This window comes from Ascidiella aspersa, chromosome 2 (assembly GCF_963924565.1).
Source record: "Ascidiella aspersa chromosome 2, kaAscAspe10.2, whole genome shotgun sequence".
Taxonomy (NCBI): domain Eukaryota; kingdom Metazoa; phylum Chordata; class Ascidiacea; order Phlebobranchia; family Ascidiidae; genus Ascidiella; species Ascidiella aspersa.
Window position 1 is genome coordinate 18,223,590 of NC_139448.1, and position 70,340 is coordinate 18,293,929.

The window sequence follows — 70,340 nt, forward strand, 5'->3', positions numbered from 1 at the left end:
AATGTAGCTATTGGTCTCCAACTGGTTTTCCACCTGTGAACATGAACAATCCTAGGTTTACATGCAAGAATTGAAAATACAGTAATTGTAACAAGTTGGAAAAACCTAAGTGGTTGCCTACCGAAGTGAAATTTTCTTTTTTGTGCCATTAAATGTGTTTGGTACAATATAAATGGAGTAAACTTGTTCTATTTGGTAAAGCAACCAGGTAGACATAAGTGTAGGGCGAACCCAAGCTTTTCCTCTGAATCGATTGCCTACTTATAACATTATTATGTCTGAGGTTAGCGAAAGCCCGACCAACTTACAATTGTTCTAGCTACTTAATATCGCGTCTCAGTCGACAAGTTTTTTGGAACTCTTGTCGAGTCGGAACATAAGTGGCGTGATCTAGGACTTCTCTGCCGTCAACTTCGCGTTGTCCAGTGTAACATACAAAGCAGTGGAGAGAGTTAAACTTTAGCACATAACGATAAAGTACACTGTTGCAAAGGTTTTTCATAAGAGTTATTGTTTATAGGTATGTTAACCTCTTTTAAGATGACATTGTTTGACGGAAATCTAAATAAATTACGATCTACCAAGTATAATTTAGAACTACATTTGGTGTAGAAGTTTTAGGAAACTACTCTCAAAATTAAAATCAATTTCTGGAAAAGGTTGAGTAAAGCTATTGATCTGCTGTTTGAAAAAAGAGTTTGAAATAGGCTCTCATATGTCAAAACTGTATTTGCTCGGTAAAAATTATATTGACGTAGTAATTTGTCGTATATTCAATTGAAGATATTGTTTATCGTGCACTGTACTAGTCGCATTCAGTGTTATTTACCCTGATGAAGACGACCTGTATAGGACGTCGAAACGTCGGAATAAAAATCACATTTGCCAGAAGAGCTCTACAAACTTGATATTATGCCTGGCAACAATAGCTTATATATTAAAGATTTGTGTTTTCCTTTTTATGGATAAAATTCCTCATTAACATTTCCGTCAAATCAAAGAAATATTACCATAGAGTGCATGTGTGTAGTACTGCTAAAGGAATCCAGAGTTAATAATGGTTATGGATAGAATATCTGAACCAATGTAGGAACAGCGTCTCACAAAGAAGTTAAGTATACACAGAAGATTAGATCACATACAAAAGTCACAGGGGATTTGGCACAATTCCATATCGCGTGAACTAAAATGCGCGAATATGTACAGGCATTGTTATGTAACAAACGCGTGACGCGTAGTTTACTTAAGCTGTGGTCAGCGATACGATTCACACCAACGGCGCTTTGGGAATAAGGTTTACATTCATATTTTAGCAATTGTGTATAAGAGCAAGAAAACTCGCTATACCATGTAGATCTATGCCTATCCAATACCTAGAAGCGAGGAATGTTTAGGTCGGCTGTTAATATTCGTATTGTTTTGCAGTTATTTAAATGTTATTTTAAAAGACATTTTAGAAATCTGCCAACAAAGCAGTTTGCCATTATTGTTTTTATATATCTGACGACTTCAGGCCTAATAAAAAAATTTATTTACTTTTTAGGGTATAAGTTTGAAATAGGATCACAAAAAAACTTGGGTAAACTTAAAAATAAACGAAGTTGTTCTAATATTGGCGTCTTTTAACGCAATTTTTAACTACTATACCATTGCGATGAACCGCAAGGGGGCAGCAGAGGCATTAAGAAGAAACATTAGTTTGCGTGGTAATGGTGCAGATGTTTCATTACGATCTACAAGAACAAGTGAAGTGTCAAGCTTTGTAAAAAATTGTAATTTGGCTGAAAAGCATGCTCTTAAACGGGAGGTAAATATTGACGTTGTATTGTTATTTTCGTTTATTGAAAACTCCACATCAAATTATATAAAAGCTTTGGTTTTGTTGTGTTTGCACTACAAATTAGATCACAACCTTATTGGCTTGGTCAATTGGACATATAGTATAGTAGATTATATAATGGGCTTAATTTGTACTGTAGTTGCACTACTACTTCGAATATCCGATCGAGCATGGCCAAAATTGTAACAATGTTTGCCGCTGATTTTGTCTGAAATTAAATACTTAAAAATATGTGTAACACCTGAATGATATGGCCCTCACGGAAGCGGCATTTAATCGACTTGGATGCTATTTGAAACAAATACGCAATCGGTGCCTAATCGTTCTCAGGTAGGTTATTAAAGAGAAGATATAAAGGCGAACGGTTTCCAACGTAGGAAAAGTCTCCGACCTAATGTCGTTCATCGCGACAATACAAAAATCGTTTACAGGAGGAATTAATAGGGATTCAGAATTTATGTCCGGCCTGCGATCTTTAATCCTAACAGTTAACCAACCGCGACATAAATAGTATATATATTTTGTACCCTCCTTGTGTAAGTTTTACTTAAAGTAAATGATTGTGATTTGTGTTTTTAAACAAAAAGCAGTGTTGTGTACTTCGTATGCATCCTCGGCCATAAGGCGTTACAAATGACAATCACGCAACCACTGTCCTTTATCGGATAGTCTTGGTTAAAACATTTCAGTTGGCACTTAAATTTATTTAGCAAAGCATTTCCAGGGCGTTATTCTAAAACAATGCTTACCAAACCCGGTTCCGCGGCCCTCTTTTGGGTCTTTGATGTGGATTCAAAAGGTCCGAACAATTTTTTTTAATTTCGTGGACCTTGGTCATTGAGTAAGAAAAATAAAGGGGGGCGACTAATGAAAAGAGAAAAAGGTTTTCCTCGAAAAATAAAAAGCTTTATATTGTGTCTTAAAATTTATTTTGATTAGGTTAATTAATTAAGTATGTTATTTTTTTTTTCAGTTTACTGAGTTTTTAAGAACATCTAACCATGCTATTTCATTATATGCGGTTACGGTTTATAGGCTACTATTCTTAAATTTCGAGTCCGCCATATCAAATTTGATGTTTTCACATATTTGCAGCTAAATATGTGGCACAAAGACACCAACTTTGCAGTACGTAAAGTCACCAGTAAACAGGAAGACATGTACAAGGCCTTGCTTAAACTAAGTTGCACCAAAAAGCAAATCAAGACTGAAAAATTAGGTAAAATTTATGATCGTCAATCGATGCGTAGATGGATTCACTCAAAAAGAAGGAAAAGGCGTGATGATATAACGGTGTTGGAAGGCAAGTATGGATTATATGAAATTCCTACGTAGCGACTATCGTATTGCATTGAATTCAAAATGACTTAACCGCTTAAAAGCCTTTTACCTCTGAACCCAGTGGCGTATCCAAGGGGGTTTGGGGATTCGCCTTTTTGTAAGTAATATTATCGTTTTTTGTTCCGCTTTGTAAAAGTTTAACTCACTGTCCGAAGCGGCAATGTTTTTAATGAAATTAGATCACGAGTCTTATGCTAATGCGAAACCAAAATCAAACGCAAAACGCCTTTTTTTGTTTTTATTAATCATACCAATGGCGGGAAAAAATTATATTGCACAAGGGTCAAGGGTCGACCGTAAACGTAGGATATTTTTTCTTTCTCCTTTCGTTATTCTTTCAGGTTGGCTGATTAGCAAGTTTGTATTCGACAATTGACAACGCTAAGTCAAGCCTTCTTCCCTTTTTCTCGCTAAAAACGTCGAATAGGCGCAGCTAATGTTCCTCGTTGTTCTCTGTCTGCGCTGATATCCGTTGTTGGTGATCTATTTGTGAGTGTGACTGTAGTTCTGACTTGACACACTGCTCGCCGCAGATGTTGCGCTAATCATGATAACACCCGGGAAAAATCATTTTCGTTTAGTATTTCAGGTGGCAAAAGATGTGCTTGTAATTTAGCGTATAACTTGAAACTTTGGAACTTTGGAAACTACGCTGCTGATTGTCGAAACATGATTCTACCAAAATCAATGACACATAATCCACGGTCTTGGTTCAGTTTTGTGCATGAAATAAACGATTGCACACTCAGCGGTAGCGCCTGGCAGGAGTGTCGACGACGCACGTGTTCGCTTTTGCTGGACGTGATTAACTGTTTCAGATCATATCCGGCACTATTTTATGACGTCATTATTCATTATACGGAAAATAGGACAATTCCCCAAGTTGGATATTCGGGACCCCGATTTTTGTCTGAACCTATGTTATTAGGCATAAAGTATTTTTATTCGTAAACAGAAAATGCAGTGGAGTTCAGAGTGAACAATAGAAGCTTTAAAATAGTAACTATGGGTAACTTACAAAAAAAACATTTCAAGTAGAATTGTCTTAACAACTGGGTTTACGTTTATATTATCGTAGATGAAAAACTGTGATGGCCTTAAAAATGCAACTTATGCCAACGAAACTTTTTGTCGAAACTACGTAAACAAAACATATTTCCGTCTTTGTGTACCTACCGTGCGTGAGAAAACGTCTCGATTGCGTCACAAGCATAGCAAAACTGACAGTAATGTGTACTGCAATGGAATGTGTTCCCCGGGCCGTATTAAACTAAATGGGGGCCGGACAAGGACGATATTTTGCCCAGCTGGCTTGAAGCCAAGTATCGAACGGTAATGTTGAAGAAATTGTATATTTTTTACATTATTGTTGTAGAAGATGAAGTAAAGCTTACGAGTCCACAAGTTCTGAAGATAAATTATGAACAAGCGAACGACAAACTTTCGAAGTTGACCAAATCATCTTCGTCTTTATGTAAGAATAAGCAATCGTCAAAGCAACATAACAACACGCTGATGTCTTCCAGTGTTGATCAACATAACCCCAAAATCTACAAGAACAACGATATATACTCTGACAGTAGTTTGCCTACAAAAAAAAAGTTATTACTACCAAGGCAACAATGCGATGTTAGCATCCAACAAGATATTAACCATGTGGGAAAGACTAACTACACGGTGATAAGCAAGGCAAAAACAACGAGTTTGTTAGAAGATAAAGGTAATATTTTACCGAATTATTTGCTCACCAAAGTTCACTTGGCCAAAAGTGCTTCGACAAAAGAATGTAACACACAGATACCAAATCTCCCATTGTTAAGACCTCTAAAATTTGAGAATGATAGAAACTCAAGATTTTGGATGTTCACCCATGGAACAACTTTAACTGAAGAAGACAAAGAGTCGCTGAGCGAAAACAGTGGTGTTATGGCAGTTGAGTCCCAAGATACAGCTGCAGCATCGATTGACGTATCGGTTAATGATGCTAAACTGCGTAAATGTATAAACGCCGAGCTCCCATTCAAATGTGGGGTATCACAGGACTTATCAAAAGCAACCAAAAAGAAAAGAAGGAAATATCGTATAACATTAAAACAAAATTTAAAAAGTCAAAATGACGAACATGTCAATACATCAAGCATAGCCGTAAGTGTATATAAAAATATATTCTAATTTTGTTGGGTCTATGGTTAAAACTAAAAATCGTCCTACAAACTAAAAATAATAAAAGCAGCAACGATTAAAGTTTAACTACTGCTGCTACTAGCTTTAGTAAAAACAATTGTTATTGTATATTGGCAAATAGCTAAAATGAAACTTCGAAGTATAATGCAAAACCAATTTGGACTATCGGCATTATTTTAAAAGATTATTTTGAAATAACTTCTATGCAAGTACGGTAAATCTGGGGGTGGATATAAAGGGAAACCACGAGACCATGTTCCGTTTTCGAACTATATTTTTGAAATTTCAACTAGATAAACCTAAGTTCATTCTTTTGTCTAAACACCTTGAGTCTAATAGGCCACTTGTCGAAATTACGTGAGGGAAGTCCAGTCATTTTGCAATAAACTTTTTGGTTTATCCAACTGTTTAAAAAGTTACTTAATTACAGTCTGCTAAAAATGAGTCATTGACCTTATTCATAACAACACCGGGCATTAGCCTCCTTTGTAAACGTTATTCACGAAACGTTAGTGCTTTTATACTCGGTTTTCAGAGAACGGACGATAGAGTATATAGAAAAAATACGTATTTTTTTCTTCAGAGTAAATATTAGGTTGCGGGTTGCCGTTAAAAAGTAGTTATAATCACATATATTTACCGAGACCAACCTTTACGCATTGCTAGTTTTCTACTTCTTAAAAAAAATTAAATGGGGTGTTTAATCAAAAACTTATAGGTTTTAGTTTTATAGTCACTTTAAATAGACTTAAAAACTTTGTAAATAACGTTGTAAAATAACAGATTCGACCAGGAAAAGCTTACAACGTAACAGTTTACAAGAAAGGAGAATCTGGTGATTTCGAGGGTGACGTCGCCACGTGGGATACAACGGTAGATGTGGCAAAGCATTTTCATCTTTCATCAAAAAGGTAAACTTTTATAAAAAAAACTAGAGTTACCAAAGGGTTCTCCTCACTTAACTTCTATTAGTTGGGCTATTTATAATAAGATTAACTTACTTGTTATTGTGAAAAAAATGATATAGGCCTAATATAGAGCAGGGGTCGAGAACCATTTCCTAGTCGCGGGCCGAAACCTGTAACTTAGAAAGGTTCCGGCGGACCGCACTAAATTTTAAGCATTTTATTGCAACTCTTATTTCTGGAGGGACCTAAGATTATTTGTAATTGAAAATTGGTCTATTGTTGCGATAAAAATGCATTTGTTAGTTTTAAAATTAGAGTCCCCACTCCCATGATAACAATGAAAAGGTGTAATTAAAGTACTTCAGGGAAACGCAATAAATTTTATCGTAAATCTAGTGTTCTAGATTGTGCTGTAATTTATATAGGATCGTTAAACTTTATATATTATGCTCATATTTAAAAGCGCAATATTTCCAGCTTTTGCACGGCGCCTTTAAGCAGACAATTTGCCATGAAACGCAAAAAACTAGAAGTAGGAAAAAGTTGCGCGCGAAACGCGAAAAGTTTTGCTTTGCGTTATTAAAATGATGAAAATATGGCGAATAGCCTCGTGTCAAATTTGCAAAAAGAGGTGGCGGGCCGTATCAATTTTATTGGTGGACGCAGGTTACCGACCCCTGATACAAAGAGCATTTACTAGAAGGCTTGTTCAGAGGACGATTTACCATTAACATTTTGTTTAACATTGGGTCTGTTTATTGGGACTGTTGCATTTTATATGCAATAAAATCACATCAACTGCGAAATGTTGTTCGTTTTATATGAAACTCATGAAGTACCACTTTCCGCACTCCATAACAATAAGTGTAATGATCTTTTTTTCAGAGAAAGATTTGAACGACAAAAAATGCTCGAAGATGCGAGACAAGTAGAAGTTCAACAGCAACGGCGAGTGGACGAGTTTTTATATAAACTACACCGTGAGAAAGACAGCAATGAACGCACTAAAAATGTAAATTTACAACATTTTGACACTGGGGATTTTAGCTATTAGCTATTAGCTAGCTAGCTAGGACCTTGTATAATCACACAGTTTTCTCAGCAACATGCTTGCCCCGCCCCCCAGGAGGTTAGTGAGTCATCAGGTAAAAATATAAAACATTTTTATTAGTTTCGAATAAAGATTCACAGCACAGGGCATTTTGTTAATATTGTAGTTTTGTATAAAAATACGACCGTTTATGGTGGCTTCCCTATTAAACGTTGACTACATTAGTTGTTGACGCAAATATGAAACAAGGTTACATAAATGACTGTAATTTGTTTTTTCTTGAACGTTTCAGCGCATTCGTGATATTGATGAAATTCAAGCTTTAAAAATGAGAATGGAGGCACGCAAAAGAGGACCCCCGAAATACGGAATTTCTGAAGTTACAAACGTTCCTAACTACATCAGAAAATACTTACCGTAAGACATCTGTTGTTCAACATAAAGCCAAGCGTATTCTGCATGAGGAATATCCCATATTATAATAACTTTTAAATTAAGATGCACAAAACATTATTTGTTATTTCACTTATATGACCGTATTTCTAACTGGAAACTGGTGTCGGACATTCTTTCAAAAAGACTTCCAGGGAACGAATGATACAATTCTTTTTCTTTGTTTTTTAGTTTGTTTTCATTTTGTGTTTCAATGATAGCCGGCATAAAAAAGACAATTGTAGCTGTAAGACAACAAAAAATATTGTATGTTTTACTATTACTGCTTATATAGGGCTCCTGACGTTGACAAGTCGACAGCGAGGTTGCGCAAGAGATCAAGTTGGTCAGTTCCATCGCTCTTCACTCTCCAAATCGCTGCAGCGAATTCGCGAACACGAAACAAAGACGGTCCGTTTGATGGTAATCAAGCTCAAAGCGTTTTGGGCGAAGGTCCATCTCATCTTGTCAATATCAATATTGAAAAGTATCTGCTAGACGCCGCGAATGCATAAACTATCAGCTGTCTGTATTTGCTTTGAATCCATTAGAGTAGAATGTTACTACGCAATTATCTGTCACTTTACTATACTTACTTGCTTTTTTCCCAGACTAATTGTTAAATAGAGTGGTTCCAAAACTTTTGTGGCTCGCGGCACACTAAAAAAATCTTAACTATTTCGCGGTACACTTTTAACAGAACAACAATAGTAATTTTAAAATCGCCCTTAACACACGACAAACTATTAGGCTAAATATCTCAAAATTATCAATTTGTATTAAATACTGCATATTGAAATCTAAAATGCTTGCGTGTATGCCTATTGGTAATACAAAAACTCTCTTTTCCGAAATTACAAAAAGTTTCGCGGCACATCTGACCATCTCTCGAGGCACACTACTATAGTGTGCCGGCACACAGTTTGGGAATCACTGAATATCCTGGATTTCTTGAATCCGTTTACACTCGACATCCAACCCTAAACACTATATAGAATGTACAGTTTACCACTATAGACCCGCTGTTTACCGTAACGAGCATGTTGCTATTACAAATAAATATTGCCCGACAGGAGGCAAATTGTATTCAGTTTACTCGCATAGGGTGTGCTCAGGGGCGCTCGCAGAAAATTTTCCAGGGGGGGAAATCAGGGGCGTAACCAGAAAATCAAAAAGGGGGTTCCTGAATTTTTAACTTAGGGAATTCCCCTATTTTTCGTCTGACGTTAATGAATAATGACGTCATAAAACAGTGACAGTATGACGTCACAGATTGATGATTGCAAAACGTGATAAAAAAACTAATCAGAAACAGCCAAATACGTCCAGCAAAAGCGACCACGTGCGTCGTCGACAATCCTGTCAAGCGCCAGCTGCGAAACCACGGTGTGCAATCGTTAACTTCAGGAAAAAAAAAACAAGACCGTGAAATATGTTTTATTAATTGTGGTAGAATCACACGTCTTTCACCATCTGCAATACTAAACGAAGATCGTTTTTTCCGGGTGTTATTATATCACGATTAGCGCAATATCTTCGCCGAGCTGTGTGCCAAGTCAGCTAAATTGCAAGCTGCGGTTGAGGGGAAATAAGTCGTGTCCATTGCACACTTAGCACTTGGTCTTGGAATATGCTTAAAGAGCCTAATTTTGCGTTAACCATCATTACTTAAAAATGGAGACTTTGGTCACCATTATACCTCCTTTTAAGAATCTGCTTCTGTTAAACAAATGTTGATGTTACACCAACATCGAATATTAGCGCAGAGACCGAACAGCGAGGAACATACTGCGTATAACTAGACGTTTTTTAGTGAGAAAAAAAGAAAGAAGGTTTGACTTAGCGTTGTCAATTGTCGAATACACGCTTGCTAATCAGTCAACCTAAACAAATAACGAAAGAGATAAACTATCCAGCGTTTACGGTCGACCAAACAAAAGACGAAAAACAGCGTTTTGCGCTCGATTTTGGTTTCTCATTAGATTAAGACGCGTGACCCACTTACTTAAAAAGCACGCCGTTTCGAACAGTTTGTTAAACCATGACAAAATCGAACAAAAACGATAATATCACTTACAAAAAGAGGGTACGAACTCCTTATTTTTAGCCGCGGGCCGTATTAGAAACCTAAAATGTTTTGGCGGGCCGGATCAAATATAGGATCTAAAATACACGCAATATGACGTCCCAACTCTGGCTGTATAAAACAAATAGGCTAACGAACTTGTTATTGCGTTTAGAGTTGTGCGAAAATGTGCAATTTAAGGAATTTAGACAACGCTACAAGACTTCGCGCGAAGCGCGAAAAAATTGCGACTAAACTTATTTTAAAATGCAAAATTTAATTTAAATTTAGAGGGAGACGTCACGTGATGCACTGAGCACAGATAAAAAAGTACACTGTTTGATCTATTAGCACTTATCAAGTTGTGGGGCGCGTTGACCCAAAAGTTAAGATTAAAATACGTAAAAGTTTCGTAGAAAAGAACTTTGCTTTTTAAAGTTTTGTGTTACTTGCGGTACAGCATCCATATTGCAAAGACGATATAAATCGGGCGAAACACACAACATTGAATTAACTAACTTTGGTTTATAAAATGTAAATCGGTATATTTTAGAGTTTAGAAAATAGTCCGTATGGTGTTCATATTTTAAGACAAAAAATATATAAATATTCGGCGAAGCGCGAAACCAATTTCCGTTTTAGTATTTAAAACAGGCTAAAAATCGAATTTGGCGGAGTCGTGACTAGAGACGTCCCTGAAAAAGTGTTTACGATACAACCAAGCATGTAGAAACTTGCCCTTGTTTCCGTATTTCAAGGGAAATATGCCGCGGGCCGGATTAAACTGCTTTGGCGGGCCGTATGTTGCCCAGGTCTGTCATAGATAGTCTACATGCACGCGAAATTCGTTTCATAAGCCGAAAACGACGGAAACGTTCGTTTGCCACGGTTTATAGTTAGGCTACTGCCAGAAATGAAGGTATTTTTCAGCAATCCTAATCAATGTTTTTTATACCATGTTCAAATTTACACCGCTTGCAAAGATTTAAAAAACTAATCTCGGCAAGTCAGTTGCGAGGGCCACACACGATATGTGCAACAAAATATTTAGAAAAACGATTTTACGTACAACAAAATATGCAAAAAAAACAGCTTTAAAGTCATGAAAGCTAGAGCAAACCGACGAAAGATATACAAGTTTCCGACAAATTATTATGAAGCAGTGTGCAAAACTTTTATATGTAGGCCTACGTAATGTGTCAAGTGTCTTTCTAAGATCTAATTAAAAAAATCCTTTATCATACTTAACTTAAGTTGTTTGTTTGCGGACTGCTTCGCGTGAAAAAAGACGGTTTTTCAAAACTTCAGAAAAGTTATGACACTCCCGACATTTTTATGGCCTCCCATCCTGTTTGTCAGGGATTGTGCGTTATTAAATATGGCAAGCCTAACCAGGTAATTCACAAAATGTAAAATACGCTACAATACCTCAAACGTAGATGAAAAATAGGCTACTGCATGTCCATTAACCGTGTTGTGTAGTGGTACACTTCAGTCCCTGTTTTCAAAAGAGTTTACTGTTAAAATCTATTTTTTGGTTAGGCCTACTTAACGCTCATGCTACTTTTATTAAACCCAAACTGGGACTGTATAAACCGGTTTTGAAACAACTTTTTTCGAACTGCAGCTAAACTTGTTTACATTTCTCAGAACCGAAACCAGAACTAAATTGGATTTAGGAAAATATGTGTAACTCAAACTAAACCTTTTCCAGAAAATCGGTTCGACTCCTGATAATTACCTACTTTCAAATTCAAAAATATTGATTTTGTTAAAACGTGATTTTGAAGTTTGAATCGATTTTATCGAATTAATAAATTTCTTGCGGAACCCCTGACGATTTTTCACGAAACGTTAGTAGGCCTATTTTGCAAAGCATGAATAAAAACCTTGCACAAATACGGCCCGACAATCAATTCGTTCCCGCCCACGGCTCATTTTTCAAAATACATTTTTACGTAAAATTAACCTGTTACGTTTTAATCTATCAAGTGTTTTGAAATATATTTAAATCACCGGTACCCGTACTTTTTCTACTCGCACCAGCTTGTCAAACCAATACCTATACAATATAAGCCTTGGTCAAACCAATGCTATTTGAAGCTTTCTATAAAAAAGAATCTTTGACTTTTTATTATTTGTATTAATATTTTTTCGGGCAAGGTTATCAGATATTTATCGTACAAGTCCTATTTTGTAGTTTATATCCTATTTTTGACCGTACTTTCGAGAACGTTTTTTATTCTTATGCAACCCCTGTCAAAAATAATTGTCCATCCCTGGCAAATGTTTTTTATCAAGTCATTTGTCGAAACCACGTGGGTATGCCATATGTCGTATAACTTACAGGTAATGTGCATTAACATGCGATAGGGAAAATACTTTTATAGTATGCTGGCATTGGTAGAACAAGAAAATGTACTAGTATTTGTTTTTAGGCGATTATAGTTTGTTTGCTAGAAACGATTCGTAAATTTGTTATTTTAAATGTCCTTTGCAAATATATGATTTTTAATTGGATTTATTGCCTGCAACTTTTTCGAATTAACTTGTGATGAATAGCACTATTAATGGTTTTGGTGGATTTGGTACGCAAAATATATCATTTTACCGTATTATATAAGGTTTTGTTTTTAGATGTTTCCATGTTTTGATAGGTACAAGGCGCTGGTCTAGAATCCTACCACGCGGTGTGAGTAAGCGTTTGCCGTTTGGATGTCGTGTGGTATGGTTTGGGTCAAGTAATAGTCTATTTATATCATTTAATAATCATACTTGACCCACCCAAACGCGAACTCGCACCCTAACCCAAATAATGTTTGTTGTGGTAAGATTCTAGACCAGCGCCGTATGTGGTAGGATGCTAGGCCAGCACCCAGATTTCCTGATGTTTTCCTGGTGGGAAGTATGACAAGTGCACCTGCGAGAAATCGATGAGATCCGAAGGGGCTTTATATGTGCTAAATCTCCATCCCCGGACATACGACCTTTTAGTTTTGCTATACACCCAGTCTGCATTTTATGGCGCTTTTCATTAGGATCTCTGGTGTGCGTTAATAAAAATAAGGCGTGTGTGTGCAATCCAGTTTGTATTCTGTGACCGGTGCAAACCCTACATTTTTTTAAAGTAATTTGTCTGCACATTTAATTTAGCAACTTGCACACCTAAATTTCAGAAAAAGCTGGTGTTGTACTTATAGGGGTACGTTCAAAGCAGGTATTCTAGAATATTAGGTTTTAAATCCAGAATATCAAATCCCAGTATATTTTATATAACATATCCTATATTGACAGACATTGCGCCAAACTTAAAAATTCCAGAGTGTTATTTTCTAACCAGTGCCGAATTGCTTATTAATTAGATAAAAAATGTAAAAGCTCTCTTAGCAGCTTTTGTGCAGTTGCACTAAAAGTAACCATTTTTAAGTTTTTTTAACACTTTTGGTGAACCAAGACTGTTCTGCAGAAATTAATTTTGCACATCCATTAACAACTTAGTCGAATTTTAGGGCATTTTGACCAGAGATCGACAGTTATAACTTTTTCAGATCGATACCGATAACAGATTTTTTTATGTTTTTGGCAACCGATACCAAATTTTATAAACCTGGTATATGGTAATATATTTAATTAATGAAAATCCAAATACCATTTTTGGATTTGAATCCGAGGATTCAATATTTTACTTTGAATATCCCTAGTTGTCAGCAAAATTAGGGATGCTTATCAACAAATTTGTTGATATTTGTAGTTTGATTTTGCCGATTGTGTGAGTGTGCAATGACTCTGCCTGTTCCAACTGCGACGGCTAAGCACTCCTTTTCAGGATTGAGGCTAATAAAAACTTTCTATAAAGCGACCTGCGGCGAAAAGCTCTTGGCCAGCTTAACGCTAACGAATAAAAAAAAATTGTTTAAAATGTATGTTGTTGTAGCTTACATACCTGTTTTCTCGACGTCATTGACACTTCTGTTTATTTCCCCAATAAAATATTTTTTCGTTATCAGGCCGGTTTGAGATACTTAAATTCGGTGACAGGAGAACTTCTTAATGAATCAATGAAATTGAGGAGTGATTAGTCGGTGACAGCGCGATAAGCATAAGCACCGTCGTGTTTTCAATACCAGGTGCAATGTTTCCGATGAAACATCGCAGCAATCATGGTTTTAATTTCTAGACACCCCCCACGCTACGCCCCTGGTGTCCACCCTTCGCAAGGTTGCCCTATATATGGGGAAAAGAGGCATATTTTGATTTCAGAAACTCTTCATGTAGGTGTGGTGACAATTTATAAAAGTGATGTTGGCGTAAAAAGCTTGGTAAAATATTGCGTCCTGGTTTTACAAGGGTCATGCAGCTAATGCCTAATTAACATGCTTGGAACTTGTTAACATAGCCATTTATTTTCATGCACTGACACTCAACTATACATTTTATTTGACATTTACAGACTTGTTTTAAGCTTAACCTAAACTATGGGAGAAAAACTAGATGATTCTATTGCCAGCCAGTCAGGCACTCAAGAAGACGGAAAATCGTATAAGGAACTATTGCAATATTTAAATCCAATAGCCAAACCACTTGCATCTAAAAAGACAACCAAGCGTCTTTACAAATGTGTTAAAAAAGCTGCGAAAGAAAAGTCCTTGCGCAGAGGAGTAAAGGAGGTAAATAAAGTGCAGTTCATAAGCCTTATAGTTAAAGTATTTGATTTTTATGTTTTCCTATTCTGATTGTGATATATATATATACAATCATTATTATTATTGAGGTGAGTGCCCTGTTAGGGATGTTCAGATTTAACTTTTTTTTGAAAATTTATGCTTCCTGCTTGATTTCCCATTATGTGTCACATAAAAATCAGTTTCAAAAGTTTTCAAAACAATTGGACAACATTTAGGGGCTCCGCAAGCACCCCAAAGTTATCACACTAAAATTGCTAAAATCAGGGACTTCCCCTAACACGATACTGTACGTTTTTCTTTAAAAACAAAGAAACCTTGTAATTTTTATATTAAACAATGGCAAGAAAGCATCACTAATCTATTTTCCAGTTTTATGTTAATTAAAAAGGTATTCTTAAAGCCCAGAGTTGTCATTTGATTTATCACATATGTGCAATAAAATATATTTTAACAAATTGTATATTATGAAAAGCAAAGTATTTTAATCAACAGTGAATAAAGAAGGAATATAGCAAAAGTATACCAATGTCATAGTTAAAAAATGTAAAAAGGAACATCAATGAATAGCTTTTTTATTTTTTAGCCAAGGTTTTTTTTTAGAAAATCTGGGTATGATTTTGCTATATTCCTTCTTTATTCACTGTTGATTAAAATACTTTGCTTTTCATAATATACAATTTGTTAAAGTATATTTTATTGCACATATGTGATAAATTAAATGACAGCTCCAAAAATGGGGTAAAGTGGGGATTTGGGGGCTTTAAGAATACATTTTAAGTTACAAAATAGATTAGTGATGCTTTCTTGCCATTGTTTAATATAAAAATTACAAGGTTTCTGTGTTTTTTAAGAAAAACGTATAGTATCGTGTTAGGGGAAGTCCCAGATGTTGTGCCAATTCAGCTAAAATACAAGCTGCGGTTAAAGGAAAATAAGTTGCGTCAATTGCACACTAAACACATGGTCTTAGGACATGTCTGTAGATAATAATTTTGCGGTAACTATTATCACATAAAAAAGGCCACTTAGAACAGTCACAGTTAAACCATTCTTTAAGAGAATTTGCTTCAGTTAAAAGAATGCCGTTGTTACACCAACATCAGAAATTAGAGTGGACAGCTAACAGCAAGAAACATTATACTAACTCGATGTTTTTAGCGAGGGAAAGAAGGAGGAAGGCTTGGCTTAGCTTTGTCGTTTGTTGAATACACCCTTGCTAATCAGACATCCTGAACGAATAATAAAAGGTGAAACAGAAAAAAACATCCTGCATTTATGGTCAACCGAACAAAAGTCGAAAAATTATGTTTTGTGTTTGATATAGGCTTCACATTATCTTATGACGCATGACCTAATTACATTCAAAACATTGCCGCTTCGACGGTGATTAAATCCTGACAAAAACGAACAAAACCCGATAATATCATTTACGAAACGGGGGGAGCCGAACCCCCCCAATACTCCACTGTTTATCCAGACCGTATAGCACTACTATTCTTTGAATACGGTCAGTGGAGTGTCCAGGGGGTTTGGGGATTCATACCCTGATTTTTGTCATTGGTATTATTGTTTTTTTGTACAATTTCAACTCAAGTCTCAAATATATATATTTTTTATGTGATTTGGTCACAAGTCTTAAACTAAGGCTAAACAAAAGTGAAACCTAAAACGCTGTCTTTTGTTTCTTGTTAGCAATTGAATCAACCATAGACACAGGCACAGCACATTTTTTATCTTTGGCCTTTCTTTATTTGTTGAGGTTGTCTGATCTGCAAGTTTGCATTCCGCAATGGACAACACCAAATCAAGCTTTCTCCCATTTTTCTCAATAAAAACGTTTAGTTACAAACAGATATGTTCCTGGCTTTTGGCTGTCTGCGCTAGTATCAGGTATGTGTTGTAACTAGAGGTCGACCGATCGGTATTGGTAAATTTTTGCCGATATTTTTACCAATATTTTACTGGACACTTATAAAATATAATTTTACCAGAAGAACTACTTTCTAGATTTGTATTTCTTTTTGATTGGCGATTTACTTCAATTAAAAAACAGCGTTTGCTAATAGAGTCTCTCATTGTTACCTTGAGCAGTAAAGTAGTCGAGTAAATTATTCACTTAACTGAACACAGTTATTCATTTGAAAAGGAAGCACCCACACAAGTCAGTCAAGATGAACATTTTGAAAAATAAAAAATTATTAAAAAAGTGCAGCCAACTTTAGTTCAGGTTATTGACCGACAGGCAAAATGGTCAAATGAAGATTTAAGATCGAAAGCTTCGGACAAAATCATAATTGAGATGATTGCAACTGACATCCAGCCATTTACTATTGCAAGTGATGTAGGTTTCAAGTGACTAATGACAGCAGCAGAACCAAGATACACACTAAAACAGAAAAATTTTATCGAACCAAAATGCTGGACATGACATACAATAAGGTTATCGAAAAGGTTAAAACTATCCTTAAAGAACAACATACAGGCCAAGGCATTTCCTTTGCCACAGATTGTTGGTCAGGAGCAGCTGAATCTTTAATGAGTCAAACAGCACACTTCATTAACAACAACTGGAAAAGAGTGCAGGTGGTTTTGTCAGTTAAATCAATGTCCTGCTTGCATACTGGCAAATATATTGCAGAAATGTTTTTGGATATGCTTCAGTTTTGGGAGATTGAGAAAGATCAGGATCTCTTGGTTCTCAGGGTGCAGATGTTATCAAAGGCATGAAAATTGTTGATGTTCCAGATTTGAGTTGTTGCGCTCACACTCCGGCAACTGGTTATTGAATATTGATGGCTTGCAATCACAACGAGTTGTGACAGATGTTATAGCAAAACTTAAGCAAATTGCTACTCATTTTAACCATTCAGTTTTAGCAAAGCAACGCTTACATGCAATACAAAATCAGGTTGGATTATCAACTCACTCAATTATTCAAGCTGTTCCAACCAGGTGGAATTCCATTTTACACATGTTAAAAAGAATGTTGGAACAAAAAAGAGCACTTATTGTGTACAATAGTGAATTTGAAAATTTTAGTTGTCCAAACTTGGTTGAGACTTTAACAACCATTTGAGGTAATCACTCTTGAAATTTCAAAAGAAGAGTCAGGTGTCTCATCAATATTGCCCAGCATTGCTGTGTTGAAAGCTCTTCTTCAAGATGAAGGACCGCAAACTCATGGCATGCAGACACAGAAACGTTATGTTAGAAAGCCTTTATACAAGATTTGGAAAAATGGATGTTGTCAAAGCTGTGGTGATAGCCTGTTTCCTTGATCCCCGATTTAAAAACCGTTCTTTTTCATCAGAGATGATCCTGGTTATAGCTAAAGACTGGCTTCAAGAAGAGGTTTTCCAGGAATCAACACCAACTTTAATTTATAACACTTCACCAAAAATACCAGTTTATCCCAAAGACATACCAGGGTGTTCTAGAAACAGTCTTCAGTTGGATGATCTATATGCAAGTGTGTTGGAAACCTCTCAGCCCACACCAGCAAAAAGTATAACGGGAAGACTAAAGGATGAGATTGAGGAGTATATTAAAGAACCATTACACCAAAGAAATGGTTGCCCACTTGAATGAAAAAAAAACACACACACATAAAAAAACAAACATAGAAAAATATGGAATACTTTCACAATTAGCAAGACGATTTCTAAGTGCACCACCATCTTCAGTTCCCAGCGAACAGGTGTTCAGCACAGTAAGAAATATAGAGAAAAGGAGTCGCTTAACTGGAGAGAATGCAGAAAAGTTGTGTTTTCTATATTACAATCTGCCTTTGATTAATTACAATTATTAAATAAAAAATGACATCATACCTCAGCTGATTAAAGTAATAAACAACTTAAATATATCTATTAGGATTGTAAAAAAATCGGATATCGGTCCAAATCAGGGGCGTATCCAGAAATCCCAAAAGGGGGGTCCCGAATTTTTAACTTAGGGAATTCCCCGTTTTCCGTCTGAGGTTAATAACGTCATAAAAATGTGGCGGATATGACGTCATAAAATAGCGATCGTAATGAGATCATAAGTAATAAAAATTATCACAAACAGCGAATTAAGGTCCAGCAAAAGCGAACCTTTAGACGCAAAGCGAACACGTGTGTCGTCAACAATCCTGCCAGGCGCCAGCTGCGAAACCCCTTATTGTGCAATCGTTAACTTTTGGCTCGAGGAACTAAGCCAAAATTGTGAAATATGTGTGATTGATTTTGGTAGATCCATGTATGGGACTACGCTAAATTACAAGCACGTCTGTCGCCAAATACTAAACAAAGATTGTTTTCTCGGGTGTTATTATGATCAAGCGCCACGATCAGCGCGACATCTGCGCCGATTTCTGTGCCAAGTCAGCTAAAATACAAGCACATCTTAAACCAGGGGCGGCAACATTTTTTCTAGTATTATTTTCATGTTAGAACAACTGTGATCACGCGGGCCTCGGTTCTATTTGGCACATAAAAACGTGTTTAATTACAAGAAAGCAGGAAATGTGTTGGCGCAAATGTTAATCTAGTTTAGTGTTTGTTAACCTTTTTAAGTCTGGGCGTAGCTGGCGAGCGAAATGATTGCGATTTTTTTTTGGTATAACGGCATATCGTTTAAATTTCTTGCAAGTTTTTATTACATTGGGCGAAAATTCGCACTTACGTAGTTAAATGGCCTAAAAGTATTTGAAATGGACTCGTTTATAGTTTGTCTAAGAGGCGGCGGTCGATCAGGCCGTAGTTTGCCGACCCCTGTCTTACACAAACATCTGATATTAACGCGGACAGCAAACAGCGAAAAACATCAGCACCGCGTAACTCGACGTGTTCAGCGAGAAACGGCGGAGACCACTTGATTTATTGTTATTAATTGTCGAACACATACTTGCTGATCAGCCAACCCGAACGAATAACGAAAGTTGAAAGAGAAAAAAGCATTCTGCTTTTAAGGTCGACCAAACAAAACAGTGTTTTCCGTTTGATTTTGGTTTTGCATTAGCTTAAGACTTGTGCCCAATTACATTAAAAAAACATGCAGCTTCGGACGGTGAGTTAAACCCTGACAAAAATGTTAATGTCACTTACAAAAAGGTGGGTGGGTCCTCTAGTTGCTACCATGGCATTTTTTAAATAATGCAGATTCTTTTCGTCAAACTGTGACTGTCATGTCGATTAGAAATCTTCATTTTTATTTAATGATAGTTAGCCCAAAATTATTCTTCATAAGCATATTTGAAAAATACTTGATTAGTGTGCATTTGACACAATTTATTGTCCATCTACTGACACAGATTTTAGCTGTCACTGCTCCATGTGGATGTTCCAATAGTCGTGGCATAATAACACCTGTAAAAATACCTTTGTTTTGTTTGCAGGTGGTGAAAGGGTTTGCTTGTAACTTAACATAGTCCCATGCATTGAACTTACCAAAATCAATCACACATATTGCACGGTCTTGGTTTAGGTTTTCAACTAAAGTTAACGATTGCATACTAAGCAGTAAAGCAGCTGGTGCCTGGCATGAGTGTTAAAAACATAACTAAAATTGGGAGTATAATTAAGTTTAAAATAACTAAATACACTTACTACCTACGATCACCACAAACAAATAGTTACTTTCTTTGCTTTTACTTTAGAAGTACACCATTGCTCGACAAAAAAAAATATAGCACCACTTAAAATGGGTTTACCCCGGATTAGAATTTTCTTTCTTTATGCCTTCAAATTAAATAATAGATGACTAGATAAAATTGCAGTATACATATATGACAGGGATGGAGGACAGTTTTTATGTGTAGGTGACAAACTAGACTTCAGGCTGGCAGAATCTTGCCAGCCTTCTGGTGACAAGCCTTTTTTGCGAAAATTCTTCGGTTTTTGGTCACGCCCCTAAACTTAAATAATGTGGTCGCCTAAGGAAGTTTTAACCTTGCCATGTTTTGGCGATAACCAAGGCTATTAATAAGTAAATTAGACAACAAAACGTAGCAAAAATTTTTGTGACATGAAGTCATTAACAAATGCATGCACGGAAAAAATATTCTTTGGATAAATTTCCAATTTATATTGCTTGAAATAATGATATTTATAACAAAATTTAATAGAAATTGTCACAGTCACAGTGCAAAATAGTATGCATATTACCTTTGGGATAGATTTGTTGAAAACAAAGACACATAAACCTAGCAAAACCAGGCTAAAGTACATTTTTTTTTGCATTTGCGTAATTAAACAACAAAAATATACTTTAGGCCTTAAGTGGAGAAGCATAGCCTGGTACATTCTTAATATGCTGATGCGAATGTTATACCTGTACAATTAACAGGAATTGGGAATTCAACTCAATATACAGAAAATCAACTCAATATATAAGTACTTGCCAATTCAAAGTAAAACTGCCAACACGTAACAATTGTATTATCAAAAGTGTGTACTTTTTAAAATAATAAACAGTCTATATGCCTTACACTGGCTGTTTCTCACTAAACAACGTGCTTCACACTACTGTAACCTTTTTCAAAATGACACAACAAAATGAATTTCTGCCAATTGTAGTGTGTTATGTTATTACATATTTCCGCTGTTCTAAAATAGATGTGATTAAATATGTGTGAAAACAACCACAAGGTATTTTGTAAATTGGATGTTGGAAAAAAACTATTTTTTGAAAAAAATTTCCAATTTTTTTTTTTACCTAAATTTTACTAATTTCTTCGGTTTTCTAGCTGATTCTTCGGCCGACATAGTTGCCAAGTCGCCAGCATTCTACCATACTGCCAGACTTTAATCAAGGGATTATTAAACTGTGTTATGCGGCACACTAGTGTACCTTACAGGAATTCTCAAGTTTGCTGTAAAACTTTTTGTAATTTTACAAATCAACCTATTTGGATTCCATCAAGTATGCAAGACTTGGATGAACGGCTTGAACGCTATCCATGGGATGTTTAAAAACTTTATGGTATTTGCTTGCCACCTTAATCGTGGGGTTAGGTTGGTAGTGAAAATATAAATTTATGCAAAAAGTATATTAAGAACTATTAAGATTAAAAAGGAAAAAAAAATACACAAAATATCTTCATCGTGGTGCCAATGAGATTTGGTAGGGAGCTACATGCTGTAAGAATAGTATTTTCCCATGGCAGTCTTATGTGATCGCAGGGTCAGTGATGACTAGGGCCATTTTTATTTTAACCTAAAAAAACATTTTTTTAACTTTATTTTTATCAAATTTTAACTTTATTTTAACCTAACGAAATTGCTTATTTGTGGAGGCCACAGTTCTTCCTTGAATTGATGCGAGTTACCCAAACATAATATGTTGTCGATTTCAGACCCAAACGTAATATTTTGTCGCAAAGTCAAGTTGTTTTATGGATTATGAAAGTGCGTCGTGTTTTTGGCGATAGATTTAGCTTGCTTAGGCATTTTTGTATTACAGAATGTCAGTAGGTTATTTGTAAAATTCAAATTGTTGATCTTCTAAAAGACCACGTTTATGAAGATAAAGTGTTTTATAAGAATTATTTTAATACGTAACAATAAAAAAAATAGACAATTTGCGATAAAAGTTACCGCTGATCCAAGTGGGCATTGTGACATTTAGCCTGCTTTTATGGGTTAATATGGTTTAACAAACAAACTTTGTCAAAAGCCATAACTTGACATATTTTGACTTTATTAAAAAATTTTAACTTTATTGTAAATTTTAACTTTATTTTAACCTATAAAATTCTTAGAAACAGTCCCCTAGGTGCTGAAAACAACTTTATTCTTTGATTTGTGGACAGACGAGGTCCCAAAAATTTTAACTTTATTGACTTTTGCGGGCCCTAGTGATGACATAAACATTGCCTTACATTTGGGTTAGTATTTGGCTTTGGGCATTGTTCATGGTTAGTATTATTTACTATGAACATTAAATTACCCCTTGCCCTGTGACAGGAGGACAGGTTAAAAGAACAGCAGCTATCTACTGCTCGGATTGAAGGGCAACCTAATGGATTGTCTGCTTTTTAAATATGCATCAAGTTTGGGGTTTTCTCTGTATTTCACAAAGGGTGTAATGATGACCCTGTTTTGTAAAGAGATTTCATAATTTTTTTTATACTGATCCTTCACAAAATATTCATTAGTGTTATTTAAAGTTTTCATTGTTTGCCTGAAACCTGGTTTATTTATTTGTTCTCCCATGCCTAATCAGGATAGTAAATTTTCAGAAAAAATATTGATAAATCAAAATTTGACAAAAATAAAAACTGATTTATTAAATTAAAGTTGCTCCACATCCTGGAATATCAACAAACCTGCTACTCATTTTTCAACAATTGTATTACCTGCTTGTAGTTTATTTTTAGATACCTGCTAATACATTTATTTTTCAGGTTCAGAAGTATTTAAAGAAAGGTGAAAAAGGTTTTGTTGTGTTTGCCGGAGACACTCAACCCATTGAAGTAATGTGTCATATACCTATTATATGTGAAGATTCTGATATACCATACTGCTACATTCCAGCCAAACAAGTATATTATTTTTTTACAATGTAACAGTAAGCATGTTATAATTAATTACAATACTATTTTGTTGTAGGACCTTGGTGCAGCTACTGGTTCAAAACGTCCAACATGCTGCGTTTTGGTTAAACACAATCCACTGTATGAAAAAGTTTATAATGAGTGTATTTCTGATATTAAGCTGCTTCCACCACCATACTAAAGGGAATTATCACAACAGTGTAAATCCCTGACATACCACAAAAATGGATGGTCAACGTTACCTCAACATTACAAGTTACAGTTTCCAAGTAAAAGAAAGCCATACTTGGACATGATTATCACTGAATAAGACACATAATTTATTGTAGGTGGAAACCAAACATTTTACTAAGGTCCACCAAGAATGGTGATGGGTAAGGAATGCCTCCCGCAACAAAGTAAATTTGCAGAAAAACATTGTTTGAATTTTCCAAAAAATCATGTTATTTGTTATTTTGTACTTGGCATAAACTTCTCAATTAGACAATAAAACTGTTGTAATTTCTGAATAAATTTGCCAAAGTAGCATAGTTTTAATAGTAATATACAGTGAGGATCGGGTGACTACATGTTTTAAGAAAAAGGGCATCACAAACCACTATGATACTTAAGTTTAATCACTTTTATCACACCAAGCAATGTACAAGGTTTATCCCAATGTGCACAGTGATATATACATTCAGAAAGTAAAGAAACAAAAAGACAATGAATTCAACAGTTGAATCAAATACAAAATGATGTAACCTTAACCAAATCAGTATACAAATAGACTTTGTAATATATTTTACACAGCACCTTATGTTATATGTATAAAATAAACTTTGTACAAAGTAACAGCAATTTGTTAATAATAAGAAACAATTTACAAAATAAATAAACTGGGGCATGTTTAAACTGAGCTCTCAATAAGATTGTGTTTTTTTAACTTTTATTTGGATATATATAAAGCAAACCTTACTGAAGGTTATAAAGATAGAAGATAATATCTGCCAATTTATATGTTTGACGTTATTTACTATGAAAGTAGTATATGTTTTTATGTATTTCACAAAAAATCTTTTTACATAAAAATAAACAAATTTGCTATTTTTTTTCAACATTAAGTTGTTGCTTGCTTTATTTTTATCGCAGACTTGTTTAAATCAAAAACAGTTAAAATGCAAAATGGGAGTTGTGTTATCAAAAAAGTTTACATTTTCTGTTCAATTGATTGAAATATCCCAGAGTTAAGTACAATATCACTACAAAAAAGTTGGTTGTCGGTATCTGTCAGTCTCACATAGGTAAGAACATCCTTCGGAAAACAATTGCACAAACTTTGAAAAGGCAAAAAATATGTAGGATCATCAAAAAAATTCTTGCACTTTAACTGCTCAAAATAATTTTGTTTATGTCATTTGCTGGTATTTTAGCATCTCCAGTTTCACCAGCAACTCGAAACACAATATCATGGTTGTAGGCCAAAGTAGCAGTACAAACTGCCTCTCGAAAAAACCAACCATTACCACCACGCTTATAAAGTGTGACTGTTACTGTTGGTGTGTAGCCAACTATTGCCCATAAAGTGGCAGAGGTGGCATTTCTTTGATGTTGAAAGACTATTTCTTCGACATCTTTTCTATTACAGCTTAACTCTGGGCAACCTTTGTAGTCGCCAAACAGCTGTTTTCCCCCATGGAGCTCAAGAATGTCCCATGTGCCAATTTGATTGAGAGCCATTCTTATCTGGTCCATTTGTCCATATGATAGCTGGCCTCGAAAAAAATAAGGCACAAGAGGATCTGTGCAAATGGTTGTGAGAGACTTTTTGAAAGATTCTGCAAAGTTTCCTATGTTATCGTGAGTTATAACGGACGGATCGTTTTTAATACAGTCATCGATTTTGCATTTTGTGTTTGTCAGAATAACACGGGGGAAGAACTTCGTCTTGGTGAGACAAATGCCAGCCCTCATTAGGTGGTTTCTGAGAAGTTCACTATTTTTCTTTATCTCGTTAACAGGGTTAAAGTGTTGGATTTGAGAATAAGAGTCGTCTGAAGTAGATTTGCACTGTTCCCAATGTTGCGAGTTTACAGAAGCAGTAATAGAACCACCCCAATTTTTTACCTCAAAACAGTAGATTCCATATCCATCTACTAAAACCAGGTCTATTTCATGTCGTCTTGTTTGAAACTCATCTGGAACACGCAAAGCCTTGAATATGTTTGACTGATGTATTCCACCAACTTTCTTTAATATTTCCTCAAACTGCTCCTCAGCCTGCCGTCCAGCTTTTCTTTGTTCATCATCTTCGTGACTAATAGGAGCTGTTGCTTGTTGCGCTTGAACTAAGCGACTTGCAATGCCAAACATCGTATAAGCTTGATGTAAAGCAATAGTAATCTGGTAAAAAAAATATTAACTTTATAGTCCATCAAAACATATCGTTTTTAGCAAATATTACTTACATAAACCATGAATCTCTCTTGAAGGAAGGCACGTAAGTTTAAACACGTAAAAAATGGCGAAGTAGAGCTTTTGTTTTTGTAAACAGCTGTATTGGTCTTTGTTTACATCGATCACGTGAATCGTGATCAGTGTTGCATGTCATGATGCAATATTTACAAAAATTATAGTGCAAAAAGTTGTTTTTATATTTCTTTGAATTACAAGCCTACACAACGAAGCAAAAAATTGCATTGCTGTTTCTATTAAATTTTAAAAGTTTAAACAAATTCTTTATTGCTGTGCTTTCTTATATAAAACGGCTTGAAAAAATACCCGGCTTTGCTTAAGTTATATAGATTTTTTTCAGTTAAATTAGGCCCTATATAAAGAATAATTTGCGTTGTTCCGGCGATGTTGAGTAAGTAAAATCGCTGTTTTGTCGAGAATAAATCGGGACTTTGCGAAGTTAACTTTTTGCTTAGGCCTATGTTTTGCAAGACCTAAACATATCGGAAAAACTCATAAATTCACGAGAATAAGAAAAATTTTCAAAAATAACACCCTAAACTAGGGACAGTGTATGGTACGTTGTGGGCCACCTTCCTAGCATCGGCTGTTTTGGTATCAACGTTTGGGCGCCAAACTGTTTTTCCCTGAAAAAATATGGGCATTATATTATCTTCACACTTAATTAAATCGCTGCACTAAAATCACGTAAAGAGTTGGAGCAAACAAAAAAAAGGCATCGGCTAAATTGAGTTTCTCTTGTTTTAAAAGCTTATTTGGTTTTATTTACGATAAAATGACATATTGTACAGCTGCATTAAAATTGCATTAACTCAATAATTTTGCGGAAATTGCCTTTTGCCCAACACATTTCGTCTACTGTGAGAACAATCTGCTTAGCCTTTCCTTGATATCCACCATACCCAGACTGGAAACTTTAGATTTGCGTGAGGGGCGTTTATTGTAATAAAGTTAGACTACTTAAAAAAATGTGCGCTGCGCCTGATAGTGCAACAAACCTAATTTTCCAGCTTGTGTTCTTTTAGTGACCTCGCAAAATTTTTGGCTTTTTTCGAGTTTAAAAGCTTCATAAGTTATGTCGCTAATGAGCTAAAATTTTCGCACAAACCTTGTATTGGTCTCAGCTAATCAGAGCACTCACTTGAAATAATAATAAAATAATAATATTCACGTTTAAGAGTGTGTGTTTTGTTAACAACTTAAAAGGCCTAAAAGTCAAACAAAAATCTGCTGCTTAAGTGTATTTTAGAAAGATTAATTTCATTAGCAAACGTTGTTTTTAATTGCCTTTAATTAGAAAACAATTGATTTACAATTTACCCGCCCAAAATATTCGTTCGTTGAAGATCGCCAAGCTCAAACGTTTTATTAATCATTTTACTGTGATCGGTGTACTTCAATGTATATTACATAAATTTCGTTCTTTACATCTATTTGTATTGTAGGTGGACAATGATGATGTATATAATCTATAGATTGATACTAACATAAAGGGTTTCTACTTTATAAGGAGACTAATAAAATAGATAGCGAAAAAACGAACAAGAAAAACAAATCAAAATAGTGAAGCTCTCAAGCAGCTAACGACCATTTACTTTTGTGTTTTGTCATACTTCCTCTTTTTGAAGCCGAATATCGCTAGGAAGTTTGCACAGAAGATAGCAACAGTAAAAAGCGTAACATAGTCGGGACAGTGTCGGCATATTTACATTGATAAATAACATATCGCGCGCATAAAAGGACACAATTCACAAATGTTTTGCACGGTTCGTTTTTGTGCACTCCAAAGAGTAATTGCTCGCGGGAAAAATCACACGATATTCGTAGTTTAGTACTTAACCACGCACTCACGTTTTCCCAGTATAGACACGTATTTATAAGGAGACTTGATGCAGTGTTCCCAACCTTTTTGCTCTCGCGCCCTCTTATTTAGTGTTATAAGTTTTCCATAACTTGCGCGACCCGCAATTATAGTGTACCGGTATGATACATAATCCAGAGTCAAAAAACATATTTCAAAATTCAATTGGGAAAAGAGTCTAGATGGATAGTTTCAAAATTTGGCTAAAATGCCCGGATTTAAGTATATACAACAAGCTAAAGTTTTTATTAGACATTGTTAGAGTAGCATTCATAAAAAAAGCAATGGCGACGTCATAAACACGTCTGGTTCACTACAGCAAAAATCACAAATGTTAGACTGGCGGTTGCTTTTGCTCCTTCAAAACTGCTAAACTTTAGTTCATATTGCTTATTTCTTACGAAGTTTTCCTTTATTAAATACTACACGGCGACCCCCATAAAACCCCTTTTGGGGTTGGGAACCCACTGACTTAGTGTTAAATGTATTTTTGTGCCTATGAAAACCAATATATACTCTTTCACCGTTTTAAACAATTAAAAAATTAGTCTTCTCAGGGAGTAAAATAAATCATTGTTCAGGAAATAAAACCCTACATTAATTACTAAAAACATTGCATGTACCGCAATTAAACAAAATAAATAATTCAAGCGTAATAAAACTCCTACATGCACAGAAAATACCTTATTGCATAGTTAAGGCAAAACCCTCTAAAGCTTACTTGCAGGAATTTCACTCATGCTTAGTACATGAGGTGAAATTGAAACATTTTTGTTCAGAATATAGTTCCTACTATTCCATTCCATTTCGTCTATATAATATCTGTAATTTGCCATTATACCCAAAGATTGATTATAGCCATTAGCTGTGGGATCTCCCAACCAGTTCAGCCTCCAAAGAGTTGAACCATTTCTTAGGTGAAAGTTAGCTACTGGGTCATAAACATAGCCTCTGCGTTTAACTGAATGCAGATAAACAGCACACAATCTCATTAAAGGCCCTTGTAACTGGTTCACAAGTTTTACATTTGTTATCCATAGTTTTTCTTCAATAGCATTTAACAGGTGCTTGTGTAGTGTGTCTTTGGGAACTTTCAATAATTCCATCAACATTTCTTGTTCATTTGGTAGAAATAATTCTAATTGATTTGGATTTGATAATTGGCCTACCAACCAATTTCTAAACTGAGGGATAGGTGATAGGCTTGAAAATTTAGTCAGGTTGGACTTCTCCTGAATAAGTTCTTGCACAACTCCTCTGATCATGTGAACACCAAAGTCAATTCCCTTGAATATAATTATAAACAAAAACATTTTAGACACTAAAATAAAGTAAATGAATCATACATACACATATGCAACTGTAATCTAGCCCCTCTTAAAGTCGTTTTTCATATACTACAATAGCTAATGTATCATAGTACACTGGAAGGTTTGAACAACTAACCCAGTAGCAAGGGCCATTTATATTTCCTTAGTTTTTAAGAATTCAGTCAAATAAGGTGAATACAAAATTTTGTATTTGGCTCGCAATCTTTGATCACCTTATTTGGGTATTCTATTGAAAGCTCCCAGTGTACTCACATAAAAGTTAACTCACACCTGCAAACCCTTTTGTGTTGATGTAATTGAGTAAAATATGGCAGTGTCAACATGACCAGTATCTAAGCCATCAGTCTGAGTGTATTGTACAATATCAGTGATATTATTTGCAATATGGTCCATCAGGGCAACATGCAAATAAACAAGAGGTTCTCTTGGCATACTACTATGAATAAACATATAACATCGCCGGTCTACACCCAGCCTGTGCTTCAAGTCGAGCCAATTTCTTACTTGATGAACAGCTTCATTTTTTGCAATCTAAACAAATTAATGAAAAAACAAAGTCAATATACGACTAAACTTAAAATAAGATTTCTTTTATTAAGAATTTCTAAGCAAAGAAAACTTTACTAACTTTTTCTAAAATATCTGCTGGAGTTTCCCATGACACTCTAGTTAATTGCAGCAATCCGATGGAGAACCAATAGGAAAGTGTATGTTTTAGTTGATCAGAGTAGTGTCTAAATTAAAACAAACATAAATGCCACAAGTATATCACATTTTTGCACTTTCATAGCACTATGAGCCAAACTGGCCTTCACAACCCAAGGTAATGCATAATTATAGGCTTGCCATACATCCCGGTTTAGCAAGGACAGTCCCGATTTTAGGGCCTTGTCCCGGTGTCCTGCCCGTTTAACCAATTTGTCCCAGAATTGTCAATTTTAGAGTTACCAAAAAAATTAAAAAATGTTAAACCTTTTGAGTTTGCCATTTTAGCAATTCTCTCATAACACTAAGCAATACTTTTTTTTTTAAATAAAGATTATTTTTCCAGAGAGTTTTAAGAGATATTTTTCTGGGGTTAGTTTATTTTTTGTGTGTGGTGGGTAAAATATTTAAATGGATATTATCTAGCGGGTACAGGAAAATATTTGTTGGTGTTCCCCTTAGGGTCCTTATAAAGTGTAGTGTCAACGTATAAACGCTGTAAGCTCTATACTCCTATTAAATGGTAGAAATATCTTGTAAACAGGAATCGTTTCTCAATTTGGTACTGGCAGTAGTGTAGTAGGTTTGTATTTTAATATTCTAAGCGCTTAAAATAAAAGACCGTTAGCTAAATTGTATCCGTTGGTAAATTGCTCCCTTCGCATCAGTAAAGTAATGGTAAAAAGGCTGGGAATTTTCGGCCCATATCTGTTTTTGCTTGCAGAAATAATTCAATGGAAAGTACCATTTATTATATAGCCTACCCTAAAACTAACAAACCAAAGTGTGGCTAATATATAATATTACAAGAATTAACCTTTGTATGTGTATTAACAACAGAATCTGGCCCTCCAACAGAACACATAATGCCGAGAATTAACCTGATAAATTACTCTATTTATGATGATGCAATTACTTAGACAAAGCACTATTTAAAAAAAGGCCCTAAAAATACCAACAACAACCGCAACCCCATCTAGTTAATTAGTTGCATTAGATTAGTTTGTATTTGGTCTACATTAAGTTTATTTGCAAATTTTAATATGCGCACCGGATTTGCATTTATAAAAATGGCATGTATTTTCTTAGTAATATTGTGAACATTCAAGTCATTGAGTTCAGTAAAAGTAAATTCATTTTTAACATTTGTTTGCAAAGTTTTATCTTGTAAAAGTAAATATCATAGTACCTTAATGTATTTGCAGTTGCAGGATTTATTTCATTTTGTGCCAATGTTATTGCATCTTGTCTCATTTCGGTCAGAAATTTTACACCATCTTCCAACCTTCCAATTAATTTAAACAAATTTATATAGATGGGATTGAGTTGTGATCGCATTCGATCTTCTACTTGCAGAAGGGTTGCATTGTTTCTCTGCATAATAAAGGTTATTTTTACTTTGAGTACTTTAAATGGGCAGGCTCTAAGAACTACACACTTTTTGTGGTGGATGTTCAATATAAATACCAAACTGCAATAATGAAAAAATAATGCAGTTTGACAATTGCACTCATACTCTTTGGGAAACAACAACAAAAAATATTTTATTGTGTTGTGACAACACCTGTGGCACCTCTTTCGCCTTTATTAATTGCACTTCTCAAACAGTTTAAAAATATGTCTATTTAAGTCGGACTGTGCATGGAACATACTGAACTATGCATAAGTAGAAAAACTGTGTAATTTTTTTTAAAATGCTTATTAGGGATGTCTGATATTTGACATTTTATTCTGAACCCAATATTTTAAACTAAAAGTATCGCAGTCTAATTAGATACCAAATTATGTCAAAGTTACTATGCTTTAACAATCAAAATAGATGAAATTAAAATGTTCAGAGGTATGTTGCAGGCCATTAAATCACAATTTTTAGTTTAGTTACCTCCAGTTGCTAACCTTCTATTTTTTATATTCAGCCTTTAAGGTAGAATTGCTGCATTAAATCATGAACCATGGCGATAATTGCAAATATACGCATCTGAAACGATTCCAACATATTATCGAACAACAATCAACAATACTATTTCGTATTTTGTTTCAGCTCTTATCCGATATTAGTAGACATGCCAAAAAGAATGTTTATATATAACAACCTAAATCTAAGTTTTTTGTAGCTTCCTGTCACAATTTTTAAGGATCAAACAATTTATAATGATGCACTGGACTTACAATAGTTATAAATTATGTATATTATTTGAAAAATTCTAACTTTATTATAATTGATAACAGGAGTGTAATATGATACAAAACTATTTTCAATAAAGTTTTAAAATGTAATTAATCAAATAAAAAACAAACTACAAATAATCCAAAAAATTAACCTGCTCTTTCAATGATTCCGTGAATAAGGTACAAGTTTTTTCTAAATTGGGACGTTTTAGACCATAGGTTAGACAAAGAAAGAGGATGATATCTCTTCTTGCTTCCAGATTCAGTCTGGTATATTCATCACAAAAGTCTTTTATAACACTTGATGAAACAAGTGAACTATAATGAACAACTTGATCTTCATCAAAGGCATCATCCAAGCATTGTTTAATTAAAGTTTGACATGAAATTATGGAACAGTTGTTGGAAAACGGCCTCATGAGCACTTGTGGATTTATTTTGAAAGTTTGTTGGTCGCTACAATAAGGAGTTTGTCGTAATTTATTGCTAAACATCAACCTTCTTGCATAACACAGCAATGTTTTATGCTTAGACAATATCAACAGCCTAGGCATATTTGATAATGTTAACAAATTCGCAAAATCAGTTTTGCTTCAGAGGTGTTAAATTAAACAATCAAGTTCTCAGGGCTGCGTCACCTACAAATCAATTATTATTTCACATATAAACAACACACTAACATCAAAAAACATGATTTGTTTAACAGTATGGCATGACATCATATAGGGATGGAAAACATGCAGCCTTGTGGACCAATCAGTTGATTATCACTTAATTTAAATCCACCTTTTAACAATAAGTTTTTATTTTATACACAAATATGAGAATAAGTTTTGATTCTACATAACAACCCCAGCAAAGGCCTCGTTTGCAAGTTTGTAAAGTATGGCAGATATCCATGAAATCTCAAATGTGTGTACAGTCAACAAAATCGCCCTGACTGGGTGCACAAAAGTTATTTGTTTCATGGGTCAATTATTTTTTTTTAATGAAGTTTTGCAAAATTTTTATGGTCGACCAAACAAAAATTCTGGATACGCCCCTTTTGTTGCAGTGGGTTTACGTAGTGGGCCTGAAATAGACCAAGTACTGTAGTTTGGGCCGCGACAAAAAGTTTGCCGACGATTGATAAAATGACCTGTAGAATGAAATCTTAGTTTGATAATAGGGACAACCCCATTAAAACTTGGAAAAAAAATCGATAAAATATCCGCGTCTAGGTAGACACGATTGACGAATGGATTTCGGCATTTCTACAACAAACAATTGCTAATAATTTTTGATATATAAAATGTTGGTCCTTATCAACAATAAAGTTAACAGATAAGACAGAGTTATACTACACAGTGGTGAAAGTAATCTGGAACGGCGTTACATGTTTTTTTTTGTTTACGGTTCAATTTACGCTGTATCGGCTTAGTGACAGAATTATTGCACCCCATCCGTCAGAAATCAGTGCAGTTCTAAGCAAAAAGGTCTACGACAATCAGTGCATTCAAAGGATCAAAAAGTCCGACTTTTAGACTTTGAGGTCTTGGACAATGCACTAATTTGCATTAACAAATGTGCATAAGAAGATTAAGTTTAACAATACTTGACCCAACCAAACCCAAACGCTAACCAGCGCCCTAACCCAAATAATGTGCGATAATTTGATAATTATAACGCTTCAGGCCCCAATACCTCAATTTGTGACGTAATAATCTTAAATACAATGGACGAGAAACCATCTTATGCCCATCCGAGTTTTGGCTTTTTTCCCCAGCATTTAAAGAATTATTAAATAACCACGTTGTATGTATATAGCGTGTTTTTAGCATTTTGATTAGCTTATCTGTGTTAAAAAGGCTACATGCTGATTCAAAAAACTACTTCGATATGGCGTCGTTTTAAAACGTTTAATAGTTAAAAAAGCAAGTTAAATATCAGTTGTTTTGTTTCGTGTCTAAAGCACTTTTACCAACTATATTAAAATAGCAATTGTCGGATTTTATTTCAACAAAACCTTTGTGAATGCAATAAACGCCTGAATTGGAATGTATCTTGTTGAGAAATAGTTTACGCCTTCTCATTTTAAATAACACGATTTGCAACGCTTAAAAGGTGATTTTTGTACAGTAACGAATTAACCTGTATTGGGTTATTCATAATATATATATATATAAAAGAAGCGCACCGCTCCGAACAAAAATCAGTCAGCAAGGTGTAAAACGTGTTCTGTTGGAGGGCCAGATTCTGTTGTTAATACACATACAAAGCTTATATATATATATGTATTTTATTTTTTTTAGTTTCTGAAAACAAAGCGCTAATTGGGTATGTGCTAATTACACGATTCAAAAGACAGATGTATGATCCAAATACGTTATTATTCCAACACAAACATGGGCAATAATGACGGTCAAACGTGAAAATCGTCAGTAGCGCGTAACCAAAAGAAACTACATAGCGTCTTCGTTTAAGGTTCCGGTCCACGCAACCAAGTCGTCAGCTTCGCGTTCCCACTGTTCAATTGATGGGTTTTCCATGCGTGCGCTGGATGGTGCCGGCATGTTGGTAAGTGAAGTAACAGGTGCTGGTGTTCCCTGCTCTGAAATAAAATTGCGGCGTTTTTAAATCTGGGCCTGTGATTGGTCTCATGCGGTCATTTTGATGGGAAAAGTATTTTTGTAAACCAGCAAGATTGTCCTAAAATGTTACCAAACTTCACGCAGGTTATTTCTCAAACAACACTTATGATAAATATTCGATTTTTTATTATTCGAAAATAAATAGTTCTATATGTTTTAGAGTTAGACCCAAAGCTTTTCTACACAGAAAAGTTTCGATTTATTTTTTTAATTAACGTAGTATAAAGCACATAAATGCTTCCTGTTGACTAAATGAAGTTCAAACAGAAAATGCGTTTTTACTTTGACGTACCACAGGGCAGCCAGCGTATAGGCTATAATAGTGTCGATCTGGTTTTCTCTTTCGTTATTGCTGTTTTTTTTTGATTAGGAATGCACGCCATTTGATTTTAGTTAAGAATAAACCCACCAAGGTCCTATGTTTTTCCACATTAAAATAAATGTGGCAAAGCTCTTATCGATGCGAGGCATAAAATTTCCAGACGTGACGCCAGAAAGCTAAATCTTAACGTGACTTCATAAACAACTAGAAAAACACCACACAATTAGATAATTTTGTTTAATGTTGCGGATGTGTGACTTTCAATACAAAGGCTGCATTATAGAGATGTTATCGATTCGCGCAAAGCGAAAAAATCGCCTTTTAATCATTTATTTTGCCAAAACTTTTCTTTTCGGGATGTAGCGTATAGATAGGACGCTTTGAGGCTGAAACCATTTGACAACATTTGCTTTGAAATATTTAAACATAACCTCGATTTCGGAGCGCGAAAATCTTTGCATTTATGTAGTTACTAGGCAAAAAAATCCAGTTGGGGAAGTTTAGTACATTTGTTGAATCCGCCTTGGTAAAGTATCGGTATAAATATGTCATAAAATTTAAATTTATGGAACTGATTAATTTAAAAGGCTTTAAAGTGCTTCAATTACAAGCAAAACACTTATTTCCTAATGGTAGCCATTCGGGCGTCTTGAGGTGTAAAACACTTTATTGCGAATATACAGAATGTGTTTTGTTTAAAATGCCTTACCTTCAGTATCGGCCGTTCGGTTAAGGTAGAGATGCTTCATTGCGGTAACGCGGTTCACTTTTCTTTGACGTAGACGATCGTTGTTTGTAAGAACAGCATGGGTTTTGTTGCGTCTCGTATCCGTTGCCGACCTTGATCTGTTCTGCACACGAATCACGGAACCAGGTGATATTGATCGTACGTCCGCGTAGTCCGGGTTCCACATTTGAAGTGCTAATTGTTGCTCTTCGGCCACATCTTGGGACAAAGAAAAACATTGGTTTGGCCTTTCTCGTAAAAACTAGAAAAAGTGTATTTCAACTACACCAGGAGCCTTTAAGAGACTAACCTAATCGGTTGATCAATTATAGAAACAGGGCAAGGGTTGAAATAATCTAGCCTGTTTCGAGAGACGATTTCACGACCTCGGTCATGCCGGGATCTTCGCTCTACCATTGAGTCACACAGGCTATGATTGGAGCAAGTAGAGGACAAAATTGAAATAATATCATGGTTGTTGGATGCCTGTTACATCCAGTTAGTACAAACAACCTCATACTTTAATGGAGTGAGTTTGAATTTTACCACAGCCTAGATTTTTCTAACCTGGCACTGCTTGATAATGGGTCCACTTATTCGATGACACTGAATAGCCCCCAGTTCACTAATATGAGTGCTGTTATCAATGATTATAAGTTTTTTTTTCTGAAGGCGGTTATCACTTTGTTGTACACGTATGTGTATACGTGTTGATTGTTTTGCAACTATTCACAAACAAAAAAAACTATGGATATCTTCTACTTTATGAAAACTGTCTGGTAATTTTAAGAGTGAAGGTTTTGACAATTAACTTAAACAAAATAACAATATATATTAATGCCTATGGAGTTATTCATTATTCTCAATGTCATTGCATACATCTGGAAACCGATTTAGTTGTGGCAACTTGAGCCCAGGCTTTGTGGTAAACATCAAATGAGACTTGTTTAGCTCGAAAGGCAGCAAGGGAACTGGAAGTATCGTCAGAATGGGAAGTCAAAGGGATAGTTTTCAATTCTTCTTTATGTGGCTTTATAATGGAAGACGTGATTCCCTCAAGAAATTGTGTGTGCAATATTTCTGCAATAAATACAAGCATATAGCAACAATTTAATTCATTGTCATTTTTCCAAAAAAATCTGAGGTGATTCAGCAACAATTGAAATCTGAGGTGATTCAGCAACACAATTTAACATAATGCACACTTTTAATCATCTACCTCTAAGTTTACTATGTCAATAAGAAATGGTAAATTTGGCACTTTATTTTTGTCTTTGTACAAAAAAACATTCCATCTTTGAACAACTTTTACGGTTGTCATACCATTCCTGCCACCAGAGTCGTCACTATCAAATTCTTTCAATTACTTTTAGTCAATTTAACAGTATTTCAACTATTACAGTATTTGTCTATATTTCCCTTAGAAGTCTGCTAAAATACAAAATATGATGCTTTTAATGCATTTAAAAGCCATTTTTAGTAAACTTAATTCTGTCATTTACTAAAAACATTTTAAATTATGAATGGGCAATAGGAAACATTAAATGATCTGAGAAAACTAAAAAAAATAAAGCCACACATGTTACAGACACAGGTCTATTTTGACCCCTACAGGCGTTCAAGGATTAATGGAATTATCAAACATGTTGGACAACATTGTTTTAGTTATTAAATAAGAAATTAAGTATATTTGCCTTTTTGGTTGTTTAATGTAAATCTTCACCATACTAAAAAAAAATATTGCTCAATTTACAATAGAGAGCATGCATAATAAATGAAATGCCAAGGTGTGAACATGTTAATTGTTTACCCATTGCAAATATGTAATTTATTGAAGTAAATACATGTTTAATTAACACACATACTACTGAATTTAATTTTCCTGATTAACCTTGAACTCGTACACTTTCAGAAACACAATCAGCTACCATTTTTTCATATTTAAATGTTGAATTTTCCAACAGTTTGGCTGCTTCTTCATTCACTGGATTCGCAAGAATAGGGTTGGACAAAATTGTCTATTATATAAATATGAAAATATATTAGTTTTCTTAAGGTTTTCTAAGGGGCCAGCTTAATTTACACATCTTGTAATCAAGCGTAGATGGAATGATATTGCCTGTTAGAACCTTCTGTTTTTTTTCGAAATTGAGGCTAATTAAAACCTTCAATCAAACGACCTGCGGCTAAGAGGCAGACTTGATGCAAATAAATGTGCACCGGATATTAAATATTCCTGGAATACGATTATAATAAAAATTTAAGAACGATATATATTAATTATATATATATAGAACAATATATTATATATTAGTTTTGAATTACATATTTGCATACCTAGTTTCTATGATGTTGAGAGGTGATTTCACCAATAAATTTTTATTTTTCGTTATCATACTTTACGTTAGCCTGTTTGAGAATACTTGGAACAAGTTAACACGTTAACAAAGAACGATAACACGCAGTGATTAGGAGATGGCAGAGGTTTACAATGTTACAATGCCAGGAACAATGTTGCCGGTGTAACCTTTAAGCGTTTTAGGTTTTGTGACCAATATTTACTGAGATTTCAAAGGGGATTTCAAGACCCCCCCATGGTACGCCCCTGCTTGTAATAATATTATGAAAAGCCCACCACCATATTATGCTTAACACAGCTGCGTTAAAATAAATATCACAAGAGAAGTGACATTTTTTCCAGATTTTCCAGAGAGCTAGTATTTACAAGAAGGGTAATTTTCTTTGTACAAAAAAAAAACCTTGATCATATTCCAACGTCAAGCAATAATACCAATACATACCTGTAAATTAAGAAGAAGATTGGTAAATGTGAAGCCAGGTTTGTCCAAGTTTGATAAAACATCGCCAAAATTAATACACAACTTTCCTGAAGTTGGGTGAACTGAAATCAACAATTAATATAATTAAATTTAACAGTAACCCCTGCTCAAACAAATATAAAACAATAGTCTTTGTTGGCAACTGTAAATATGTTCCATTAGTAAAAATATAGGTAATTTGGTGGGAATATTTTATTATTTCTTGCTATATTTTTCATTTATTTTATAAACTATTTACTTTTGGACTTACTATTGGGATGAAAAGGAATGGTATTAAATATTATTTCTGGCAGTTCTTCATCAAAGTGTTCTGTGAATTGCAGAGCTACATGGAATTTCCCTCGTTCCCAAAGACTGTCTTTTAAGCCTGAAATTAAAAAAAAGATTAATACCTCAAAATTTTAATTAATAAACTAAAATATAGTAGCTTGTAAGGTATAGTCAATTTCAAAATATATGTGTTTGACTGATTGTTAGTAATATACTAATTTCAAGTAATATCTAAGTTTAATGGTGAAAATAACGGCCCAAATAGACATAAAAAGCGACATGCTTTATTGTTCAAACGTTTCGGCAAATGCATTTGGGTTTGGGTGGCACAGCATTATTAAATTTAATTTCTTGACTTTTGTATAACTTCCCTCATTCATTTCCTAATTCATTGAAATTACTATGTTAGTCCAGTAAATAGTCAGTAAGTGTCTATTGGCCATTTGCCCAGCTTACTCAGGTATACATAGTTACATACACCTGTTAATTGTCTGGATAATTTTAGCCCCTTTCTAAGTTAGTTTTAATATTATACCCCTAATTATAGTGTGTGATAAATAATTTAATTCAGTAAAAGTTTACATAAAATATGACTATTTTTTTTTGTAATATCCAACTAAGATATATAAAATTATTATAAAACACTAAACAGTTTGTCTTACCTGAAACAATAACAAAATACAGCAAGGCATTATCAGGAACAGAATGTACTTCAATCCCCCACAGTGGTTCTTTTTTTAACTTCTGGAGTTCTCTTTCCAGAAGAAGAACCGAACGGCAATGCATTTTTATTGGTATGGATTATTACTGGTAAACATTATTATTCACCAAACTTTGACTTGATAAAAATTAATCACTCATTCTTAATGGATCTCCTCAAATGAAACAGCTAATTACACTTTAATGCATAAAACTTGAATTCTAAACTTGTTGATCCTACAAATTTTTTTGTTAGATGTGCCAATCATATGATGTCGAGTCATATCTCATTTTGAAGAGTAGACTGGTAGCTATCGCCCTATGTAAGTCACTTAGGGCACATTTTAATTGTAAGGCCGAATATGACTGAACAAATATGAATATTAATATTTTAATGTTTTTTTTTAAGTTTGCTTGCAGGATAAATTAGGTTGCTTTGAGTAATGTGTGGAAATTTCTGATCGCTATCTTGTTTACTTCCGGAGATATTACACAAAGAATTTCGAGATGCTTACTTCCCTTTGGTTATCATGATGATCCATATAGGTGATCTTCATTAGGATAAAGAATATACACTTAAGTCATTGTTTTCGAATGACTTCATTTGACTTTTTGGGCAAAATGACTTGACAAAGTGCTTTTTATTAAGCTTTTTTATGTAAAATTGGTTTTTTTGTCATAATTTTGTGCCCATCAAACAATTTTTATTTAGTTGAGCTATTGAGCTATTATACTTATAAGACTTGACTTTGAATTTATTCAAAAAGACTTAACTTGTAATTAATTTACTATACAAATAGCTTGACTGAAACTCAATTCATTTGAAAATGTCATTTTTGCAACACTGCTATTTCTGCTTTGTAACTCTATTCAAGATAAATCTTAATTTTGCTGAATAGCGTTGTTGTTACCAAGTTACGTCACATTACGCTCTATAGCGCCTCACAACTTTTCTTAATTTTTTTGATTGGTGTTTTGTTGTACTTGGAATTTGAGCCCTAATATCTTAGGTTCGTATGTTTAGTCAGTTTTGAGAGAATGTTGCCTCGTCCAATGACACTTTCTACAATGACTGGCCAGCCGACGGCATATAAAAAACGCTTCCTTTCATCTGTTTATATGTCGTTGGGACAACGTTAACGATATAAAGGCATTTTAACGCTGCGCGTAAAAGTTTCCATGGTTGTTTTATTTGCAATAGTTTAAAAAAGAAAAGCCCTTTTCAATATAAAATTTTCGCCAGTAGGCCTATAAACTAAATGAACGATAAAATTTATCGTGCTTCGTTAAACAGTTTTTACAATTTTTAGTAAACACTCTGATGTGGCTTAAACGTTTTTTATTTTATTGCCGAAAAACAGTTTTCTTCTTGTTCTGGTTCGTTTACTTAAATGTGTAGAACAGCGGTTCCCAAACGCGGGCCAAACAGCAGTTTCAGAGGGTCCGCAAGAGAAGAGTCTTTAAGTTTTTAAACATTAGGCTTTAGGGCAGGGCTCGTCAACCTTTTTCTAGTCGCGGGCCAAAACCAAACTTGAAAAGGTCTCTGCGGGCCACACAAAATGATAAGTAAGAATTGTGTTATTATTATGTTAGAACAACTGTGAATCAGGCAGGCCTTGGATATTTTTTGCACTTAAAACGTGTTTAATTTCATTTCCAGAGGCAGCAAAGTGTTGACGCAAAGCGAATGAAAAGTGTAGTAAAACTACTTTGAGGGACGAGATAACATTTAAAGTTAATCTAGCTCAGTGTTTGTTCACTGTTTAAGTCAAGGCGCACTTGGCGAGCGTAGCGAACGTTTTTTTTTTTGGTAGACCGGAATTTATTTTAAATTTTTTGCAAGTTTTTATTACATTGCCGAAAACAGAAAAATGTTAAAAAATATATATGCGATATTTTTTAATACTTTTTGATACTTTTTCCCATTTTGCGAAACGCACTTGCTTGGCAGCCTTCCACGGCGCAACAGTAAAGAATCGCTTATCTAGTTAAAAAGGCACCATCAATGCGTAAACAAACCGGACGTATAATGAACATTTGCGCGAAGCGCGAAATTTTTGCAATTACGTATAGTTAGTCAAATAGTATATGTTAAATAGACTTGTGTCTAATTTGTCAAAGAGGCGGCGGGCCGGATGAATTGCATCGGCAGGTCGGATCCGGCCCGCGGGCCGTAAGTTGCCGACCCCTGCTTTAGGGAATGTTTTTAAACAATTGTCTATGTTTTAAACATTATCTGTCAGCATTATTGTCTTTAGTTATGCTTTATTATTCGATCATATAGCGTGTATTATAATGTATCTTGTGACATCATAAAGCATTTATTATATGCTGTATTACCTGTTATCAGCGAATCGTTCGCGTTAGCTGGAAAGTTGTTACTTTTGAAAGAATCGTGACTGCACTAACAAGAAACATGGGTCAAATGACGCTTGAATTTTTATAGGGCCGCGAAATATCAAAATAATTGCAACGAGTCCAGCACCAGGGAAAATTTTCAGAAAAGTTTGGGAACCGCTGGTGCAGACAGTTGTTAACGCTTATTGCTCATATTCGGACGAGTTTACTATTTTTATAGTTTTTCAAATATTTTGACGTTTTATTTGTAAACTGGGCGACTTGGATTAATACTTTATTTTTATTCTTTAAAAAAATATTTATTTAAAATAGTTGACTCAATTTTTTTTATAAATGGCCTGACCGGCACGTGGTTAAACAAATTGCATAGCCTAAGGCCATTTAACATAAAAGTCTAAATTTTGCCACACGAAATTTTTAACAATATAAAAGTTTGTGTCAATTTCACATGTAGGCTTATAGCAGCACTTCGTCATATTGTTGTTTTACACAGAGAATTTTTGTTTTCATCGCTGTGTCAAATGGAAAATTTTCAGAAAATTCAATTGCCTAAATTCCTTGCAAACGATACACAATGTTTGCGTTATTTTTGCAGCCAATACACAATGTTTGCGTTATTTTTGCAGCCAATGTGCAAACGATACATTTTGACACAAATCCTTATGCGTCAGAGCAGTTTTTGAAAATAACGTACATCTGTTCCATACAAATAACATATGTTTTTAAAGCGCCGTCCAGCGCCGTCGTGCAAGCAAAGTTTATGTTTCCACAGCTCGTGGATTATATATTGTTGTTGTTTGTGCGAGCCGAGAAATGATTTTGCAATCGTATTTTGACGTAAAAATTGTATATTCGCGTCAGGCAAAAGTGTAAAAAAAGGGGTTTCAGGGAACCGCCCTTGTCACGTGACCTTTTGTTAAATATTGTAAGAATTAATGACGTAAATGACGTAAACCTTTTTTTGTCCACAGAAATTTTGCTAACTGATTTTCGTCTATAAATAGAGTGCTCAATCAATACACAATGGCTTTTACTCAGACAACAAACTCGAATGTTTTTGTGACTGAAGCAGATAGGGGATATTCAATTCGTAGTTATGAAGATCAGTATCGAATAAAGTCTTGTCCAGTTATCAGGATCAAATTACAAGTTGTTCTGCTGTTGAACCAAACCAGTCAAGTATGAAGCAGAAGATGAACAATTCAATTTGAATGCAGTATCTACATTGTAGTCGTAAGATTGATACATCGAGGCACAAAAGGCAATTAAGTGAGTACTCATTATCAACTACATCTACAGGCTAACCAAAAAGTGATGTTACAGATTCCTCAGAGGGCTAAGACAGTTTAAAAAGTATTGTGAAAATTATACCACCAAAGTGCAGCGTTGTGTGTTGTTTCTGTAGTGGTACGACAAAATACTCCATTAGCCTATATAGAACAACACTTGGATAAGCGTGTCATTACAACTTTTACAAAAAAGTTAGCAAAAAATAGCAATAAGACCAGAGGCTGGATTACCGATTCCACTGTGGTTCAATCAAAAGCAACTTAAAAACCATTGACATAAAACAAGTGACCATCCTACTTGAAGTGAAGTGGATGATTAAACCTGTTGTAAACCAGAATATTTAGAAAGCTTGGTCAACATAACATATTAAAAGTGTTAGTGTATGACTCTTGGCTTAATATTTTGCCCTTGGCTAACATTCCTTCTACAAACAGAGACAAAAAAGGTCGTTAAGAAAACAACAACAAAATGCGACGTAATTGGTACCTAAAAATAAACACGACTTTTGAAATAAAACCAAAAAATAATATATAATGCAAGCCAGGCCTTTCAACTAAAAAAAACATGTTCAAGAAAACTTTCAACTAAAAAAAACATATTCAAGAATGTATATATATATACGGGACGTTTTAATTATCTACAAATTGACCTAATTAAGTGACACTTTTGTTTGGTCATATTTCCAATTTCGCGGCATTTGCGGGCAATTGTCCTTTGTTCTAGCTTCCATGAATGATTGCCTAAAAAATCGATAAACGAATTCACGTTTGTCATTGATTTGCCAAGAGCTCTTAAAAACAACTCATTTGTTTAGTTTTTTTGAAAAACAAGTTGTCATAGTTAGTGCGAATAATGTTCCAGTAACGCCTGGCAAATTGATTGCCGAATGTAAAGTTTATCACAGAATGCATAAAGGTAAATATTAGTTTAAGCAAGTATTTGAACTACACATGGGGGCGGATTTTTGGCTACGTATTGCATTTTTTCTGTTTTTTGGCATGTTTCAGATCGAAATTTGGTACAAGTTTTACAGCAAAAGCTACATAGGCTATTAGAAACTTATAAATTCGTAATACGGCGAAGTGTGTAGATGAGCTTTTGATGGTTTAAGGGTCTGCCTCCACGTGTCTTGAATTGAGAGTGGGAACAAAATTAAAGATTAAGAATTGGTCATAATATTTTTAGATATATAAATTGTTAACGGTCACTCTTGTTTTAACAAACAACATCAATTTTATTAATGGAACCGGTAGTGGTGGTTTGTATTTAAGGAATAGAGGTGGAGGAAATTGTTTTGGGTAAGGGTAAGGTGAGGAATGATTTTTGTTTTGGGAGTAGTGGTTATTAAAGTATGGATTTGTTGATTCTAAAGCAATAGGAGAAGTTTTAACGGGGATTTTTAAACAGGGGTTAATAGTGGGTTTCAGACAACGAATTTTTGTATTGTCATGTAAAATTAAAACATTTCAACTTTCAGGTAACCAATTTTTGTATTCAAGTCATGTAAATTAAAACATTTCAACTGAAAGTATAGTGAACATAATACATAGTATGTAAAATTAAGCTAAATATTCTGGATTGTAACTTTGGAAAGCAGGGAAGGTTTTTTGAGGAGGGTTAGGGTTTTTTAGGAGTAATGAAAAAATCATAAATACAAATTGAGATGCAACGGTACACTTTAATTTAGAAAGAGAGTTACGCAAGCTTGTTCAAAGTAGGAGGTCAAAACAAACTATCACCTGACAAATAATGCAACAACTGCAATTCCTTCTAATTTTATTGTTTATAGTTTATCTTAACTAAGTCATTTTAATAGCGTCGACAATTCGCGCTCAACCTATAGCCAAAGAGTACCGACCCGACAATCAACAGAAAAGCAACGTTGACTTTTGGAAATTAATCAACATATGTTCCATATTGATAGCTGTGGTTTCCATAATTCTGAGCATAAGTTCATCAGTTCAGGTAAGATTTACAAGGATTAAACAGAAACAAAATAAGTTTACAAAATGCAGGTACAACGGCATTTTAAATTCAGGTGAATGGACTTCAGCCAAATGCAGAAGACCCAGCCGCCATTGGAAATGAAAATGCCATAAACTGGAAACAACTTTACTCTGGCTTGAAAGATGAAACTGGTAATTTGCTTTTAATTGTTTATAGAAGGGATGGCCAATGCACCGTGTTTTATTCCAATATCGATTTGAAATTGTTAAACATTTCTTGTTTATTGAGTCACATGTCGGTTTAAATCGCTGCATTTGTGAACAAGTGCAAGTGCATGAAGTTGTTCCTTTTCGATTTAAATTGTGATCTGGAGTTATCACCACCAGTAAAATAAGTTAACTATACGCCGTACCATGTAAACACTCTTGTTTAAATCACTTATGTCATAGGTATTTTTTTCACTTAGACAGGGCATGTATTAGCTCTTCTGTAAATCTAAAATACTATCGAATAACACTGTGTTGAGGCAATCAGATATTAAAATGTAGTTTATGTATTTTTTTATTCAGACAGACTGAAAAAAGAAATAAGCTACGCTAAGGATGAAAGAGAGAATCTTCAACGAGACCTTCAAGATATTAAATCAAAGTTTAAGGACGTTAAAAAAACTGACAAAAAAGTTTGGAAAAAGGGTTGTCCACAAAATGGCATCACAAATGGAACTGTATGCTACTTACGCGTTAAAGAGAAAGAAACTTATACTGGGGCCATAACAGCTTGCTTCGGCCAGGTACCAGCATTAAACTCGAGAAAAAACATTTGAATTTTTTATGAAAATTTTCATTCCCCGTCAAAAAAATCCTCAAAACTCCCTTCCTATGAGATGGGTTTAAACTTGTTTTGCTTTCGTTGAAAACGGCTTGACTTGGACTGTCAAAAATGACCTATTTACAACTAATGTTTTTTCTTATGAGTTTAACAATATTTTTGTAATATTATCCAAAAAAATATAAATTAGCTGAATGACCAACGCCAAGTCGGTTATATTTGTCTGTTATTTAAACATTGAGTTATGTTAACGTGACAATAAACTTTTACACAAGGACCTTTAGGATTTCAAACACCTCCGTAACTTCACTTAACACAGAAATCTCTTGATCATTGTTTACACGCAGAATAACAATTCTATGAATAAACAAAACACTTTTTCAGGGTGGAAATCTTGCTGTGATTAGGGATACCGACACCTTAAAAGACGTCACTTCAATGTTTGATCAACCGTTTTTTGTCGGAGTGAAGTACAACAATACCGCAAGTATAATTTTTTGAACGTTTACAGCTTACCTGTACACAGGGCCGGATTAAGCCCTTTAAGTGCCCAGAGCACAAATATTTGGTGCGCTCTCGTTTTACAATACAAAAAGAATTTCATTTCAAAAACTTTTAAAATATAACGAGGAAAGCTAATGGAAAATATAATCTTAAAGGGGTATTGCGACCGGGAGTCGGATGTGTACTCGGACTCAATAGAACGCTCAAATTGGACCAAAAGTCCGAATTTTATTCGAACTTTGATCTTTCTCTAATTTAGGTCCTGTTGGTGGATTGAAAAACTATAGCCCGATCTAAAAAAATAGCACTAATCAACGACAAAGTAATATCTAACATTACCAAGCTTTCGCACCACTATGCAATAGCAGTTTTACCAAATAGTAAAAATAATGTTAGCACGAAATACCGTCGCAAGCGTTTAGACCAGCGGTTCCCAAACTTTTAAATGTGTTAAACATAGTCTCATTCTAATGTTTAAAAACATTCGTTAATGACTAATGTTTAAAAAATTAAAGACTAACTTTCTTGCGGACCCTCTGAAACTGTTGTACGGACCCCAGTAAGACTTGTCTTGGACTTAAGTGTTTTCACAATTGTCTTACCTGGGACTTAAATTCCAAAAAACGACTTGTTTATAACTCTGTCATGACTATTGACGTTAGGCGAACCCAAGTTTGGAGAAACGATCGAGGCCTTATATCCCTGATTACTATGTTTAAATACCTAAAAGCATATTTTTTCCTCAGTAGGAAACCTGTTTTGTATTTTTTTCTCTTAATTACGGTTTGATTGGGTTTTGTATAGCCCTTCTCTGTGGCCTAAGCCCCGGGTATAAAAAACAAAGTTTTATATTACCGGTATATACTTTAATTAAACAAGACTAGGGCAGGGGTGAAAGTAAAAACAAATTCTTACCGAAACGCATAAAAAATTCCAGACATGACGTCACAAAGTTACGCCATAAAAGAAAAAAGTAGCCTGTATATTCAAGGAGATAGAGGAATAGCCTGGTTAAAAAAGAACATTTTTTACCGACACGGCGTACAAAAATCAGTTTATCGGACCGCCGTCCCGGCTTACGTTCACCACTGGACCAGGGGATCTGAAACTGAGGTCCGTAAACCTGGTACGTGAACTATTTTTTGTGAGAGGGGTGGGGGCACTAAAGGATTTGTTAAAATCCTAGCGAATAATTTAACAAAAAAATAAGTTTTTCAAAAAAAAAGAACAACACAGAATGTACGGTACTGGTTGCTATATATTTTGTCAGAGGGGTGTGGTGCGATACTATATTGGTGTTATATGTTTCTCTCTTCTATTGATCGTCGTATTATTCATACACTCTGTTTTTTCACGTTTCGGTGCTTTAGCAGGCAAAAAAGCTAATTTTTTTATTTTTCACAATATTTTAATTTTTTATGTTTACTTTTCCCCTTAAAGCCGTTAAAAAAACTTAGACAGAGTTTAACAATTTATCGTCTAAATAAATTGCCTATTTACGGGGGTAAAATTCTGGTTATACTAAGTGATTCTCCAAAATTGGTAAAAGATTTCGATACAACAATTCCTTGTATATTACTTGTAACATTGGAATTACCCACATTATTTTTCTGGATTTAGGTTAGCTACCAAACCTTGGGTATGAAAAAGTATACTTCTTATATAATAAAAGCAGATCTTACCCCACCAAAAACACTCCTTGGTTTAAGGGGCACAAAATTTGTTCATATAAACGAATTTGTAAGAGTCCTTGACGGTTGCAAATATTTCATGTTCCTACATAATTTACTTCGACGTTGAAAGTAATTTATAGAATTCTCTAGAGATAAAATCTATACACAAAGTCATACAAAAACAACATGCTACCGAATATTTTTTCGAGTCACATAAGTTAACTTATGTCAACTTATTCTAGAATCTAAATACATTTCTGCTAAACACACAAATCCTTTATAATATTAAAACAATATAACAACGTCCTATTCAGAATTAAAATCTTAGTTTTATTTGACTAAAATCCTCTAAGCACGGTGACAAATTTGTAGGTTATGATGTTTTTGTTTGAAAATTAATAAAAAAATAGTGTTGAAAATTGTTTTGCTTATTAAAACGTGTAACGACCCTATTGTGAATTTAAAAATATAAACAGTTTAGTTGTTTTTAAAATAATGTTTTCTAAGAAATTCTCGTAGAGATTAAAACACAAACTTTACTTTAAGATTTGTGGAAGACGAGCTTGGGAGATGATGCTGACTTTCTTCCATGGGCCATCGATTACAAAGGATCGGGCGGTGACTGCGTTTATGCCTTCAGGGGTTTATTCAAACAGTGGCACTGTCATGCAAACCTTGAGTTCTTGTGTCAAGTATAGTACGGTATATAAAAACAACCTTTATAACTTTGCGTCAACGTTATTTGCAATAAAAGAATATTAAGAATGTTTGTATGTGCATTTTTAACGCAACATGTTTTAGGTGACTTTAACCTAGAAGAATGACAAGAATACTTTAAACTAACCGTTGAGGTTACATACTTTCACAACCAAAAGCGTCATAACTTTTATAATATTTATTTTCATAGTTTTTATACAATATGTAAATGGCAAAAACAAAGGTTTTTTTAAGTTCCAGATATATCATATATTGCTTGATGTTCCAACAGACTTATGGTTGTGCGGTTTCAGATTGCGCTTCCGTAGCAGCCATCGTAGAAAGATTTTTGTTTCGTTTCGCATTTTTCTGTAAAATAATATTTCAAATAATGCCTCATGCTGCCCAATGGTTCATTTTTGTAGCTACTATTTGTTAAATTTAGAGATATTATTTATCCGATTTCGGGGCACTTACGCAGATGCTAAGTTGTAAAATATTGGATTAAGGCACTCCGAAAACCTCAGAAGCATGTACTGGACCATGGCGAATCTCCAATCAAACGCGTTAATCTCGTTGTTGCTGCTGCTCAGCGTAAGGCCCGTGTAAAAGTGGAAAGCTGTATTCAAAATATAAGTAAAAAATCAAAATAAAATAAATTTTATATAAGAGTCCAGGACTGAGGAGTCGGACTCGGTACTAAGGAAAACTGTGTATATCCGATACCTGAGTCCGATATTCCTTGCGTAGTAGGCCTAACGATTCGAAACTGATAAAGCCGAAAACCAGTGGTTTTTAGCCGCGGCTTGTAGATGCTTTAATTAACATTTTAAAAATGAGTCATTGCCTTTTCTAAACAGGCTTGATATTCTATTGCACTTAAATACATTTGTTACCCTACAGTGGCGCACCAGTGCGCAATATCTTTAGTACAGGAGTGCTTAAACTCGTGTCCATCGACCTATTATGGGTACATAAACTAGTTTTAGGATGACCATGAAGACCTAATTATGTATGAGTGTATTATTTAAAAAGTGATAAATTTTGAAAACAAACGTTATAGAGCTTTTCGCTACAAATCTACCTCCATCCTAATCTAACACGAGTTATGTGCCTTTAGATAAATTTACAATTTCCACGCTTAGTACCACTAAGTATTAAAAATATTTGGTCAATACGTCGTGGGCACCATGGCTTCCACATTTAAGCATTCGAAGGTTTGACGAAAATGGTTGTTATTTTTCACTTCATATGATCCGCCAGCCAAATATTTATGATTAATACGGCCTAAACTGAACCATGGGTGGCCAATTGTTCTACAAAGGGACCAATCACTGTAAAAAATGCAGTAAAATTCTTAATTTTATTGACTTGATTAATTATTATTACCTCAAGAAACATTAAAAGTTATTTAAAAATTATACATATACATATAGTAATAGTTATAGAACTTTCGTTTGGGTGAATTTTCTTTAAAGTTAAATATATATTTGGCTTAACGTTTAAGAAACTCTCTAAACCATAATGCGGTAACTTGCTTCTAGCCAAGTGGTTAGCAGCCTGGCGGTCGCGACCGTCAAGGGTGTCGCAAGGTATTGTCTGGCGTCGCCGTGCAATTTTTATAAAGGAAAACTAACAGGTATTAAAACAAAAAACTATAAAAATGGCAGTAGACAGAGCAAAAGCACACGCCAGCTAAACAAATGTTTTGGGACGTTGGTATGAGAAAACTAATTCATTTCGGCAAGCCGGAAATTTATATTTGGCGAAGCCGAATTAACATTTATCTAATTTGGCAAAAATGTAATTGGAATAGGGCTGTTGTACGTTCGATATTATGTATTTTTATTAAGACATAAAACATGCAATAATGTAAACAGATATTTTGAGTTAAAAAAATCTAGAATTGGGACAAAACAGAACCACAGAGAAAAATTACAGTTACATATTTTTCAAATGCCAAAAAATCTACTTTTCTTAAGACCCATGACCTGTCCAACACTTAGAAAGTAGCAAATATAATCTAGTGGCCTAGACACCGATAACTATTAAAAATTAATAGCCCATAATAACTTGCAAATCGCAAAATGACGAAACATATTTGTGTGTAATTTTAAAGTAAGATATAGGACTGCTTAAATAAAGAATTACCACCAAGCGTAACATGTTACCATAAAAATTACTGAACAAAAAGTTTAATATTGTAATAGTACCCACGCGGCCCCCGGTTAAGAACCACTACTGTAAAAGAATAAAAGATCATCTACATACCGCATGTTAAGTCAAGTAACGAACGTATATTCGAACATAAAAAAATCTTTTTTACATGTACAAAGAATCACAGCAAATTGGCGAATAATGGCAATCTTGGTCAACACGTACAGTACAAATATATATCTATCGGTATCTTTCGCAATTTTTGTTATATTTTATTTGCTCGTCCGTTTATTAAATCAAGCTGGTAAATAAGCTATGTATAGAACCTTGCTAAGTAACTAATTGTTGGAATTTGTGTTTACCAAAACTAAAGTAAATCTGTGGCAAAACTATATTCATTGATTTGACCTGATTCACAAAAGTTATTGATGTGTTAACTTTTTTGTCCTTACTTTTGTGCTTGTTGCCATTTTTTGTTTAGAAATCGTGTTTCCGCCATGTCAACATGCTTCGCTCGGTCACCGTGCTACGTAAAAGTACTTTGTTATCGTGTTACGTGCTTAATTGGCGCCATTATACCAGGATTTAGAGACTGTCGTCATTATACGTTAGGGCAAGCACGTTTTTTCTAGGTGACAACCCCATCTTTCAGACTTAGCCTGGAGGTGCTCTGAATCTACATACGGTAATACGATTCGGATTGTTTCCAAAATAGAAAGAATGTTCGGAAATAATATGCATAACTATACAAAGACACATATGGCTTCAATATGCGTCTATCGGCGCACATAAAAAGCTACATTGTGCGTTGACAAATCAGTGGACTAACGTACCTATTATCATTTTATTAATTCTATTTCTCTTTACTCTGAGTTCAAAAAAACCCTTAGCTAAAAGACAGATTTGAATAACATCCAAATCTGAACAAACCTAACTCGTAATGAATGACATTCTACCGATTAGTAAGCGTATCTCTTTTATTTGCTGAAAGTGTGACGGGTCCGTTTGCATTAAAATTTTTGCCAAAAAAACAGATAAAGCCTGAAAAACAGACAAACCAAATAAATGCTTTATTTCGCGGCCTATAGATTCCATTTAGTTTTTGCATATTTCTCATTATTACTTCTTTAATCACTTAATGTTGTGACGCAACTTATCTTTATTTCTGAAAAATGGCATACCCAAAACAAAAAAGTGGAATCAGCCCATGATCCTTTTATAAATATGCTGTTGCTACCAGGCATAGTATATTTAAAATAGGTTCGTCTAGTATATATTTCTTCAACCAACGTTTCGGCTTACTATACGGCAAGCCTTCGTAAGGGACTGACACACACAGCCAACAGGACGCAAATAAAATGACACAAAGTCTGACAAAGGCTTGCCGTATAGTAAGCCGAATTTGGTTTGAAAGTTTATTTTAAAATGATCCTTTTATGTTTAACGGACATTCATTTTTTAAGCTTTTTCGGTACGCACTTCTGTGTTTCACAAATTTTGTTGGGGTAAAAAATACACTTTTTAGCTCCAAAGTTACAATTACAATAGACAGATGATTTTATTGTGAATCTACTCTAAACAAAAATATTGGGTGGTGCCATTTTGCTTATTGGTAGACAATATTGACAAACCCAGGGTCCGTTGGGCTATGTAGTCTTTTTCTAAGATAAACGGTATCTGTGACAAACTGAATGTAAACACTTTGTCGACGTGCTACGTGAAAGAACGTGTTCGCTGTTAATTGTGTTTACTGTGTGAATTTTAGCGTCGTCAGACCAGGATTTGAAAACTGTTGATATTGTACGTTAGGGCAAGGCGCGTAATTCTTCGTAAAAAAAACAGTTTGTTTGTCTTGTGCCATACACCCTCGTCAATTATTGACAAATTGTTTCAAAAATAGCAAGAAGATATGAATTATGCATAACTTAATAAAAAACATTTGTGGCTTTCCTTTCGGCGATTAAAATGTTGAACAAACATTTCGATTATCACTTCACTATTTTTTAGTGCCATTTGATATATCTATTTATTTCGCTTTGTATTTAATAAGGGTCAGGCAAATACGATTGAGATGGGAATAACATGAACGTAAATATATTTCTAATTTCGGGAAAATGCAAATGTTACCAACTGAATGCCGGAGTATGATCTAATCCTCCGAAAAAATATATGAACAACCTTTTTTTCCAAAAACTCATCCCTAACTTCCTAACCCAACTTCTAACCGCACCCATAACCCCGATTTTTCTTGACAAATTATTGTCCATATTGCAAAAAAAATCATTCAACAGGTTTATGTTTGATTAATTTTCATATTCAAGAGTGTCTTGCTTTTAACCTAAAAGGGTTGAGACAGTTTTATTGAATTCGGATAAAAATGTTAGTACTTAAAATCGGATTCACGCGATGAGCGCTAAACTTTGCGGTTGCGTTTTGACGTACTGAACATAGTAAAAAATAGTATATGTGCGGGGAGACGACGGTCGGCATAACGTAATATTTAAGTACATGGTCTTAGAAATTAACATTTGCAAATCATGTATGAAATCATACAAGTATAAGAAAATGGAACGAATGGGGGAGAATGTTCTTGATTTACACTGCGTTTTTTTGCTGATAGTGTCAACCATAAAATTTGCTTGCAACCATAAAATTTTTTGCGTGTCAACCATAAAATTTTACAACGTTTTGCGAAGCCTGATTTATAGAACCTTTATGTTCTTCTGTATAAGGAACTACGTTTCTCGATACTTACTTACCGGTCAAGGGAACGTAGCCAACAAGGAATGATCCAACGATAAGCCAAAGCTGAATGATGGCCTGTCGGTCTTTTCGGTACCGCGCCAAGGCTCCATTCGAACTTTTACCAATATGCTGTTTATTCGGCACCGAATTGATGGAAGTGGCTGACGTAGTAATCGCCGTGTTTTCGTTAGATTCGGCCACCATTTTGGAAAGCGAGGTGAGCTGCGTACCGGAAAGTCGCTTGTCTCCGGGAGGACCTTTGCGCTTGAGGATAACCGCAATAGACACTGAGATCGAGATAATAACGGCGGCGGGGAGATAGAGAAAAAAGGCGTAAACGAACTGCACGTAGATCTGCCACGTTGGGATCCACTTCGGGTCAAGGCTACACGAAGCCCATCGAGCATTGTCTGGGTCGTTTTCGCGGTCAATATTTTTGACCGTATTAAAAAGGAAATGCGGGATGAACGCACAGAGAAAAGTTATTGTCCAAATGCTGGCAATCCAAATCTAAAAAAGTAAAAAAACACAAAGTTAAACCTTTATTCTTGAAAGAATATTTTAAGTGTCAGAACCTAACTTCTTGTATAAGTGAACTTACGCATAGGGATCATTACCTTTCCAAAAAGTTATGCTTGGATATACACCAGGAATGGCTAACCACTGACCAGTGGGTCATGACTTGACCTACCTCAGATTTGTAATGACCCATTTGTCTACATAGAATACCGAAATATAATAGTCAGACGAAATACAACAAAGAAAAAAAATTCCCAAACTGGATTTGTGTAACTGTTTTAGGGCAGGTCTTCTCAAACGCGATCCATTTGAAATGGCGAAATACAATTTTGGGGCCGCGAAAGATTATGTGTTATTAAGTTATTGTCTCGATTAATGGTATACAAATTTATTTTTTTTAATAGGTTCGCCAAGCAAAAAAATGTTTAGAAGCCTTAATTCAGGGTTTGTCAAGTGGGCTTATATTAAATTTGATTCCACAAACGTATATAGACAACTAAAAGCATTTTGCGAACCTCTGAAATCTGTGAAGGGTGCCAAAAAGTATAGGAAATTATAAGAACGTGGACTAAAAAAGTCGTTATCTGGGAACACCATATTGATGGAAAGCTTCGTGCTAAATTCGCATAAAAAATGTTGTAACTTTGTTAATTTTTTTTTTTTTTTAAATTCATGCAAATCTTAATTTTGTAATCGCAAAAAATGCATTACCCGATACTTGACATTTCATTTCGTTACCGATATCCGATATAAGTACCGCGATCCGATCCGATACCACATTACGTAATTTTTATAGCAAAACTAGCAAAATTAATGAAATTAAACGTTGCAAGGTAATATTCTCCAGAATATTTGGCCCAAATTTGCTTTGCATGAAAATGTTTAGTTACCTCCATTTGTTAATCTATTAGTGTTTTATTAATATGCCTTTCATTTCATGGTATCGCTGCGTATCATGACTGAAATTCGTATGCTAGTTTGAAATCGGATAAATAGCGATATCACCCTAGTATCGGACGAGTACCGATACTAAAAGCGAATTAAAAAGTTTCGCCATCCCTGCTACACACTAGTACTGCTCCCTATCTACTTATTTACCGCGTGTTTTCATATAGGCTATGTCAAATAAGTGTTATATATAATGGTATAGTACATATTACTAAATTTCGCAACAACTGATACGTAAGCAAACTTACATTCATATAACGCGGGGAAATGCGCTGAAAAACTGTTGGCCACTTGACGCCGATTAGTCTCAAAATAGCGAAAGACATGATATGCAAAGCAGTTGAAAAGGATGTCCAAAGGTCCACTCCCCAATAAAGCTGAATGATTTGAATAATTTTGGTAAGTTTTGGGAATTAAGCAAACAATTATAGCTGCGATTTTAGCTTTTTCTTTACATACAAGTTACTATATACTAACACCACTAAGTTTCTCTTTGTTTAGATTAGAGGGATTAAATAGAAAATATAAAACTGACGAAAAAAGGAATGTATGTATTTGTTTTGAAAACGCATTTAATCGGTATACCTTGCAAAAGAACTCCGGCCAACCAAAGTACAGAAATCCCCACGTTCGTCGGTACAAAAACAAAATGCTGATAAAAGCCGAAACGATATCTGACGCGCACATGCTTGTTATGAAGGTGTAGTATCTGTTCCTGTTTGACAATAATCACATAAAAGCAAATTATTTTTCACTGCTATTTTATACGTTTCGAATGGAAAAAATGTATCAAGATAATTATTACTCGAGTGGAAAAAGTATCAAGATAATAAGGGGATAAATTGTGATTGGAATAAAATAATTTGTATTATTCACGACTAAAAAATACAGTTAAAAAGAGAATTTCGTGTAAGCCAACCTTTATATTAACTAAATAAAAACAAAGTTTTTTTCTTGAAGTGTCTTTGGCGCTCCCCTTGCAAACCCTTCGCGTCTATAGTTTACGAACCCCTGCCCTATATCAAATTTTATTTAAACAATACTTCGGTCGCGATCCTGTGCGACAGTATGTGTTTTGATCGCTGTCAACACGTTCATTCCAAGTAGATAAAAACGAAAAAGACTATAGGCGAACAAATATTGGTTTGTGCAGAAATAAATTTATCTTTAACCCAAACTGGGTTCAACCCATCGCCTGTGGATCGACGAAGCTGTTTCAGGAGTTCGACGGAACGTCCACTGAAACAATGACATACGGCCTACTCAAAGCTGTATTTCTACACAAATTCCTTGATTATTTTACTCTCCCACAAATCGCGTTTCTCGAAACATGCAGGCTATATTAGAGAACCTATACTCACTTCAACTTATTTGAAGTTCCAATTACTGCTATTGTTATAGAGTTCGCCGTAACTCCAAAAATAAAGAAAACTCCAAGAACCACACTCGATGCAATCACCCAGCCATCATTATAGGGCAACACATATATGTACCTGACGAAAAAAATAATAACTTGGTATGAATGTTAATAAGCCACTAATCTTGGGTACATGAACAAGTGTGTATTATTAATCTATAGTGGTGTCGGCTTAAAAGTTAGTAATACATGGTTCAAAAATTTAAGAATTGTCTCGAAACCAAAATAAGCTAATCGTATAAACTATAAACTAAGTAGCAAACTGCAAACTAGCATTATGATAAATGGCAGCTTCTGTGCCAATCAATTATTTTAGGGAAGAACTCAAAAAAAATGTCCAGTCAATGTAACACAAAGCTTCAGGTTTTTTAAGGCCTCCACACCAAGTGCAAACTGGTTTTGATCGATTTAGCGTGCAACCGCTTTGCGCAAGTATCAAGGGGCGTTAGGTTGTTTGTAAGTTGTAACTAATCACTTTATAGGAATTTCTTAACGCTGTGGTGGAAAATGTTGACCTTCAACGTATTCCACTGTACAAAAATTTAGCATATCAGACCCTAAAACTGCACACGAACTAAATTATAAATATGTCTAAAGGATTTCTAATGTTAGTTTAAAGGTCTTTGCGTTGGTTTTGCGTATCGAGACCTATAGTGTATACAAATAATAATAGCTTTGGATTACATTTTATATTGTTCTATGCAATGATCTACTTAAGCCAATGTTAAAAACTTAGCCTACTCTAACGCCAGTTATGATGTATGGGTGATATGCTTTGAATGAGAAGTTATCAAAGTAAGGAACGCGTATTCCAAGTGGTGGCTCACGCGAGAAAATGTTACTGTTATCCGAGAAAGTTACAAACAATGAAAGTAAGCACATAGAGTGTTAAATAAAAGTTTACAATAATACATGTTTTTGCATTTTGAATGCGCATATGCTTTATAAAGAATATGACACATATCTTAAATATGTATAACTGTTGACAATTTATTAATGAACGTTTTTCTTTACAAGTTCTTAAAGCAATCGTTTTTCAACAAGTTTTATTTTTATTTTAGCATCATAAGCGGCACTCAAACTAGGGGCCGTGCAATGTTTTGTAGTAGTCAACCCTTCCACTGGTTGCCTTGTCTTGGATCGCATGATGTTTACCGAACTTAATTTGCGTCACACTCTAGATCAGGTGTGTCCAACTCAAACATACCGGCGTGCCAATTTTTTATCTTATAACTTTTTTCCGTGCCAAAGTTTAGCAACTTTTTTTCTAATATTAAAAGCGCTTTTTATACAAAAAATAAAAACAGTATTTTGTTATAATATCAGAAGTAATTGTTTGTTTTCGTAATTGCTGAGATTGTTTTGTATTGTGAATAAACAATGACCATTGGCTGTATAACAAATTTAGCTCTTTTGACAATTGGCTGTATTTTGAGGGGGCTTGCGTGCCATTTTTAATAGGCCGCGTGCCACATTTGGCACACGTGCGACGTGCCTCATGTTGGACACCCCTGCTCTAGATCAGTGCTTCTTAAACTTTTTTAGTTTTGGTCACCCCTAGCATCAATCTCCAGATTTTATTGCATAGGTCATATATTTAGAACCACTTGGGCCTATTCAGCAAAAGCCGTTTTTTACCAAAAGAGCACAAAACAATCTTTTCATTGAAAGCAAATAGTAAAGATCAAGTTTTGGCATATAACTATAGTGTGGATTTTATTTCAAAATAAAAAAAATCTCATGGGTTTATCGAGTTGTTTCTTTGCCGAAAATTTTCAAATCTATAAGATATTCGTTATTATCTGCCGTTTCACAAACTACATGTTTCACTAAACATGTTAATTCATTGTCATGCATTAGCGCATTATTGTAAAACGCAAAAGCGCCTCGTTTCTTATTTTGATCGCAACAATTAGGCAAACAAAAAAAATCCATAAATATGAAAAATCGATATTCTACCGTGTTGAATTTTCGCTGGTATCCGATTCTAGCTGGGTTGTCGTATCCTTCCAGTTGACAAATCCAGAAACCGTGCTTTCCTCCATAACAATATTTGGTTTGTTAGTTCATATACCGTTGTCTACGAAACTCTCTACAAAACGTGTTGCACACAATATTATTTTGTTAAAGAAAATAAATGAATGCAGAGTTGTGAAACTGCATCACAATACTGTTAACAAATTTGAACAGACTGTAAACGTCAAAAATTCCAGAAAGTGTTTTTATAGCAAATAGCAAATAGTCCTGCTATACCGTAAAATTAACCTCAACAACTTCCCACTAAGCCACAAGTAGCGAGTAATAAAACTTCGCAACATTAAAGGCCGATTTTCTTCCCGGGTCACCGTCCGGTCGATTAATTACTAGCACCTTACAGCTTACGTGACTTGTTTTGCGTCACAAATGACATACTCTTGCTTGAAAGTGCTCGTTAATACCGTAAATGTCAAGCTTGGTTCGCATTTGCCTGTAAAATACAATTCACAGGTGATTGTTGAACCAAATCACGCTATATAGCTATATATTGCTTCCTCTGGAAGGCTATATGTTTGTTCTGCTACAGAACTCAACAGCACCTATACGTATATACGTGTATTGTCACGATATCTACGTGACAACGTGGTTGCGAACCACAATTAACCGCGGTTTCGTTTTGGCCTGCACGTAATCGCAGTGTTTACTGAGCTTCAAGGAAGTGGGTAAAGGTGCAAAAATTTCAATATGATGCCTTCACTAATTATATTTGGAGTTCGTGGGTCAGCGCATGTCTCGATAACGCAAGGAAAGTAATTACTCATCTTTTTATGACACAATGAAAAGGGTAGCGCGTACGTGCTCTAATTCACATAATCTCTAAAAAAAAAACTAATAGCGTGCAACACTTAATATTTTTTTTATAAGGACAATATTTATAATTTATTATAGGTATCGTTTACAGTTTACACGAACGAAAATTGGTTTGGCATACATTTTATGTTAGAAAATATAACCGGAATCAAGCGAAGAAAATTTCGCTGAAATGTTGCAAAAACAATTTAGCTAAAACGATAAATCAAACCAAGTACATATTTACAAATTAATAAAAAAGAAAACCATACGGTTTGACTGCACGATTCGGTATGTCTCTGGTAAGCTGCGTCCTTGGGTCCACTTTTTGTAAGTTACTGCTTGTGTGGTGATTGTTTCGCAATATAAATTATATCTAATAATTTGGCACTTTAAAGCAGGTGAACGAGTCACTGCGCATGCGTTTGAAATTCGTAATCGGCAAAGGCTGTGTTTTTATTAAGTGCTCTTTTCAAAATGAGGCTAATGAGCTTACTTTTCCTTCGAGTTTAGATTTAAACTGCGGATGCCCCTAAGGTTGCAAAGAAACCGTATACGGAAACCGAGGCTTGTTCAAAATGTACACAAAGCAAAGAAGCAAAACAAGTTTACCAAAGTTTCAAAGGTGATAAACTTATAACAAACAGTAAAGCTATGACGAACTTGTCGTCGCAAAAGTGCCATCTTCAAATATTGCAGGCGTATGGGGCATTCACATGTCTTGTCGCAAGAAACTTGGGCCAACGAAACCGTCGAATGTTGTAGATTTAGTGAAGCCTATTCTACACCTATAGCCTAAGGAGATCAACTGTTAAGTTTAATATAAATATTTTTCAGTAGATTTGTTGCTTACAGCCCCAACTTATCTGTTTACAAATGAAAGTGATTTTGCAGTCGAACCCTCGGAAATCCAATTTTCGTTATAGTTGGGCGACAGAACAGGCCCTCTTATCATAGAATAACAAAGTTTTCTGCTAAAGTTTCAAGCCTCTAAGTCAGTGGTTCTCAACCTTTTTGTACCCATGTCCCCTTTTTGTTCCCGTCAAAACGTCGCGGACCCCTTATATTTTCTCGTGTGGTATGTGCGTTTAGTTCTTTTTTTTGGTGCGTAGGGCACCATATGTTGAGTAAATTAACAGAAAACACCAATTTGCTTTATTATCACACGTTTACTTCCATGTGATTTCCTGCTGCTGCATCACGAACCAAGTCTTGAAATGCGTGGTTGTGTTTTTGACAATGCTAGACGCATGTCATCTTTGCGAACGATAGCATAAATTTAAACCAAAAAGCAGTACACATGAACTGTTGTAATGCTGCCTTTTATTTTGCAATCTATTTGTATTACATCACAATGGAAGTGTTACGTCATACTGAATACGCTTTACAACATGTTACAATTGGATTTTATCACTTACTAAGAATTTGCTTAAGCACATATCCCAGATTTCATTAATTTAACAAAGATATATTTTGAAGTTTTTGCGGACCCCCTGAAAACGTTTCGCGGACCCCCAGGGGTCCGTGGACCCCCGGTTGAAAACCACTGCAGTCCAAGTAAAGACATCGAACATAAATCTGCATGTTAGAAACGCTGCCCATCCATTAAAATATCATATTAAAAATATTGATATATAACGAAACTATTAGTGCTTTATGTCTCTATAGCAGGGTGGTCCAAGGCTGACAGCATCGCGGGCCACAATATTTTGTCAATATTCTTCACGGGCCACATATTTATAGTAGGCTAGATGCGTGTATCGGCGACAGGGCGTATCAAAGATTTTCGTTTGGTCGGGGCATAAAATCTTCAAAAATGACGTTACAAATTTTCGTTGAAAAGTAACATTGAGAATGACTCTTAAAAATCGTGCGAAAATTTTTTTATGATACACGAGCTGTTTTAAGCAAAAGTGTTCTGAGAGCCATTGCAACGCGGCCTGGTTTGGAAGTGGCTAGGTTCCTAGCTACGTCACACGCTGCTTCTGCTTTCAAGGTTTAATACCGATCGTGATCGAAGTTTCCACGGAAAAGGTAAAACCTCAAACGAATTACTTTATTTTCAGTGAAGTAATCACCAACAGTTTAAAAACCGTGACGTATAGCCCACACTGGCAGCGAACCAAGCTGTGAAAACACAATTATCATTAGCACAACGCAACACTATGACGTCACAATGTACAAATCAACTCACCAAAAACGTTGAAGGAAAACAACGAAAAGTACCAAGAGTTTGGTCAACAATACTTCAAAGTTCAAACTGGAAATAAATAACGAATTCAGTTTAACTAAGTCACTTATGTGGTAACGAAGAATTAGTAAAAATGCAAAGTATCTTACCGAGTTATCGACAGTTTTTGGCATAACAGTTAACTGCATTTACAGCCACAATTTACTTATTGTTCATCTGCAGTATACAAACACAACAAAATGATTAAGTATCACGATGCGCAATCATGCATCACATGTAATATTTTAACAGTAGGGGAGCGTGGAGAAATTATTACAGCCATTGACCCCATAACTGTAAGGTTGAAAACATTTAAAACGTTCGCGGGCAAAACGAACCGTGTGTTATTTATCTTGTCAAAGTTTAAGTCAGAGAGGTTGTATACTACGTTATCGCTAAATAGACGTACTCCATTCGCGCAAAAAATGTTTTAACTAGATTGATTTGGCTAAAATTGCATCCTGCAAAGAGTCAGGGCACCAGGGACAGTTACACATAAAACCTGTATATAAACTTTCCAGAACTTCGATATATTTGATCATTCATTAGTTTAAAGTGGCAAAAAAAGTAATTTAAATAGAGTTGTACTTTCTATGTTAAGTTCATATTAAAAAGACGTAAAACATTTGCGTGCTGCAGTTAAACGCAAATATAACATATAAGTTCGCAAAACAGTCATTTTAGTAAATAAGTGCCATAGGACGCACATGCGGCTTTTCTCAAAGCCGGTCCAACACATCAAATATTGTGCCTTCTTGTCACCCTCTATAGCCGAGTTGTTGAGCGATGGGAACCCGGTTAATATATTAGTATAACTCGCAAAAAAAATATTAGTGTAAAAACGTAATTATAATCAAACTATTCGAACATGCTAGCAGTTCGTTCGTTATATATACTTTATATATAAAAACTTATATTTGTTTGATTAAACATATAACGTAAAGCATTACAATAATTCAACAGTGGTCCGCGGGACACGAAGAATGATGACGCGGGCCACATGTGACCCGCGGGCCTGGGTTTGGACCACCCTGCTCTATAGCAGTGGTTCCCAACCTTTTTGTTGTCGCTAACCCCTTTGCAGATTTCAAAATCTATGCGACCCCCAATTTTGGTGTATTACGTATAGACCAGATAGAGGGGCATGAGCCATTTACAAGAAAGCCATGAAGAAAATTGAAAAATATTTTTGTTTCCAAAAAAAAAGAAGTATGATGAAAGTTATATTAAACCAGCAATTAAGGCATTGACAGAACAAAAACAAGCTCAACCATCACATTAACTGAATATGTAAATAACTAATTAATGTACCTACTATCATGTTTATTGTGTGTTGTATTTATAATATTTTATCATTCCAACTACCGGTTGGTGTATAAACCATTTTATTAATTAAAATGCCGTTTCCTAATTTTTTCAACAGGAAAAAAAATTAAGGGGACCATTTATTTTTTAAATTTTCAAAGGGAGCCACGGTGTAAAAAAGGTTGGGAACCCCTGTTCTAACTGTTAAATTTTTAATTTATATTGTTTGTTTTTTCCTTGTCAAATTTTTGTTTAACATATAGTACGCGGTGACCTCCCTAACAACCTTTTGCGACCCCCAGGTTGGGATCACTGGTCTATATTTAACCTGATATCCCCTTATTTTCCGAATTCTTTTTCGCTAAATCTCAAGTTTTAAACGGGTGTTGCTTTATGACTTCTCTTGCAATAGTCGTAGAAGATAAGTAATAAGTTTCTCTGGCAAAGTTGTTCCTCTTGAATTTTTCTACAAGTTGGGTGAAAAAAAATTTTCTGTCGTCATCACCAAATCGATGACGTCACGTTGAAATGTATTTTTATAAAAAAAAAAATATTTTCCCCAAGTCTTAATAGTAAGTTGACAAGCAATTAACTTTGCACAAAACTATGTTTTATTTATACACTATTGACGCCATTAAAAGCTATTTTCGACTTGACGTCACAAACCTATAAAAGCTTTTTTTTTTGTTGAAGTTGAAACATTTTTGTAACAGTATCGCTAAAAAAGTAACTGAAATGTACTTTATTGCCCACATAATGATTTGTGTGTTTTAAACATTACAGTCAGAAACATATTAAAATAAACCGTGTGAACAAGTCAAAATGTAAACAACCGATTTTAGACGATTTGTTACGCAGAACCCAAAATAAATCTTCTAGTTTGTAGATAAGGGCCTGTTTAATAATCCGAAACAATTGGACTTTTTAAGTTTAGAGATTTTAAAGACATCAGGTTTTCTTGCAAACAATCAGAAATTTTAACAAAATCGGTTGTAAAAAGGTCGTTTGATAATTGTTTTATTACTTTTGGTATAGCACAAGACAAATGTAAGGCAGTTTATGTACGACCTATATTTATAACCATTTATATTTAATATTGATGCAACAATGCTGATACGCATAGTCATATTTTTAACTAATAAGGCTCCATGTATACTATTACTTGAATTATGACGTCATATTGTAACGTAACTTGTAAAAATTTGAAATTTTTGATACGACCCTAAACAAAAATCCTTGACCCGCCATTTTCACACAGCAAGGCAGTTACACTATCTTTTATTAGTGGGGTCCGTTTTGTACGGTAGAAAAAACGGCAAAAAATTATTAAGAGTGTGTGCATTTTTAAGTGTTTTTTGTTTGGCATAGGAGTAACTTATCATAAGACCCTTCAGTTGCTACCCTACTGATGATCAAAAACTATTTTGTTAAACTCGGAAAATAGTATTTATCTCTTAAGGCGGGGGTGGGTAATTATTTTTTTACCGCGGGCCGCGACTATTCGCGACTATTTGATTTAAAATGCAAACTTTAATTTAGATTTAGACGATGACTTGACGCATTGAGCACAGATTATGTAGATTTGTACATATGTACATTCATTGATATGTTGGAATTAAGTGGTGGGTTTTAAACAGCTCAATGTTAAAATACCTTAAAATTTTGCACAGAACGATTTACAATGCCGTTTTTTGCTTATTGAAGCTCTAAGTTGCCGATGTGTTTCTTGCGATACAATGGACATATTGCAAATACGGTATAATTCGGGAAAAACACAAACGTGACATTATTCAAATTGGGTTGACAAATGTGAATCGGTATGTTTGAGAGCAGTGATACTCTTTTTTAACATTCCCTCCTTATACAAGCCCAGGCATTGTCAATTCCTTTCCCAGCAAAAAAACACGTTATATCAAAATTTGTCAAAATTACTTTAAGTCAAAATCGTTTACGAAATGCACAGACGTCGTTTACCAAATTAAGAAACGCTGTAGTGAACAGTTTGAAATTGTCGTTCAGTGTATTATACTATTAAATTAAGTTTTGAATTACATTGAACAACATTTTTAATGTATTCCATCTTCATAAGAGGAATATATGGTAAACGCGAGCCGACAGACTTAACCACCCAGGCCTGGTGAATCGCAATTGTGTATCTCTGATTTCGACAAATGTATTGCACAGAATTTTGCTGCGTTTTTTTCGGTGGTAAGTTGCAATTAATTTATATTTTAATAAATATGCAGGTCTTTAATTTTTTGCAATTATTTTTACAATGTATTTTAACCAAACTGTTTCAATTTTCCAAAATACCTAACGTCTTGTTTTTCTTTGGCCTTTTAATAGTTGTTTGTGTTTTTGACATGCCAAAAATATCAACTAAGCATTTTTAAAAGATTTATATAATCCCCTAAAAATAACTGAATTGTAACCCACCGTTCGTCAGTAAAACATCGAAAAGAAGTGACTGACGACGCCGAAACATTAATGCAGTATTGTTATATAAAGCATTTATGCAGTACTTTTACACAAAGTATTTTTTAAATCTATATATTTTCTAATACGTCAAAATTTGTCAAAATAAATTATTTTTAGTTCAAAATGTGTCTTTTTTTTTTAATTTTTATTTTGTAGGTCAAAATGCTTTAAAGTATTCTGCTGACAGAAAGTCAAACCTACAGGGAAACAATCGACAAAAGTAAAATAAAAATTGTAAAACAACAAAACACAAATCTGCGCCAAAAGCCAAGACTTATTGTTAAAAATTTGGATGCGATAATCGTCTGAAAGCTGAGAGTTCGTTTGAACATACGATGTATATATATACGTAGGTATTAATTTTATACCTGCCACTTAGCTCCATTTTTTTAGAACTTATATTGTCGATCGAAGCGCGAAAAATCTTAAAGACTGTCACAGTGCAGAGGGCGACTTTTGTCTGTAAAGACGCCAAGAAACGCGTGGAACTAATAAGAAAAACAAAAAAAAATAGCGCAAAACGCGAAAACAATTACCATTAATTTTTAGTCTTTAGACAGGCTAAAAATTGAGTTATCGGGACAAAGATCCATCCTTGGAAAGAGTGTAAATATATACGTTACAATCAATCACGTAGAAAGTAGCCCTGTATTTTTTATTTCAAGAAAAACAAATTGCGGGTCGGATTAAATTGCTTGGTGAGCCAGATCTGGCCCGCGGGAGTGTTTTATAGACTTGATCATAAAAACAAACATCGACGTCGGTAATGTCTTTGCAAACTTACAACGATATATAACGAAGCGCGCACATAACAGTAAGCAATTCAACAAATCATTGTCAACACTAGTTCCTAACAGGAGAGTTACAGGATCGTTTTGCACGGAAATTATAAGTTTTGAGGAAATCCAAGATGTTATTTCTTCCCAATAGATTTCAATATGAGAACAATTATAAAACATGTGCGAAATAGTTTCAGGGCATTTTGACAGCAAACACATTGGTCGGGTCAGTTTTCCCTAAGGATTGTAATGCTTCGTTTGTTACTATCACAAGTAGGTTAAGTTTGATTTGAAACGAGCGTAGCTTGGTTTCAATTGTTGAATTATAGACATTACAATACAGTTTTTTGTCAAGGAGTTGTATGTGGAGAAAGGCCTTGGTCCCGCTCCCAGTTTTTTTGTTGCTTTTCCGGGGGAACCGATACATACTGCTTAATATTATTATAAAGAGCCTTTGAATGTCACATATTTGAAAAAGTTCCGTACATTTGTTAACTAAACACACTTTATTTTTAGAAATGTCGTCAGTATGGTCCCATTCGGGTGGTAAGGCAGCAATCATTTTAACAAAGGATTTAAACCTTCATTCGAATTAAGACAAACTGATGATGCCATTTATAGGCGAAATGCATATTTGTATTAAAGTTTTACACCTTGCTGACTGATTTTTGTTCGGAGCGGTGCGCTTCTCAAGCTTTTATTAATAAATTTAGAACTTTTATCGTCGGCATTATGTGTTCTGTTGGAGGGCCAGATTCTGTTGTTAATACACATACAAAGGAAGTCTTCGTTATTCGGTTTAAAGTCGTATTTTATTGCCAATTGGTCATACTTGAGATATCCTCCCTCAAAATCGAGTAAATCTGAGTGTTCGAGTATTCCCGCATCGATGAGAGGCTTCAAGTAAAATGTTAGGCTTTTAAATTAGACGCTCTTTGAGACCCATAGTGACCTGCTGTGCGTTTTACTTGAATGGACAATTTGGATTATGGCTCTGAGGTATGATATTATTTTTCATATAGTTTGTAGGGGGACAATTTTTTCGCTTTGTTTTGAGTTTATTCCCAGGTTTCCTCTAAACCAGCACTCTAGCTGCATTAAGGATAACTCATTTTAAAGTTTCCAAGGGGCTGTGTAATTAACATCCAAAAATGTTGCTACCCATTTAAGGTTTAAAGCTAAAATATAGGAATCGAGACTAACTTGACTGGATAAATAGTACAATTTTTGCGCTGTAGCGCTGACATGTGGTGTAAAGTTTTGAATGCGTGTAAAAGTTGGAGTCCATCCTTAAGACCGAGATAAGAACAACTTCAACGTCGGAATAAAACACGGTTCGGAAAAACACCAAAATAGGACTAAGACTTAATATTCGTAGTGTAGTACCGTCTAAATCGGAATAAATCCTAAAATCATCGGAATGCGACCTAAATCCCCTAAGTACATAACTAACTCCCCTGAACATTTTAACCCTAACCCATTTTCTAACCCCAACCATTACCCCCCCCCCCCCACTAACACCAAACAAGCAAAAAATCTATTGCCAAAACAGCGGCGCCCTAAAGGCGCCGGTCAAACTAAGACGTCCAACCGTCGACAAAAACGGCCGATGCCAGGCCCACGGCCCATGATCGTCACATACCCTCTATAACTTACAGTTTAGGCGGTATTTTGGCAATTTAGGCCTCTTATTTAAAAGACGGGAATTTGTCGAAACGCAAAATGGTGCAGATGCACCGTTGGGTTTTAAAACCACTCAAAAGAGAAAACATATCACAAAAAATATGAAAGTAAATTAAATCAAAACTTTGCTTTTCTGTCCTTCAAATTCGCAAAAATATAATTTGGGTATACATTGTCTAGGATCTATACGTGGCCGCCATTTGTTTTCATATTTGAAACTGGAAAGTTGAAAAATTTCGGCTTTGCCAGCGGCAACACAGTGTTTTTTACGGTAGTAAGATATCTCAACGAAATAAATTGATCTTATTCCCATGGTTCGTTCAATTAACAATACAGGGAATATAGCCATATATCGATATTTATTCCGTTTCCCACATAACATATATATAAATATGGGTTGATTGCCCTTCAATGTGCGTATTCCAACCTTCTCATTGCACGTCATACTTTATGGCTTTGAGACATGTGTTTGGGGTGCGAGATAACAAAGTCGTTTAGAGCGAAACAATGCGTTAGCCTCTCGTCGTACCCTTCTCCGATCAAGCGTTAAGCATAGTCTTTTCTCACTGCCCCCGTGAGACTTTATGTGTAAATTGGAGAATCATGTCCTAATTAAACCAATCACATTAAAACCAATTTTCTTCGATTTGTTTGGCCACGCCTGTCGCAGATCGTGAAACTAAACCGATTGCTTCTAAAAGTTACTGCATTCCTAATTACATTCGATTGGCAGTAATCGCGCTTTTCTTGTTTCAGCCATTGTGCGATTAATTTCTCCGAAGTCAAAGTTGCTTTAGCCAAAGCAGGTAAGAAGACCAAGTTGAATATTGCTTTCTCCCATATAAGAGCAAACTACAAAATACATATTTAGCAAATCATGTGAATTTTGTTTACAGCTGAAAGTAGGAAAATGATGACGGTTGAAGTAGTCATCAAAATATTTATCTTGTTTTAGACATGTTTAAACTCATATACGTAAATTGTTTCTATTGCGGCGACACATAAAGCCTCTTGACGAAGCATATCTATATATTTTTAACGTAACAGATCTAAATATTTGTTATTTGCAAATGAAGAAATTAAAAATAAAACGAAAACAACAATTCATATGAAATATCTTCAGATTTTCCCAAATTTATAACTGATGATGAAAAGTTATTACGTTGATTAGTTGTATTATGCAGGAAACTTCATGGTCGTTTGCATGGACCACGAATTATTTTAATAACTTCAAATAAAAAGCGAATGGCAAAGTTTATACATTTACTTTAAGAACACCTTTCAAAAATGTTTGCGTTCATAACACATTTTTAGAAAGCAATACCTAAAATAATTGGCTCAATAGCTGGGTTAAAAATCAATTGCGCTATTTCAGTTTGGAAAAATTTATAACGTTTTTAAGTAAGTCGTTTTTACATTTTGTGGATTTACTAAAGTATGTAACGTTTTAAGTGTGGGTTCACTGTACGGTTAAAATAAGTCATTATTGGCTATCTGGGTAAGTTGTTTTAGCATTTAGCTTAACGATTTTTGTGTAGATTTACGGGTGGGCTAATCACGCGATCGTCGTTCTGCTTAAGTAATGCATCAACCTACGGAGTGTGGAAAGGCCGAGCTCTCTGCCGCATCTTGCAAAGAAAGATTCGCCCGAACAGACAGTGTAATGAGACTTGGAATAGTGCAACCAGAGCCGATATACAGGATCAAGATAAAGCGATTAACAACTTGTCGCAGTGAGGCTAATTTCGCGCCAATTACACGAACCCCTGTCGCCGCCTGGCCCTTTAAGCCCTGTGGAACGGAATTAAAGAGATGTCGACACGTACAATGTTTTCCTTGTTCACCGTCAACACTTGCGACCGTCATTTGATGAAGTCTGCCTTATTAACCGCCTTGGACTTTACCACTTAGTGTCAAATTATTCGAAACTTCTGCTAAGGAAATTGCCGGACGATTAAACCAGGAATGTTATAAGGCGATATCAAGTGATAATGTTTTAGTTTGTGCTTATCAGAGTTTTAAAAATACAAGCGCTAAAAGAAATTAGTTTTTAGGATGCATACTTAAAAGGTAATTAACTATTTAACTAAGTATTGTTTAAAACTAAACATAATTTGCGTTATATAAAAGTTGATAACAATTTTGGCATGCAATGTAAATAATAATCCATTAGTTTTTTGCGGTTTTGCCGCAATCAGCGTTTCATATACAAGTAGAGTCGTAGACCTATTCGTGACAAATTTATATAACGTTATCACATTACCATTGTAAAACTTTTTATAAAAATAAACTACCCTGATTTAAATTAACGAAGTAAAAAATATATTAGTGTGTGAAATATAAACCCTCCTCCGTAAAATATGACGCCTTTGTCCTAGTTCGCAGGCGATAGACGCTCAGCCGTTTGGCGAGAACAAAGCCATATAACTCTGAAACGCGCTCTGCTATTATCGGAATGCACTTGATTAATAACTCTATTCGGCCCAGCGGTCAGCGAAAATGAAGAAGGCGCGAGACTCCCATAGGAATATAAGATTTCACGAGCAAACGAGTATCAAATATAAACCAAGCTACAGACATTTACCGTTCAGTTTAAATTTTGGCTCACCGCTGGATTGCTCTATTTAATCGCTAAAGTTGTATACTGAGTTATTGATCGTTAGAAGAAGTTGTATCTCAGCCTTAATTTGCTATAGCATACTTGTAGATTTTTGCAGGATTTTTGTACTTCAAATTGTTAAATGAAAGTCAAAAACGAAGTTTTTTTATAAGGTATTTTGATAAACACCAAACACTGATAAGAAGGTTCGAAATCACCGTGTAAATAAAATATTTAAGCCAACGCTGAATGGCTCCGCATTCTGGCACTTATTTATCTGCTTTTATTCATCGTCTGTGACCATTTTCTGA

The 70,340-nt window shown here is 34.8% G+C and overlaps 6 protein-coding genes across 6 annotated transcripts; 2 read left to right on the plus strand and 4 right to left on the minus strand.

Moving 5' to 3' along the window:
- The first annotated feature begins 5,041 nt into the window (after nucleotides 1–5,041).
- Nucleotides 5,042–8,271, plus strand: LOC146164156 (uncharacterized). The gene is made up of 5 exons (XM_083380678.1): nucleotides 5,042–5,326; nucleotides 6,149–6,276; nucleotides 7,159–7,285; nucleotides 7,617–7,741; nucleotides 8,052–8,271. Exons 1-5 carry the CDS (start codon nucleotides 5,042–5,044, stop codon nucleotides 8,269–8,271), a joined length of 885 nt encoding a protein of 294 aa, XP_083236804.1.
- A 6,004-nt stretch (nucleotides 8,272–14,275) lies between these two features.
- LOC146164157 (H/ACA ribonucleoprotein complex subunit 2-like protein) lies at nucleotides 14,276–24,210 on the plus strand. Its single transcript, XM_083381059.1, has 3 exons — nucleotides 14,276–14,488; nucleotides 22,890–23,027; nucleotides 23,095–24,210. Exons 1-3 carry the CDS (start codon nucleotides 14,297–14,299, stop codon nucleotides 23,218–23,220), a joined length of 456 nt encoding a protein of 151 aa, XP_083237185.1. The 5' UTR covers nucleotides 14,276–14,296; the 3' UTR covers nucleotides 23,221–24,210.
- LOC146164158 (uncharacterized) lies at nucleotides 23,639–25,581 on the minus strand. The gene is made up of 2 exons (XM_083381057.1): nucleotides 25,487–25,581; nucleotides 23,639–25,421 (listed from the first exon to the last, which is right to left on the minus strand). Exons 1-2 carry the CDS (start codon nucleotides 25,493–25,495, stop codon nucleotides 24,405–24,407), a joined length of 1,026 nt encoding a protein of 341 aa, XP_083237183.1. The 5' UTR covers nucleotides 25,496–25,581; the 3' UTR covers nucleotides 23,639–24,404.
- A 1,307-nt stretch (nucleotides 25,582–26,888) lies between these two features.
- LOC146164159 (malonyl-CoA decarboxylase, mitochondrial-like) lies at nucleotides 26,889–32,459 on the minus strand. The gene is made up of 5 exons (XM_083381932.1): nucleotides 31,712–32,459; nucleotides 30,580–30,764; nucleotides 29,314–29,419; nucleotides 28,956–29,216; nucleotides 26,889–28,640 (listed from the first exon to the last, which is right to left on the minus strand). Exons 1-5 carry the CDS (start codon nucleotides 32,111–32,113, stop codon nucleotides 28,065–28,067), a joined length of 1,530 nt encoding a protein of 509 aa, XP_083238058.1. The 5' UTR covers nucleotides 32,114–32,459; the 3' UTR covers nucleotides 26,889–28,064.
- Nucleotides 32,460–33,825: 1,366 nt separating this feature from the next.
- On the minus strand, nucleotides 33,826–39,904 carry LOC146164160 (ubiquitin-conjugating enzyme E2 U-like). Its single transcript, XM_083382234.1, has 7 exons — nucleotides 39,011–39,904; nucleotides 38,329–38,445; nucleotides 38,040–38,140; nucleotides 37,130–37,256; nucleotides 36,118–36,318; nucleotides 35,221–35,457; nucleotides 33,826–34,149 (listed from the first exon to the last, which is right to left on the minus strand). The coding sequence occupies exons 1-7, from the start codon at nucleotides 39,132–39,134 to the stop codon at nucleotides 34,001–34,003; spliced, it is 1,056 nt and encodes a 351-aa protein (XP_083238360.1). The 5' UTR covers nucleotides 39,135–39,904; the 3' UTR covers nucleotides 33,826–34,000.
- Nucleotides 39,905–48,575: 8,671 nt separating this feature from the next.
- Nucleotides 48,576–58,216, minus strand: LOC146164161 (alpha-1A adrenergic receptor-like). Its single transcript, XM_083382486.1, has 7 exons — nucleotides 58,089–58,216; nucleotides 56,074–56,205; nucleotides 55,298–55,427; nucleotides 54,961–55,089; nucleotides 53,260–53,755; nucleotides 48,821–48,962; nucleotides 48,576–48,712 (listed from the first exon to the last, which is right to left on the minus strand). The coding sequence occupies exons 1-7, from the start codon at nucleotides 58,172–58,174 to the stop codon at nucleotides 48,610–48,612; spliced, it is 1,218 nt and encodes a 405-aa protein (XP_083238612.1). The 5' UTR covers nucleotides 58,175–58,216; the 3' UTR covers nucleotides 48,576–48,609.
- Nucleotides 58,217–70,340: the final 12,124 nt, after the last annotated feature.

Bases quoted from the DNA above. Each gene is read 5' to 3' on its own strand.
- LOC146164161 (XM_083382486.1), bottom strand. From the start codon at position 58,174: ATGGAGGAAAGCACGGTTTCTGGATTTGTCAACTGGAAGGATACGACA. The intron at 55,428-56,073 runs GTGAGTATAGGT...ATTGTCAAACAG, and splicing joins GGAACTTCAAATAAGTTGAA to GAACAGATACTACACCTTCA. The intron at 48,963-53,259 runs GTAAGTAAGTAT...TTTTGAATACAG, and splicing joins TGGCTACGTTCCCTTGACCG to CTTTCCACTTTTACACGGGC.
- LOC146164159 (XM_083381932.1), bottom strand. From the start codon at position 32,113: ATGCCTAGGCTGTTGATATTGTCTAAGCATAAAACATTGCTGTGTTAT. The intron at 29,217-29,313 runs GTTAGTAAAGTT...TAATTTGTTTAG, and splicing joins CAGCAGATATTTTAGAAAAA to ATTGCAAAAAATGAAGCTGT. The intron at 28,641-28,955 runs GTGTGAGTTAAC...ATTATATTCAAG, and splicing joins CAACACAAAAGGGTTTGCAG to GGAATTGACTTTGGTGTTCA.
- LOC146164156 (XM_083380678.1), top strand. From the start codon at position 5,042: ATGTTCACCCATGGAACAACTTTAACTGAAGAAGACAAAGAGTCGCTG. The intron at 6,277-7,158 runs GTAAACTTTTAT...TCTTTTTTTCAG, and splicing joins TTTCATCTTTCATCAAAAAG to AGAAAGATTTGAACGACAAA. The intron at 7,742-8,051 runs GTAAGACATCTG...CTGCTTATATAG, and splicing joins TACATCAGAAAATACTTACC to GGCTCCTGACGTTGACAAGT.
- LOC146164160 (XM_083382234.1), bottom strand. From the start codon at position 39,134: ATGCATTGCCGTTCGGTTCTTCTTCTGGAAAGAGAACTCCAGAAGTTA. The intron at 38,141-38,328 runs GTAAGTCCAAAA...TGTTGATTTCAG, and splicing joins CATTCCTTTTCATCCCAATA to TTCACCCAACTTCAGGAAAG. The intron at 35,458-36,117 runs GTATGCAATGAC...CTTTGTCCCAAG, and splicing joins AACTAAATCGGTTTCCAGAT to ATGTGGCCGAAGAGCAACAA.
- LOC146164157 (XM_083381059.1), top strand. From the start codon at position 14,297: ATGGGAGAAAAACTAGATGATTCTATTGCCAGCCAGTCAGGCACTCAA. The intron at 14,489-22,889 runs GTAAATAAAGTG...TTTATTTTTCAG, and splicing joins TGCGCAGAGGAGTAAAGGAG to GTTCAGAAGTATTTAAAGAA. The intron at 23,028-23,094 runs GTATATTATTTT...ATTTTGTTGTAG, and splicing joins GCTACATTCCAGCCAAACAA to GACCTTGGTGCAGCTACTGG.